This window comes from Adelges cooleyi, unplaced genomic scaffold, assembly GCF_023614345.1.
Source record: "Adelges cooleyi isolate 19-005CV unplaced genomic scaffold, UGA_ACOO_1.1 ACOO_flye_CR_arks_rails_tigmint_CR_PRNA_447, whole genome shotgun sequence".
Lineage (NCBI taxonomy): Eukaryota > Metazoa > Arthropoda > Insecta > Hemiptera > Adelgidae > Adelges > Adelges cooleyi.
In genome coordinates this window covers 431022-499729 of record NW_026096130.1, presented here as the reverse complement: position 1 = coordinate 499729, position 68708 = coordinate 431022, and the positions used below count along the sequence as shown (strand labels likewise).

At 30.3% G+C, this 68708-nt stretch overlaps 5 protein-coding genes across 6 annotated transcripts in view; 1 reads left to right on the top strand and 4 right to left on the bottom strand.

Annotated features, from left to right (window-relative positions):
- Positions 1-8152: 8152 nt before the first annotated feature.
- Positions 8153-18641, bottom strand: LOC126842162 (zinc finger protein 813-like). Of its 2 annotated transcripts, none has more exons than XM_050579049.1 (6): positions 18526-18641; positions 16812-17016; positions 16095-16229; positions 10118-10312; positions 9681-9956; positions 8153-9253 (listed from the first exon to the last, which is right to left on the bottom strand). In XM_050579049.1, the coding sequence occupies exons 2-6, from the start codon at positions 16970-16972 to the stop codon at positions 8443-8445; spliced, it is 1578 nt and encodes a 525-aa protein (XP_050435006.1). In that variant the 5' UTR covers positions 16973-17016; positions 18526-18641; the 3' UTR covers positions 8153-8442. The 2 variants fall into 2 exon arrangements, with proteins under 2 accessions (XP_050435006.1, XP_050435007.1); XM_050579050.1 differs by lacking the exon at positions 18526-18641 and adding an exon at positions 18053-18130 and having other exon boundaries at positions 16812-17014.
- Positions 18642-23826: 5185 nt separating this feature from the next.
- On the bottom strand, positions 23827-30951 carry LOC126842161 (uncharacterized). Its single transcript, XM_050579048.1, has 4 exons — positions 30863-30951; positions 29647-29802; positions 25074-25241; positions 23827-23997 (listed from the first exon to the last, which is right to left on the bottom strand). The coding sequence occupies exons 1-4, from the start codon at positions 30947-30949 to the stop codon at positions 23827-23829; spliced, it is 582 nt and encodes a 193-aa protein (XP_050435005.1). The 5' UTR covers positions 30950-30951.
- A 10832-nt stretch (positions 30952-41783) lies between these two features.
- On the bottom strand, positions 41784-53650 carry LOC126842160 (uncharacterized). The gene is made up of 19 exons (XM_050579046.1): positions 53527-53650; positions 52944-53127; positions 52817-52881; positions 49560-49707; positions 49433-49497; positions 47907-47943; positions 47743-47843; positions 47483-47666; positions 47354-47418; positions 46602-46731; positions 46475-46539; positions 44194-44230; positions 44030-44130; positions 43770-43953; positions 43595-43707; positions 42936-43083; positions 42809-42873; positions 42088-42136; positions 41784-42025 (listed from the first exon to the last, which is right to left on the bottom strand). Exons 1-19 carry the CDS (start codon positions 53596-53598, stop codon positions 41910-41912), a joined length of 1929 nt encoding a protein of 642 aa, XP_050435003.1. The 5' UTR covers positions 53599-53650; the 3' UTR covers positions 41784-41909.
- Positions 53651-57943: 4293 nt separating this feature from the next.
- LOC126842145 (uncharacterized) lies at positions 57944-61499 on the top strand. The gene is made up of 2 exons (XM_050579034.1): positions 57944-58128; positions 60093-61499. The coding sequence occupies exons 1-2, from the start codon at positions 58048-58050 to the stop codon at positions 61383-61385; spliced, it is 1374 nt and encodes a 457-aa protein (XP_050434991.1). The 5' UTR covers positions 57944-58047; the 3' UTR covers positions 61386-61499.
- A 7057-nt stretch (positions 61500-68556) lies between these two features.
- LOC126842159 (odorant receptor 67a-like) overlaps positions 68557-68708 on the bottom strand; it is a 1973-nt gene continuing 1821 nt past the window's right edge. The window contains exon 6 of the mRNA XM_050579045.1: positions 68557-68708. This exon is cut by the window's right edge and continues 129 nt beyond it. The gene's annotated coding sequence lies outside the window, so the exon portion shown is untranslated.

Below are 68708 nucleotides of genomic sequence, written 5' to 3'. Positions count from 1 at the left end.
GTCAAATTGCCGTTTAAAGATAATTACCGTCAGCTGGGTTATTCGTTTACACCGGCTTTGCATAGGTTCTTATCATTAGAGAGGCGGCTAACACAAAATAACACCTTTACGACAAATATAAACTGTTTATGTTGGAATACGAACAGCTCGGGCACATGGAATGTATTGGTGGCATGGCACAGGTAGATAAGAGTCTAATCGACCGTAATGATTATTTTTATTTACCTCATTCATGTGTTATAAACAATAACAGTAGAACAACAAAATTAAGAGTTGTGTTTGACGGCTCAGCGAAAACAAATACTGGTTTATCTTTGAACGACGTATTAAGAATGGCCCTAAAATTCAACCGGACTTGTTGGATATAGCTGTGCATTTTAGAAAACATAAATATGCGTTTTCAGCAGATATTACAAAAATGTATCGGCAAATATTATTGCACGAGGAAGATCGCAATTACCAACGAATATTATGGAGATCAAATCCAAATGAAGAAATTAAAATTTATAGGTTGTGTACGGTGACGTATGGATTAGTACCTGCCGGATTCTTAGCTTTAAGTTGCATCGATCAAATCGCTCAGAACGTTCAAAACGCGGCTGTGCGTGAAGTTATTCAAAATGATTTTTGTGTGGATGATTGTCTAACGGGCGCGAGTACATTAAACGACGCTATAAAACTGCGCGGTGAATTAATTAATGTCTTACACCAACATGGTCTTGAGTTGTGTAAATGGACGGCAAATCACATAGACTTGTTGCCTGTTCCAAACGAACGCGCGGTGGCAGCTTTGTCGTTAAATAAAGAAAGCATAAAAACATTAGGTTTATATTGGGAGCTAATAGATGATTATTATACTTATAAATACGTATCAGATACTGTTGGCACTCCAGTAAATAAAAAGCGCGTTCTTGCCAGCATAGCAACTTTATTTGATCCACTTGGGCTCATAGAGCCTATAATAATAATCACCAAAATATTCATGCAATCGTTATGGCGGGACAAAGTAAATTGGCACGATTCATTACCAAAATGCAGGCAGGACGAATGGGCGGCGTACAACAAATGTTTGAATGATCTGAACCTACTAAAAATACCACGGTGGTTGGGCTGCGACAATAGGAAACAAATCGAGATACATGGCTTTGCGGATGCGTCATGTAAAGCTTATGGCGCATGCCTTTATATGCGAACAATCGAAACTGAAACAGGTAAAATAGAATCAAGATTGATTTGCGCCAAATCGCGTGTAGCGCCATTAAAATCGGTGTCAATTCCGAGATTGGAATTATGTGCGGCCTTATTATTAGCGCGTTTGGCTGACGTTATCATTCCTGCTCTTCGGGTTAAAGTTAAGCGACGGTATTTGTGGACAGATTCCACTGTCGCACTGGCATGGATATCATCCGAGTCTAGCAAATGGAAAACCTTTGTAGCTAATCGAGTGGGAGAAATACACGACCTAACTTTACAATCTGGATGGGGGCATGTGTTATCTTATTTAAATCCCGCGGACGTATTACCAAGAGGTTGTCTCCCAGGAGAACTTAAAAATAATACTCAATGGTGGTATGGACCATCTTGGTTATTGGAAGAAAAATCAAGCTGGGCTACACAGGTTAGTAATAACATCGAAAATGGAAGCGACGTGGAAGCAGAAGAGAAAAAAGGTTTTATTAATATGTTAGTCATTAATGATCCATTATCAATTATCGACAAATATTCATCATTAGATAAACTTTTTCGCGTTGTGTCTTATATATTTCAATTCAAAAATAATTGTTTATCTCGGTCTAAGAACATAAAAAAAGAATGTGGTCCAATACAACTAAAGGAAATACATTTTGCAACCAAAGTGATAATATCATTTTTACAACATTTGTATTTTTACACCGATATAAATAATTTAAAAAATACTCGCACCTTATCGAAAAAAGTAAAATATTAAATTTAAATCCATTTATTGATGAAGAAGGTCTGGTGCGCGTAGGTGGTCGACTGGAAACGCTACATATTTAAATTACGATCAAAAACATCCCATTATAATACCTAAAGAGAGTAAATTTTCGGAGTTATTAGTACGGGACGAACATGTTAAATTACTGCATGCCGGGCCACAGGCGGTACTGGCAACGATAAGATTGCGTTATTGGCTGATAGGCGGACGACAAATAACAAAAAAATTATTCGTCAGTGCATTACCTGTTTTAAAGCGCAACCACGGTCTGCTGCACCTAGCATGGGTAATTTACCGAAATCTAGAGTAGATAAACCAACTCGATGTTTTACGATCACGGGAGTAGATTACGGCGGACCTTATTTATTGAAATGCAGTCAGCGACGTAATGCAGCGGCGCAAAAGGCGTATATATGTATATTTATATGTTTTGCCACAAAAGCAATTCATTTGGAGCTTGTTTGTGATTTAAGCACAGATGCCTTTATTGCCGCGCTTACACGATTTTGTTCAAGAAGGGGTAATTGTTCAAGTATTCATTCAGATAATGCTACGTGCTTTGTGGGTGCAAAAAATAAATTAGAAGAATTTCGGCTTCTTATTACTTCTGAAGATCATCAAAATCGTGTCAACCAGTTTATGAACAAGCGTGGGATTGAATGGCACTTAATCCCCCCTAGAGCTCCTCATTTTGGCGGACTATGGGAGGCTGCGGTTCGCAGCGTAAAAAAACATGTATACCGTTGTGTGTCAAATGTTAAATTAACGTACGATGAATTTTACACACTACTAGTGCAAATAGAGGCATGTCTTAACTCCCGTCCTCTAATTCCTTTATCTTCAGATCCTCCAGACTTAACTGTTCTTACTCCTGCGCACTTTCTAATTGGGGACTCACTCATTGCATTACCCGAGCCCTACGTATCAACCATTTCCGAAAACCTGTTATCCCGTTGGCAAAAAGTTCAGCAAATGGCCCAACAAATATGGAAGCGTTGGAGTATCGAGTACATTACTCAGCTCCAAGGGAGATACAAATGGGTGAATTCAGGGGATCATCAAATACAAATTGGGTCAATGGTTCTTATCAAAGACTCCAATTTACCTCCACTCCAATGGTGCTTGGGCAGAATTGTTGAGGTCTTTCCAGGAGTTGACGGAGAGACACGAGTAGTCACGGTCCGAACAACGAAAGGAATAAAAAAAAGGACTTTACGATATCTATGTCAGCTACCCATTGTAAAATAAAAAAAAAATAATAAAATCTGTTTATTATTTATTATTAATTTGTTAATTTGGTGCTACTTTTGAATTTATATTACCGTTGTTTTAAATTTACATGTCCTCTATACGTGTAAGTGTGGTTATTGTATAAACTATACTGTGTCCTTCGCGTCGATTGTTTATGTTGATTTAAAATGTCACTCATGCATTTAGGTATATCGTCCGTTCTCTCACCAATTTTACCCCGCTCATTAGTCTAAACACAATGGTGATTGTTTTCTTGTTCGATTCTTCGAGAAATATGTCGCATAATACTATTTGTTTTTCTGGAGTACGTCGCTTGAACCTCAGGGTTCAAAGGGGCCCACATGTTCAGGCACAATCAGCTGATTGGTAGTAGTGTGGTGGGGGGTCGGTTCGCGACCAGTGACCGCCCGATGGTCAAGCAAAATAGGCGCGTTGCCGGCGAAAATATTAATATTATAAGTGATTCTTTTCGTAATTGTGTTAATGAACAATAAATTGGTTATTTTAATTAGATAAGATTTATGTGTTATTATTATTAAAAAATATTAAAAAGTGTAACCAAAGAGTTTTCCGATTTATACAGTCCACTTTTAACACGCTAGTCGATTGCGTGGCGCAAACAAATACTTAATTAGTAAACAGGAAAATGTTATTAGAAAACCAAAATTTTTTTTTAAACACCAGGTTTTGTCAGACTTGTGGTTTTAGTTTGTTTGTAAGAGCTCAGGGCATCATTCTATCTGTAACTTTTTTTATGTGTATAACATGTGTGTATTATTGTTACACTGTTTTATTATATTCTATGTAATAATATTATCTATCATTGTAATTACTATATGTGTTTGACAATAGTAGCACAGATTAGATAAAACTATCTGTCTTATCTTATTTGTGATAGTAGTGTGTTTAATCGTTTAATTTATTCGTGTTATGTTTTTATTTAAATACTATATCCACTGGCGTTCACTCAATATTATATGCTAAACATATTAGCGTAAAATATTTCATCATCCATTTAATGTGTAAATAACTATCGACTTAGGTTATTGTTTTTTTGAAACGAAATGTGTAAAATATTTTAATTCAAAATTGTTATTAATTAAATGCATTGTTGTCAATTGTTTTTTCAGGATCATTGTGGGTTGTCTGAAAACTGTTTGAATACCTCAGATAAATTATTTTATTAAAACTCAATATAATATCAAACATATTTAGCCGTCATATTTTGACGGCTCTCAAATTTTTACTTTCCACTACGATATACGTAAATCTATGACCTCAACGTCTGCCTTAACCTACTCACGCAACGCCCCTGAATGACGCGACACACAGTTTGAATATTCCAATTTATTATTTAGTTAAACTTCAATAAAATATAAAATGTAAAACTATCAGCTTAATATGTTCTAAAAGAGTTGGTGGTTATTTTTTAAAAATAAATTGGTTATATCTTTTTATATAAATTCACACTGAGTGTCAACTAATAATTTTATTTAGATATGACTTATTCATCTAACGGGGTATATTGTTTTTTAGTAACAATATGTTACATTACCTATATGCATCTCCGTCAATTGTTTTTTGGTAATCGTTTTGGTTTGTCGGAGATTTTTCAATGTGATTTGGCTCATTTTTTTCCAATATGGCTTCAGAAAACTGCTCTTTCTCGTCCTCATTTTCTTCTAGTTTGATAATGGTTCCGTGGTTATAATCGTCCATTTTAACTCTGGGTTGGTTCTCACTAGTGCTCTAAAATCAGAGCGTAATTACAAAAATTAATACAAGAACTCCTGTTTTTTTTTAAATTAAAAATGATAATGGCCTGAGTCTAAATCATTTACTCAACATTTTGCTAAACAGTGAGTGAAGACAGACTTTTTTGCAAAATAAAGCACAAACATTGTTCACAAGGAAGTCAAACCTTTAGAAGCTGTCGTACACTTGACCCGAATAGATGACAACAATAACAATTTTTGGCATTTGAATTAGTTGTCATAACCAGTAAAAAATAATACACAGTTGTAATCTTTTTTTTTTTTATACACATTTTGCATAACTATACATAAAAATAAGCGGTCATGACCGAGTATCAAACTGGTGACATTGAGCAACAAACCCACACAACGCCTTATGCAAACAGCACTCCTTCTCTACTTAATTATAGTAAAATCAACTAATAAACTGGTAATGACAACTTTAATAAAGCCATTACTGCTACTCATATTGATTATGATTATTTTAGATAGCTAACCGAGACAAATGTTATTTCTATTCACAGATGAAAATAATACTGCTAGCGTCTGTCCCGTATCAGCGTACATAACTGAAATGTGTCTAGATTGGCTAACTATAATATTTATAATAAACGCTACTATACTGAATGTTACCTGACTTTTGCCATCGCAACGGTAGTTAGTATATTCTTCTCATAATAATGAGAAAACGATTTGTTTGATAAGGTAAGAACATTACAGACGATATAAAGAAAAACATAAAACAATTTAAACAGTACATGCCATATCAATAATATATTATTCACACTAAACATTGTTACGGACGCTGTCCTTCACCACACGCACGAACATATACACATATACAGTACATATATATTATATCAATGTGGTAAAGATAATAATTATTATTAAATAATAATATTATAATCAATTGTGCAATGACGGAAGCGTGATACAATCCGCGTTAGCCACAACCGAGGAAGTATATGCAAACGGGCAATCGCACGTCCGTTCTCACACATGAAGCCACTATTATTTGAAACCCACACTGATAAGTTACAAATATTCGATTCGCACGTCCGCGGTGGCGTCAATCCTTGTACATGATGACAATATTATCTAAAATCCCATAGTGATTAGTTTATAAATATTACACAACACACGATTACCCACGACATTTTCTCATATGAATAGGAGTTAAACACATAGATTGGACGGACAAACTAAAACACTCAATTAGTATACTTAGCTAAAATATGACAGCTGTGATATTTAATAATTTACGTTGTTAGTGATTATTTTTGTAATTAATAATTAATCTGAAATATATTCAGTGTTTTTATTTTATTATACAAAACCATCTCCCTAAATCAACCTGATCATCAAGGATCCAGGTTATTACAATGTAAATAGATATCACTATTAACGGAAAATACAGTCGAAACCTTTACGTACATTCTAATCAGCTATTATTCCTACGGCCACCCATGACACATATGACTATAACTTTTTAAGTCAACAACGAATGTATGAAATTTATTTAAATTAATCAATAATTCAATGCCTAACTTGTAAACCGTAAAATACTAATTAATTTATATACAAAAACAAATAGAAACAATATGTTACACGGTACTTACTAATACACGGCTATACAATAGGAATGTATCACGAGGATCTGAACTCAGGTAAAACAGGTATAGAATCACACACGAAGTCAAATTTTCGCTATGCTTATGGACATAAAAGTATTGAATATTATTAAAAAAAGTTGGATACCAAAACATTTACATTGCGACGCCATGATAATGATGTCTGTGTGTGTGTGTTTTTGTGTATGTGATAGAGGTGATAACAGTCGGCTGGAGGTGGAATACAGTGGAGGTAAATATTGAAAGCGCGGGCTTTCATACGTTCAATTGTACACACTCCAGCTAAAATATTATTAGCGATTATCCATCGTATTTTAGCTTCGATGCGAAGCTGAGAAAGTATTGTATTTACAATGATGTTTTTATTTTTTAATTTTTTTTGTGTCTGTACCCTGTGATTTTTTCGTTTAGCAACTTTATAGATCATAAATATCGTACATGTAAGGTACACTTTATTGGGCCATAAGTTAAATAAATGTACCCTTTCTTGCCCTTCAAAATCACGAAAAACGCCCAAAAAATTTACGATGCTCTGAATTTTTTTTAAAAATATTCGAATTAGTTTCAAATTAGTAGGGAATATTCTTTAAACATGTCAATAGTACCCATAAACACGAAAAATCCAAAAAATGTATCATAAACCCTTTCCCCAATAAGGTATAGAATCGTTTTCTTTATTACACTTTTTCAAGCAAAGTTTTTGGGATTTAAGTCTGAAAATTAGACCAAATGTAGATAGATCTAGAATGAAACTATAGCAGATACAATTTTCTCAATAATCTGTAGTTAAATACATTTTTATAAAGGAAAATCCAACAAATAGGGGAAAATTACACATAGAATCAATTATTATTCGCCGATTCGCACCGCCGCGTTTATTTATCAGCTGTTATAATAATTCCTGTAGACCTGTGACCTCCCTTTAATTAATTATTTAACTGTTTTAAGTGATTTGAATTTTTTTTATACAAATTGGAAAACATTAAACTTATCTGTATAGGTGCTACAAAAAAAGTATACCCACGGTTAAAATGTCAAAAAAAAAAAAATTATAAAAAAAGTAAGAAAAAATCAAAGAGTGGGATTTACATATTCTCCTAGAAGGGGTGGGAGATGATTTTTAATTTAAATTTTATGAGACTAAATATTTGGTACATTTTAAGTGACCCGCTCGAAGGGCCTGTTACATGTACGACGGTTTAAAAATATTATTTATTTGAACCTCTTGCTTTTTATGTAACTTACTTCAACAGAGTGTATAACAAGTTTGTTTTCTTGTTTTATTCGGGAAACTTATTGTTGTTCTAGCACTATTATTTAACACGTCATAAGCCTGCTGCTTTAAAGTATCGTGTATTCTGCTATTATCGTAATCAAATTCGGCTGCAGGTAAAAATAACTCACAACTCATAGACCAGATTTACTTTTTGGATTTCCATCCGACAAACATAATTTTTATTTCAAAAGTAAAGAAAAATGTCACGAATTAGTTTTGTCTCGTGAAGCATGAGCAGTAAGCAACAAGCAATATAAAAAAAAAACGATTGTAACAAAACCGATGTATAAGATAATTAGTAAAAATATAAAAATATAAAAAATACATAATATTATTATTATACAAGACAGAAATAAGGCATCTCTCTAGTGTGTAGTCGTTCGTGTTTCTTGAGGATTGTTTTTGAAGAAAACGACTTCGAGCAGACTGTACATTAGTAGAACTTTTCACCAGTGTGTACTCGTGTGTTTGGCGAGGTCTGATTTTTAAACAAACATCACAAATATATAGCTGTTGTCCTTTGTGCGCGAGTTCGTGTTTGGCGAGAGTGGATTTTTCATAAAATGACTTTAATCATACAGCACATCTGTAGCTGGGCTTTTCATCAGTGTGAATGCGTTTTTTGTGTTTAGCGAGTGATGATTTTTTAGAAAAAGATTTTGAACATTCGGCACAACTATAGGTTTCGCCAGTGTGCACTCGTTTGTGTCTAGTGAGGTTTGACTTTTGGGAAAATGATTTTGAACATTCAGTACAACTATAGGGGGTTTCGCCAGTGTGTACTCGTTCGTGATTTATGAGGTGGTCTTTTCGAAAAAATGCTATTGGGCAAACAGTACACTTATAGGGTCTAGTGAGAATGGCTTTTTGCGAAAACGATTTTGAGCACACCGCACATTCGATATGCTTTTTTCCAGCGTGCACGCGTTTATGATTTGTCATGTCCGAGTGTGAAGAAATTACATTTAAACAAACAGCACATTCATTAAGTTTATCTCCAGTGTGCACGCGCTCGTGTCCCTTGAGAGTGGATTTTTCATAAGTGTGCAGGCGTTTATGCTTTGTGAAGTTTAATTTTGAATAAAATGACTTTAAGCAAACAGCACATTGGTATGGTCTTTCACCCAAGTGGATTTGTTTGTGGTGTTTTGTAAGTGTGGATTTTTCAGTAAACGATTTTAAACATGTCAAACACTGGAAGGGCTTCTCTCCAGTGTGCACGCGATTATGTTTTATGAGGTCTGCATTTGAATAACATGACTTTGAACAAACAGTACATTTGTATGGTTTACGTCCCGAGTTGTTATCGTTTGGTGCTATTTGGTTTTTGTATTCTTTTTCTGTCCAAGGTTTAACATGACAACCATTGATTTTGTTATTTACCCTACAACAAAAAAAAAAACCAAAACAGTAAATAATAACGTTTAAACAAATCATATTATTTTCACATTTGTACATAATGACTAAATTTTTTATTTAAAAAAATAAAGATTGATTTACAAAAAATTCCTCTTAATAATCTTGAGTCATCCGGATGAATAGATAGAAATATAGATAACGATACAACTAGAAAATGTAAGAATATAGGGACGAATATTTTTTTTTCCAAAATTTTTTTTTAATTGTTCACAAAAGTGAATATTTTTCAGGTTTTTTACTTGCCGCTCTCCATTTCTTTTTTTTGGTATTACTTATTAGTTAATTTAAACTTACACTGTTGAATTATAGATAAGTTTTTAAATTTTTTTATCAATTCTTTTTAACGAAAAAACAAGTTATAATTTAATACATTAAATAAAATATTGCCTTACATAATATTTTTATTGATGATCTGATTTTTAGTGCTTTTCTGGGTCGAAGAAGATACACTATGTGATCGAGTTATGTGTTGGACCATTTTCCATTTGGCGTTAAAAGACTTCTTACATATATTACAGAAAAATTGCTGTATTTTTTCCAAATTGTAGTCGGTCGTTTGCAAACCCAAAGGATTATTTTCTTCAACTTCAATCAAGGATTCGTAATAATCTCCATCTACTAAATCGACTTCGACTTTAACCACCGTTGTATTGCACACTTCTCTGTCACTAAAAATGATTTAATAAAAATCTCAAAATTGAAATAGTTAATACCAGCAGCGAGTAATGCATTTTAATGAATGAATCGTTTATAGTGACTATGCAATCTTTTATTACTACTTTATAATTAGGTATTTAGTTACGATATGTAATGAAAAAAACCAAATTACTTGTATATTTTTTGAAAATCGTTCACTTCCGTCACGCAACTGTCATATGAGTTTACAATGTTAGTCGATTTTATTTCTTCTACAAAGGTTTCAGTTAACTCCGCTTCCATATCCTCGTCGTCTTTGTCATTTTTGTTCACTGTCCCGTAGTAATAATTTGTTCTGTCCACATCTTTGATTTTCGATTCAAAATACCTAAAAAATGAAATATATTTAAAAAAATTATAATGACTAAAAAAAAAGCATAATAAACTGTAAGTTTATAGTTAATGTTGTTGTCGTTTGTTATAGCCAAAAATGAACTTAATTGCGATGTATTAAAATATTTATAATATTTACAGCAATATGATTTTGTTAGACAAGCAACTCAAGGAGATACGCTTGTAATATTCATAAAGCCTGTATGGTCAGTTATCCCACTAGTCTCTTCGGGCTGTGATGTATTCGTACATATTGTTGCTCTCCGCAATTTTTTCTTTTAATTTTAAATATTTAAAGCCTATATTGAAGTATTTAACACAGAAAAGACTATAATGGTTGAAAATAATAGTACTAAAAATCATGCATTTCTTTGTTCTCAAAATAAGTTAATTTTTATGTTTTTTGAAAAACGCGCATATATTATCACATGTTACCATTTAAAAATATAGTTCTATTTATAAAAATAATATAATAATTATTTTTCTTCCCAAAATGTTGATGATTTTGTCTAAATTACATGTACCTAGTAAATCATTAAGTGAGTATACAGTTAAACCGAACGTAGTTCAAGATTGTTGATGTCTTGGTAAAAAATATGTTATATTAACAGTATGTGTTTTTAATTATTGGTTCTTGAGAAAAGTGTCACGTATAATAGTTTTAAAAAAGGGAAATTAGATTTAAAAAATGCATTTAATCGTGTCCTGCTACTGAAAATAAAATATTATGGGTGACCTCAATATTTTTATTTATTAACGTGTATTTAAATTAATTTATTCTAAAAATTATATTACTTGTCTGCATTCTTGACAATTGTCTTTCTTTGCTCTATCTCCTGTTCTTTTTTTTCTTATAACTTTTAATTATAAAATATAATTAAAAAAAGTATATTAATTAAAAAGAATCAGAAAATCTGTAAAATTAAGTTATAACTGTTGTATAAGGGGTAACACTGTACTATAACCTACAATCGTATTTTGTTCAATATACTTTTACTTTTCCTCTGTAACAGTTAACGCATGGCTGCTTTTAAACGTTTTACTAATTATTAATTAAATATGCTGTAATAATTACTTTTGTTTAATAAACAACATAAATACAACATGGCGCAGTCGAATGCAGGAGGATCAATTGTTCCAGCTCCAGCACCATTGGACATTAATGATGTGGGTACAGTAATTAATAATATTAAGTTATTTAAAAATAAGTTTAACCTGTACCTCAGAGCCAATGAGCTGGATGAAAAAACTGAAAACCTTAAGGTTACAGTATTGTTGAGTGTAATAGGCGATGATGCCTTTGAATTGTTGGAAACGTTGAATGTAACTAACTCAACAGCGACTGTAGACACAATATTTAAAGTACTACAGGAATATTATGAACCTAAATTTAATGTCATAATAGAGCAGTTCAAGTTTTTCCAAAGAAAACAAGAAGAGTTTGAGACATTTGATAAATTTCTTAGAGAAGTCAAAACCATTGCAAAGCGTTGTCATTTTGGAGACCTAGAGGACTCCATGGTAAAAGTTCGTATTGTTCTTGGTGTACGGAATCATGCACTGCAGGAAAGGTTATTAAGAGCACCTGACTTATCCCTGGAAAGAATGATAGAACATTGCAAGTCAGCAGAAACAGCAAAATATCAGCAAACAGTGCTGAATAAAAATGAAGAAGTTGCCGTACATAAAACTGAATTGCAAAGTAAGTCAACTTTTAAAACCAGTGGACAGCAAGACAAGTTAAGACGCAATAAGAACAATAATGGGTCTATGGATATGGATTATGATTGCAAGAAGTGTAGAAGACGACATGGATATAGGAAATGCGTTGCCTTTGGAAAGATGTGTGCTAAGTGTGGAAAATTAAATCATTTTTTGGTGGGATGCCAAGCTAATAAAGACACAGAACAACAACGAAAAGAGGTCAATAACATTGGTGAGGATATGCATAATAACTATGTAAGCTATAATGAACCTAAGTATAAATTGTTTGATATATTGTCTATTGAAATAGGAAATATTAGTGTAAAACTGAACAAAAAAAAGTGGACTGAAATCATTAAACCTAATAATAATAATCTCATTTATTTTAAATTAGATACGGGTTCAGATATTGATATAATACCATATAGTATTTTTAAAGAAATTAATTGTGGGAAAAAATTGAGTAATACTTATATTATGATTAAGGCCTATGGTGGATTTGATATAAAAAGTATGGGGACAGTTGAACTTTTATGTGAAACTATAGATAAAAAATCTATTAATATCAGGTTCATTATTGTAGATGATAGTCAAAGTAAATGTGTACCTATACTAGGATTAAATACATGTATTAAGTTTGGTTTTATTAATAGGTCTAAGATAGAAAGCGTTGAGTCCAATAATTGTTTGAATGTACTTGTAAATGAATATAAAGATGTGTTTAATGGACTGGGTTGTTTTCCGGGAGAATATAGGATAAGAATTAAGGAAAACAGTGAACCGAGGTTAAATCCTCCTAGGCGTGTCCCAGAATCCATTAAAAGTGAATTAAAAAATACTTTGTCTCAAATGTGTAATATGGGCGTGATAGTTGAAGTGGAAAGGCCTCATGAATGGTCGAGTAATATAGTTATTGTTGAAAAACCAGATAAATCTTTGCGTGTGTGCTTAGATCCCACTGAATTGAATAAAGTAGTAATAAGAGATCAATTTTTAATCCCCACTCTTGAAGAGTTACGAATGCATTTATACAATAAGAAATGGTTTACGTTGTTTGATTTGAAGACTGGATTTTGGCAAATCAAATTAGATGAAGAGTCGAGTTACTTGTGCACCTTTAGTACACCATTTGGTTTTTACAGGTTTACAAGATAACCCTTTGGTTTGTCGTGTGCACCTGAGGAATTTCAAAAGAAAAATCAAGAGTGTTTTGGCGACATTAAAAATGTGTACATCTACTTTGATGATTTGCTTATAGCAACAGAGGATGAAAAACTGCATGATGAAGTAGTAATACAAGTATTAGAAAGGGCAAAAAAATTAAATATAAAATTTAATAGTGATAAGATAAAATATAAAAGGCATGAGATTAAGTATGTTGGTATGGTGTTTAACAGTGAGGGAATGAAACCAGATGAGGACAGAATTAAAGCGTTAATGTCTTTAAAACCACCTAAATGTAAACTGGAGTTACAGAGGTTGTTAGGAGCTTTTAACTAACTACGACAGTTTATACCAAACATGTCTACATTAATTACACCTCTAAGAGACTTATTAAAAAAAAATATTAGTTGGTTGTGGAGTGAAGCTCATACTGAAGTATTAGACAAAGTGAAGCAAATAGTTGCAAGTTCTCAAGTATTGGTGAATTTTGTTCCAGAAAAGGAGATAACAATACAATGTGATAGTTCACAAACGGGATTAGGATGTTGTCTGCTACAAGGGAATAGACCGGTTGCCTTTTCATCAAGAAGTTTAAATGAGGCTGAACAAAGATATGCTCAGATTGAAAAGGAGATGTTAAGTATCTTAAATGCTTGTAAGGTATTTCACAATTATATATATGGCCATAAAACAAAGATATTGACAGATCATTCTCCTTTAGTTTCAATTTTTAAAAAAAATTTTAATAAAGTGATTTCAGTGTGGTTACAGAAAATGAAAATGAAACTTATAATTTATGATCTATGTGTAGAATACTTGCCTGGCAAGTTAATGTTTATTGAAGATTTACTGTCTAGAAATTATATATGTGATAAGGATGATGGAGAGCAAGAATTGGAGGGAGTGATACATGCAATTGAATATAAGAATACTAATATTAGGGAAATAGCAAAGGAGACTGAAAATGATGTTGAGTTGAGTGAGGTGATAAAAGTTTATACAAGTGGCTGGCCTAAGGAAAAAAAACAATTGCCAGATAACATTAGACAATATTGGAACTTAAAAGATAGTATTAGTGTTGAACAGGGGGTAGTCTATTTTGAGGATAGGATAATAATACCGAGTAAATTGAAACCTGTTGCATTAAGGCTAGTTCATGAGGGACACAATGGAGTACTTAAAACATTGTTAAGAGCAAAACAGTTGATGTTTTGGTTTGCCATGGATAATGAAATAAGATTATTTGTAGATAGTTGTAGGATATGTTCAAAATTTAGGAATTCTAATGTTAAAGAATCATTAATCTACCATGAGCTGCCAAAGTTGCCTTTTGAAATAATAAGTTGTGATATATTGACGTTTGCTAGCTCTGATTTCTTGGTGATAGTAGATCATTATTCTAAGTGGTTAGAAATAGTTAAAATTACACAAAAAACTGCAGTTGAAATGATAAAACAGTTTAGAGTAGTAATGAGTGTTCACGGCTGTCCAAGATTAATTTTTTCTGATAACATGCCATTTGGATCAATTGAGTTTCGCCAGTTTTGTATAGCATATAATATAGAGCTGAGAACCTCAAGCCCTAATTACCGGCGATCAAATGGTATGGCAGAGCGAGCAGTGCAAACAGCAAAACAGATGTTAAGAAAAGCTCAGAGTGACCGAAAGGATTTAAGTGACTTGTTAGTTGAATATCGTTGCACTACGATACCACATATAGGGGCAGCACCTTGTGAGCTCTTAATGAGTAGATTAATTCGTACTAAATTTCCCATTCTGGAGTCTAAATTGCAGCCAAAAGTTTGGACTGGAGTAAATGAAAGACAAAAAGAGTATAAGGAAAAGTACAAAAGCTATTATGATAAAACAGCTAGGGAAAGAAAAGAGTTTAAAAAAGGTGATGAGGTAATGATTTGGAATAAATCAATATGGACACCGGGTACTGTTATGAGTAAAGACGCTATTAATCCTAGCTCGTACATGGTTCAAGGGGATGGTAGAGTGGTACGAAGAACTTCAACACACCTGAGACATGCGAAATGAGTAGGTGCTTATCAAGATGTTGATAATGATGATATTTTATTGGATATGTATGCAGAGGGTAAAGATCCGAATGAAGAGATCCTAATTTATGAGGGGACACCACAAGAAATTGCTGGTGGATATAATGGTGAAGTATTAGATAATAAACAAAATATTAGTGGTAGTAGTTATAGTGATGATGAAATAATTATCCCTGAATGGTTCCAAATTTTTGGTAATAAAGATAGGTTTACTAAAAGTGGGAGACAAATAAAAATTCCTCAAAGACTGTTATTGTAATTATGATTATTATTATTATCATTGTTGTTATTATGTTATTATTATTTTTATGTCATTATGTGAAATGTAAAATTTATTATTTGGTTATGTATGTATTGTTTGTTTATATTACTATATTAGCTCTTAAATTAAAAAAAAAAAAAAAAAATTGTTTAAAAAAAGGGGGGATGTTGTATAAGGGGTAACACTGTACTATAACCTACAATCTTATTTTGTTCAATATACTTTTACTTTTCCTCTGTAACAGTTAACACATGGCTGCTTTTAAACTTTTTACTAATTATTAGTTAAATATGTTGTAATAATTACTTTTGTTTAATAAACAACATAAATACAACAATAATAAAAACTAAAAAAAAAACATAATAAAAAAGTGAGTTTATAGTTGATGTTGTTCTCTTTGGGTGTAATTAAAGTAATAACATTTCTAAAAATTATATTGGTTAAATTTTATACTTGGATATGTTTTAAATATTGGTTAGTGAGAATAGTGTTATAGTTTTAAAATAAGGAAATATACATCAAATAAATGTATAAGTAACCTCAATACTTGTATTTAAAATATATTATTATAAAAATTATATTACTTGTATCCATTCGCGTCGATTGTGTTTTGTTCCTCTTTCCCTTGTTCATTTTCTTCTTCCACTTCAAAAACAGGCTTAAAACAATAATTGTCCGTTTCTCCTATTTCTATTTTAATTTCTTCTGCTTCACTAAGTCTAAAAAATAAATTACATTTTCTAAAATAATAGCCTTAGATTGTAGTAGTGTCAAGTTCTAAAAAAATGGGACCCGAACGGGCAATACAGTTTAAAAAAAACTATTTATTCGGTCTGGTCTTACTAAAAAATTAATATTTTGTAAGTCAGACCAACTAAGTTTGGAACAAAATTAGGTTATTAAAGCTCGGACCATGCTAGCCCTCAATAAGCATTTTTTATAGAAACACAAACCAGTTTTTCATTGCATTTTTAACCCGACCGAAAAAAATTTAATATAAGCCAGATCGTACCGGATTTATGTATTAGTTATTGAAACCCAAACTAGGCTGAGACAGTGATATTAAAATTCTAAACGATTTAAGACAAATTAAAGACAGTTGTTTAACAGAATGTACAAACAAAAGTAAACTATGTGAATACAAACCAGACTGTCTTCAGCTTTTGTTTTAAAATTTAACCAATCACGCTAAATAGTGCGCAATAGAATGCCTGTCCTAATTTTAATTAAGTTACATTTTTTTTCGTACAAAATGTATTTAAAGTATTTAACTTTAAAAATCACATAACTTATATGCATACCTGTCAATTGTTTTTTGATAATCGGTATAGTTTGTCTGAGAACTGTTGCGTGTATCTTCAATGTGATTCAGCTCTGGTTCATTCATTAGGGCTTCGTTAAAATACTGTTTAACGTCCTCGTCTTCCTCTATTTTGATCATGGTCTCGTTGTAATCATCCATTTTAGTAGTGATTTTTGGTATTTTTGATTCTCACTAGTTCAACTCTAAAAAACAGAGAGTATATTAAAAATTAAGACGAGAAGTAACGTTTTTCTTTATTAAAAATGATTATAGCCTGAGTCTAAATAAATTGAAATAAAATATGAGTGCAGGCAAACTATTAAGAAAAATATAGCCAAATAAAGTCCTAGAGGTTTTTCAAGAAAATTAAAACATTGATTCAATGATCGTAATTTTAGTCGGTTGAGTAAGATCTTACTATCAAAAAATAATCCACTCTTAAAAAATGTAATACAACACAATATGAATTTTCTTTCTCCATAAAATATTAATTAGTTACCACTTTCTCTAAATACATTAAAAAATATTATTTCTTTTATGGCATATTATAGCAAATAATTAGAAAAAATGTATAATTTTTAGTATAAAAAATAATGAATTCTTAATAATAGTAACAAATTAAAAATAATGATATTAACAACTTCAACCAAACAATTGTTTCTATTTAAGATTATAAGTATTTTAGATAGCCAACCGACAGACAAATTTTAGTTTTGTACACTGATACGTTTATGGGCATTAGTAGTATCGTTTATATTGAAAATATTAAATAATACTAATAGTCCATCCCGTATTGTAGTACAGAACTAAAATTTGTCTCGGCTTGCTACCATTTAGTATGTTTGTAAGATGGCGTTATAACGGTTTGAAATTAAAACTCATTCAAGTCATGTAAACATTTTTAAAACATTAAACCGTTTTCAAAATTAAAACACTTACTCTTTGTAGGTAGTTTAAAAAAACTATAAAACAATTTAAACAGTAAATACCATAATAATAATATATTATTCACACTAAATGTAAATAGATAATCGACTGTTAACGGAAAAACAGTCGAAACCTTTACGTAAATTACGGCCACCGATGGCACATATGACCAACAGTTACTGTCTAAGTCAACACCGAATGATTAAAAACATTACAACTGTTTAAAAATTCATTACCCAACCCGTCAACTAGAGAATCTAATTAATTTTTATAAAACTAATAAATAGAACCATATTGTTCCTCGGTACTTACTATCACACAGCTATACGATGTGATTGTTTGTCAAAGCTCTGAACCCTAAACACGTCAAACGACAGATGTAAAACTACTCATTGAATCTTTTGTCTTATTATAACATGTTTATAAACAAACAACAGACCGTTTCAAACAAATCATTAACTCTGAGTAAGTCAGAGACAGTAAATACATTATTATGTTACAGACGCTACCGCACACTTGATAATGACGTTATATTTTATAATTCTGTATTATAGAACTCAAAAAAAACCAAGAAACCACAGTCCTCTCCTATATGTAACTACTTATCAATTATCGTATCTACGACCACTGACGGCACAACTCACTCGACGAGTCAAATTACACGACAAACGAATGTATGAAAAACATTGAAATTGTTTAAAATGCATTACCCATCCGATAAACTAAATAATCTAATTAATTGTTATAAATCAATAAGTAAAACCTTAATGTTACTCGGTACTTACTAATACACAGCAATGCGATGAGATTATTGGTGAAGGCTCTTATCCCTAAAAACGTCCAACGACAGGTATAAAACCACGCACTGAATCTTTTTTATTATTATAATATTATGTTCACAAACGTACAACTATTTTAGACCGTTTCAAACAAATCATTAACTTTGAGTAAGTCAGAGACAGCAAAATATACATTATCATGATACGGACGCTACCGCACACTTGATAATGATGTGTGTATGTGTGTTTGCGTCACATAATACAGCACTGGGAACGGACGGGGGTCGGCGGAGTGCGGGGCGTGGCCCGATTGTACAACGCTTCCCGGGTCAATCGCGCCTCGTGCGCCATCTATCGCCGAATAATTTAAATAAAAAGTTTTCAATGGTTCAACAAATAAACTCACGGTGTAGAGAAGGTAAGGTGACGCCACACCACGGTTGTCCACTCAGGTTGGCGCACGCGCAATGTGTCTAATAGAATTTCGCAGTAACGAGCGGTGTTGACTGGAGCTAATAGCGCTAGTGGTCACTGGCCATAATATTACCTATATAGAGCAATGGGCACATTATAATTCTTTTTTACGCTAAAATGGTTGAATTTACGACAAAAATAATAGAGAACAAATTTGTAGATTAATAATTTTTACATACGATTAGTGCATTTTCTGAAATATTTTATCGAAAATTGAACTAAAATAAATAGCCAATTGAACGATATCCATTACGTTTTAAACAAAACCACTCTATTTATAACTCCTTTAACTAATGTAATTTTAGTCAGCGTCAGTGGTCGATGTTTATTATTTAAAACAGTAGGTTCTGTTGTAGTTTCCTTAAATATTGGCATAGCGATTGATTTGATGAATACAATAAAAATAACCTAGTTAAATTTAAAAAATAATTTTTACACCTGATAGCATAAAAAATATAGTCAATATTATTGGTAAACAAATAAACATTAAACCATAAAAATATTATTGGTTGCATTATACTGTTGATGTGTTTCTCGCTTAGCTCAGAATCTAAAAATAAAAAACAACACAGACACCTTTATTATTAGATTGATATTTTTCTTAGGGTTTTTTACTTATTATTATACGTTACTGTCGTTTTTATTGCTAAACAAAAAGATATTACATGCACAATTCAATTTTAATACAGGACAATTGATTGTATATTATTTTAAAAACCACAATATTCGTATGTGTTGTCTAATTAAATGTATTATATTTTATTCTAATTCCTATTCCACAAAAGACGTTTTTGATCGACCGATGACTATCCTTTTGTAACAATACGTACAATATAATAATACGTGTTATACACAAGAAAAAAATTGTCCTCCTCCCTCCCTCCTCTCTATATCGAATTTTAAGCACCAGAGAACTTTTTCAAATTGAGTTTATAGTTAGTGAAGTCTTAAAGAATAATTGCACGAAAATGTCTTAAGAAAAATGCAGTTCCATAAAAAATCTAAGTGAAACTAGAATTTTTTACAAGATAAAGCTTATTCTATGGTAATTAAAAGGGACTTATGAAGTAGGGCATATTAAAACGCGGCTCGGAGGGTCATTTAGGATAACATTATATTAATACATCTGGCGGAGGGTTAGGTTAGGAGCCTTACCCATTTGAGTGAACACACTTTAGTACGCTTTTACGTAACAATAGATACATTTTTTCCGATTATTTTAATTTCTCCGCGAAAAATAAGATCGCTTGTGTAAGGTGGATATTTATTACATTAATGAACCCCAATTAAGTGTCTCCGACAGCACGACTACCGTGTAATTCAAGCCCAACTATACGTGCAATTCCTAGGGACGAAGCAGAGATATAATCTCTACAATGTGTTCCTAGGGATGATATTTGCATCACAAATGATTGTTTATATTTTGTGTCTACATAATATACCGCGGAATGTATAATAAGGTATATAAAATACTGTTGATCTTATTCGTTTTTACAAATAACATTCATTGATTAATGTAGATCTTTTGGATTTATTGGCAATTTCTCTACTATAGTTTTATGTTTTGTTTTACTCTATTACGCTGAACTAGAAATTATGACTATGTATACTAATGAGTAATTAGTATTGGTAAACTACTTTATATTCGCAGAGTAGCTAAAATAACGAAGTAAACAAGTAATAACTGTCCTCAGTCCTGGACAAAGACTGGATCAGAATAAAATTAATTATGAAAGCTATATACCAGTGATATACCAGTGCTAATATTTACTTTAATGCCGTTAAAAAATGCAGTTTTCGCAATTTAAAATTTAACACAGTAAATACTTTTTACTAAATAAAACAAAACAAATAATAAAAACTCCAAATAAAGAATAATTAACATAAAAAAATAAATAAATAACGTTTATCGCCATAAGCCGCATAGAAAATATCGGCCTCCGGGCGAATGGTGGCGCCGCCTGTACAGCGAAGCTGAACTACCAAAATGCCTGAAGCATTCGACCCAAGATTTTTACTGATAAGAAGTTGAGTGGTGTCACCTTATCTTCTCTACATCGTGAATAAACTATTATAATCAGTGGTATTTTATAATTTAATAAAATATTAAGATCCGTGGATTAACCTAACCTAATACGGAATTGGCGGGAATAGGGCCGACAAAATAATGAGAAAATTTAGTAATATTTTTATACATTTTCGAAAGTGCCTCGCAAATGTAGCGTGCATTTGTGTAAAAGTGTTTTAAACAATACAATAAAATGCACTCTATTTAAATGGCCCAAGGAAAAAAATTGATTTCCAAATCAAACCATTTCAAAGGCGAATAGCAAAAGTTCGGTGGCAAATTTTGTGTGTCAAAATCATTTTTTACCTGACGACTTAGTGTAAATTAATATTTTTAGGAAGACTTATTCAAGCAAATCCGAAGCTGCGTTTACCAATTTAAAATCCAGGGGCAATTAATAAATAAATATTTTCATAAATTAATAACTACAATAGAAAACTCTTTTTTAAAACATTGTGCGGAGACTAGAGGTGTCTTTCAAGACACATTTGATGATGTGTTGAACAATAACGCCAGTGTACTTACATGTCCATTCGTAAATATTATACCTATTACTACGAGTACAAGGATGAAACAGTTGACAAACATACAAAATAAAAACCTAAACAAAATTAATTCGAAAAACGAAAAATTAGCAAAATTAGTTACTTTAAATATAATGTATAATAGAGAATATTGTATTATTGTATTAAACTTGTTTTGTTTAGTATTTTTGTGTGCAATTACTGACTGATCTATAGATGGCGTTAAGAGCGCTTTTGTACTAGCAAGCGTTGTACTTTGGTTCCATTGATATGAGTGTCGTTTCCAGTCCTGTATTATAGTCCGTGGTTTGCGTGAATAGGTGATAACAGTGGCAACCGCGATGGCCGGCTGGAGGTAGAATACAGTAAAGATGAATATTGAAAAGCGCGGGCTTATCGACATATTCGATTATATCAACGCTCCAACGAAAGTATTGTTGAAATAATAATTAATAAACATTGGACCTACCGGTAGAGCTTCTACAAAAGAAGTGTACCCACGGTTAAAATGTTTTCAAAAAATAATCATGAACTAAGTTAGAAAATACCATAGAGTAAGATTTACCTATTCGTCTGGAAGGAGTGGAAGTTTTATTTTATTACACATTATTTACACACAATATTTCAAAAAATCAGTGGTAAATAAAAAACACGCTTAAATAGTAAAATAAACTAAAGAGTAGAAAATAATTTTCAATATAGAAATCAATTAATAAAAAATAAATAGTATTATTGTGAAAAAATGCGTGGGGCGCTACATATATCAAGATCTTGAATAAGCGCCCCACACTTTTTTCACAATAATACTATTTATTTTTTATTAATTGATTTCTATATTGAAAATTATTTTCTACTTTTTAGTTTATTTTACTATTTAAGCGTGTTTTTTAGTTTTTTTTAACTATATTTATTTTCCACTTTTTAGTTCGATGTGCTTCAAAATCGTGTTTTTTAATTCTAGTACATACGTGTCTCTATTACTTGAAAACTTCAGGTAAACAACAATGAATACACGCATGTACGTTCGGTTGCCTATCTCTTTTAGTTACATAGTTACATACAAACAAACATACAAACATACATACAAGTGAAGCTAATATAAGCGTGTTAAAATTGTATTAAATAAGTATAATATTTTCACAACAGTAACGTAAGACACCATAGCCAGTGCTGTAAAAACTATAGGCGTAGACGTTAGGCCTTTGCAACGGGGGCCTATGCAGTCAGCAACCATATAGTTTAAATTTTAAATATTAAAAAAATATACAGTTTATATTTTATACTAATTATTATACAGTATTTATTGTTTCTTCTTCTTGAAGTTCTTGTCCGTTTCGGATGTTGGAAACCGTATTCATTGTTTAATGACTATGAATTATAATAAATTCATCAATAGGTATCTTTATTCATTTTTGGAAAGTGACAAAATATCTACCAATATATTTAGACTTAGACCAAAGTACAAAAGTATGTCAATTTTAGTTATTAGTAAATAATAAATAACATGCATTTTATATGTACTAAATTTACAATACTCAAGTAGGGGGCCGATGAATAATTTTTTGCACCGGGGCCTTTGACTCTTAAGTTACCGGCCAAACCCTCTATTTATTGAAGACGCATTGTAGAGGTAATTATTTAATAAAACTCGACATTAAGCTGAAATTTGTATGCTCATAAAGCCATACGCTAACATAGAAAAGAGGCATCTTCAATCAAATAAAAATGACTACTTAATAATAGTAACAAATTAAAAATAACGATTAAATAGATATTAACAACTTTAACCACGCCATTACTACATAAACGAAGAAATTGGGTCTTCAAATTAATACTGAGAAAACCAAGATAATGAAACTCATTGGGAGTGGGAAGAACCCCTATGAGATGGAGGACTTAAACTATGAAAAAATTATAACCGTTATAATATAGTGTTTTATTCATATTTATCAATATTGCATTTGAATTGAAAGTATAAAAAAAATCGCGTAAACATCAAATAATTATACAATGGTCCAAAATATACAAGACTAAATAGTTTTACTTTAACACGTGTCGATAATTGTCCAAGTATGAAATTTTTTGTTCGTGTTGTATTTTATATTCGGCCGTTTTCCATCGCTTTTACAGCGAATTTACTTATAGACGAAAATAAAAGAACACAATCATTTACGGAAACTAATTGAACAATATTCCATAATATAAAACACATACATCTTTATATGAATACAACGATAACGATTAATTTTCCCACGGCCGCAAGATATCTAAAACTAACACGGTACAGCCAAGTTTTTCGCCTTTACTGCTCGTGAACGTAAATGCCATTTTATACTCTCCGTAAAAAAATGTCTTGGGGAAATTAGTGTTCGTCATTTTATCAACGTCGATTCCGGTTGCCACGTAAGTACCCTACAACAAAGATAAAATAATGAATTATATATTTATTGGCCACTTGGGGCGTTGGAGGTCACCACGGGTATATTTAAATCATGGTTAATACCAGTACAGGCCCAACCAAGCACATTAAGAATGAACGTACAGGGTGATTCATTTTGGGTAAGACACCAGTTTTCTCCAAAAATATTAATATTTTTAATATTATTTTTTTCCAATTTTTTTAGATACACTTTGTACTATATTTTTTATTACTTTGAAAATGTTTGTATGTATCCTTTATACGATGAAAAGGGTCCAAAACCACTTCTTCAAATGACAACATCATATGTTTTTAATTCCAAAAATATGTAGAATTTTTTTTTAAAATATGTTATCGTTTGAATTTTGAATTTTCAACCATCTGTTCGTTAGCTATGACTTGGTAAAGACATTACGTTTTCTCCTAAATATTGTCGTATTTCTTCAGTGTCCCATAGACTGGTAGCCCATAAAATTCTTATTTATGCTTCCATTGTCCGAAAGGCGAGTATAAAACACAATAAAATGTTTTGAGATAATGGTTGACCAGCGGATATTATCTATTAAATTATTATTTTATGTGATGACTGGTGTAATAAAACTACTTGTCTTTGTTGAACCGAATGAAAACATTAAGAAATATAGACAAAAATTTAAATCTTTACAAAGCTATAACAAGCGAACAAATGGATAAAAATTTAAAAATCAAACAATAACAATTTTTTAAAAAAATTGTCTACATATTTATGGAATTTAAAACATATGTTGCCATTTGAAAAAGTGATGTCCTACCTTTTTTTTTATTACAAGGGTTGGAAATTAAATTTTTTTTTTAATGTTTATATTTTCCGAGAAAATTAGCGTCTTACCTAAAATGAATCACCTGTGTACCACTTGATACATAAGTGAGTAGTAGCAAGTAGCAAGTAGTAGAAGCAACAAAACAAATATTCCCAGTATAAATTATTGGAAAATCTAATAAAATTAATTACACTCTTTGTGTTATATTTTTGACGATTTTATGAACCTATATAATTACGTCTTGTAAACCCGTTGACAATAGATTTTACCGGTTTCATTGGACATTCCGTGTCAGAAAAATTAAATCCTTTGACATAAACTTTCCACGAATCTCCAAACAAAAACTTCATTTTCGAACAAGCGTTAGGCGTGGTGTAAACATGTGCATTGTCTTTCCAGCCACCGATTGATCCTTTTGACGCCATATTGATATTTATCTAAAAAATATCACAATATATATATATTGTATCGTCAAACTGCACAAGGGTGTACCTACTAATGTACGTTATAGAGGACATTTTTAAACTAAATTATTTTTAGTCGGTACCAGTGTTGCCAAGTGTTGCGTATATAATATACTATCCAGTGATGACTTTAAATATCTCTTTTTTCATCACAATTTCATCGCGCCAAAATATGTTGACCAAAAAAAAAAAAACTACTTTTGACCGAAAACGAATATCACAACACTTCATTATAGTAATAATAAAAAACGGTTTTTAAGACCTATTAGTTAGTTTTGTGCATAATGCAAAATAATTTGAACATCACAAATCACAATACTGTTCAGCAGAAGTAACTATTGGTACTTTCAAGTTCCATTATTGTTTATATGTCAGAACTACAACAATTTATAATTACTATATTCATACATGTTCGAGTGATAGTCATTATATACCGGTGGCCACATTTATAGCTACGAATCAGGTTAACTATGGACGTATCTACTTATTAAAATTAAAAGGAGTTATTTTGTTTACACAGTAAACCCCGGGTATTGAATTAAATAGTTAAAACTTGATTACAATGTTTCAAAACTCCGTTTTAAGAAGAAAATCTCCCATTTTTTTCTTAAAAATAAAAAATTGACACACTTTTCCCACCATCTGACAACACTGGTCCGTTCCTCATAGATTTGTCCTAGTCATGTGAGAAAGTAATTTAGGTAAAATTTGGCAAGTGTTACTTAACCCCTCTGGCGCGAATTAAGACATGATAGGGTATTTTTATTATTTTTGGACATTTAATTGAAAACTGTATAGCACTTAGCATACAAATGTCAAAACCTTTAATATTGGAACCTTGCAATGCCTTAAAGAATAAGTTTAATAAAAAAGAGTTTTTATACCCTTAATAGTCTTCAAAACCAACATTTATAGTGTTTAAGTCACTTTTACGGTTTTTTCATCGTAAAACAAAATTTTTGACTACACATTTTATAGGTATATATTAGACCTATCTTTAAACTAATTTCAAGCTCTTAAAACCTAAAATTGCGCCTATAAAAAAAAAAAAAAAAACCCTTAAACCCTCAAGAGGCGGGGGTAATCAAAATTGGGGTTTGAGGACATGTGCAGATAGAGACATGCCCTATTATTGTTTTATACAAATTTCGACTAGATTCAACTGTGTTTCGCTGAGTTATAGCAAATTTAAGTTGAAAGTTGAAAAACCGGCAAATTTGTTGGGGTTTTTCCACGGTTGGGGGCCTAAGGAGTTGACTTTTTCTACTTTTGACCAATGTACCGTCTACATACAATTCTGGATCTAAAAGTGGTACTGCACGTGTAAATAGATAATCAGGAAAAAAGTTATCGTGTCTACAGACACAAAAAAACAACATCATGATAAAACCAGTAAAAGAAAGAAAAAAAAAACAGTACAGTGGGGTCGGAGCATAGTGGGGACGGAGCATAGTTGGGTCGGGGCATAGTGGTGACGGGGAGGTCACAGGTTTACAGGAATTTTTAAATCTGAAAGTGATAAAATCACTTTCGAAAAAACGCTTCGATGCAAATCGGTAGTTAGTATTTTCAAGCCAGTACAGTCCAAACCAAGCACAGTATAAACCAGCAAAGTTAGAAAGTTTTAAATGAAGGTTCTGTATTTACAAATAAGCATCAAAGCGTTTATTTGAAAGCGATTTTATTCAATTTTATCACTTTTATTTATAATAATTCTTGTAGACCTGTGACCTCTCCGTTTCCTCATTGCTTTGATTACATTATGCCAATACTCTACTGTACTAGTCCTCTCGGATAAAATCACTTTCAAATTAAGGCTTTGATGCTCATTTGTAAGTACAGAACCTTCATTTAAAACTTTCTAACTTTGCTGGTTTATACTGTGCTTGGTTTGGATTGTACTGGCTTGAAAATACTAACTACCGATTTGCATCGAAGCGTTTTTTCGAAAGTGATTTTATCACTGTACGGTAATATAACGTGGTTAATAAAATAACGAGATAACAACAGTGGTTTTGTCATGTCAGAATCATTAAGTGTCTCAATAAGTACACGGATCGGTTTTTTCATCCAGAAAGAACTTAAGTAAAAAAAAAAAAAAATTGAATTTGTGTAAACTTAAAGTCAAAAGTGGTAATTGAGCACAAAACTTAATAGTATCATTCTGCATAAATATACATAAAATTGTTTTAATGATTTAATAAGTTTTTTTTAAAGATTTTAGGTGTTTTTGTTAAAATATACGAAATCTACGAAAACACAGTTTCCCGGCAATTAAAAAAAAACTGTAGTGCCGAATTTTTTTCTCGTTTAATATGTTATGGACACATATGAGTTCAAAATACTGGCAAATTTTCAATCCAAAAGTTTTAAAATTACGGCTAAAAACCCCGAAAAACAAAAAAACTTGTTACCCCCCCTAGGGGGGTGGGAAATGGGTATAGTTTAAATTTGACACAACTGACGTGCGCGGGCATACCAAATAAATATTTCTTATACATTTCAACTCGATCCGACTCTTTTTCTCGAAACTATAGCCAGTAAAAGTTCTAACTTAAAAACTCGTACGGTTTTTTTTTTTGTTTTTTCAACTTTCGTCTGCGAAAAATTAAACTTTTTCAACTTTTACCCCCCCCCCCCTAAGTACAAACTAGATGAAATTTTCTATTTATAGAGTTGCTATTCGAAGGAATTGGTCCAGTATTAAAAAAGTTACAGTGTATACAGATAAAAAAAAAAACACACATCAGAGTAAAACCAATACCTTCTCGCTTTGCATCGAAGCTAAAATATTTTATTTTATTTTTATATACCTGGCAATTGAATGGAGGTACAATAAACTGGTACAATAAAAATAATTGTATTACGTTGAATTTCACAGAAAAAAGGATATGAGAAATATTGACTGATCAAGATTAACTGTTCTATTGTAAAAGTCTAATTAATGTAATAATAGCTAAAAAATAAAAAACAGAATACAATAGCGGTCAAAATGAAATTCGTTAATAACACAAAATACGTTATTTCGTCCCTCATATATATATAATATTTATATAATACCTTAACGACATTTTTTAAATCAAAATTGTTGTACATCAAATTTCTACGCCAAAAAATAGGTACCTATTATTTAAATAAAATATAATATGAAATTATAAAAAGATATTTTTTTTTTGCAGAATGGGAGCTTTTTTGAAATTACTTTAACGAAAAACTGATAAAATCATTACTCGATTAACGCTTCGATGAACAACAGTCGATGGTTAAAACATTATTAAAAAAAAAAAAAACTATAAAATAGACAAAATATTGGTAAGTTTTTTTTTAAAAAGCTATAAATAATATAGTTTTTTTTTACTCAAACAGTATAGAAAATTGTTTCTAATCTCATTAGAAAGAGCTTGTCAAGGAGATACAAAATATGAATTAAAAAAATTAAGAATTGTTAATTTAGTTTTCTAGTTTTGACAATATTTTCGTTTTATTATTACCTATTCACCGTGAAATGAATATTAATCTTATGTAGGTATTTAATATTTAGTAATAAATTGTATAACAGTTTTATTTACCAACAATTGTTAAATCCATCTATTAACGAATTAGGGGAAATAATTGTTGATCTTAAAATTTAATTGATCTGAGAAAAAAACAATAAGTGAATACTTCACCTGATTTTCATGGAATTTTTTTTAGTAAACACAATAAAATATTGCTCTTTTTATTTATGAAAATAATTGTTTGATACAGATGTAACAATGTAGCAAACAAATGTTTTGCTTGTTACATGAGGTTGCCAACACTGTCAATGTTCTTCTTCTTTTTTTTGATTCGTGTTTTTCTCTGTGCATTAATAGTTTTCTTTTTACCTTTAAATATTTTCTCTCAACTAATTTTAATATTATATTATAATTAATTAAGATGTAATATTGTGTGTGAGTAAATTATACTTTTAAAAATATTTTTATACAGTATGTTAAAAAAGATTATTTTTCAGGCAAGCTATATTATGTAATAATGACGTGGTAATGACGTGATGATTATGAGCTAGTTAATAATAAATGTCTCTTATTAATTGGCCAATTTGTTATTTCGACAAAAGAGAGAAAAATAATATACATAGACAATACTATTACATACCGAGATTTATTGATGGGCCGCAAAAATGTCAATGACACGACTTAACCCCACGCTTTATTTTATAAATACATACATTATACATTTATCGCTATATTACCGTATTGTAGGTATCGTAATGATACATAATCATTGAATTTCTTTTCAACGGCAAAAGTCTATTCGCTCTTATTATAATACATATAAACATACTTATTATGAGAATAATAAAAAAATAAATAATAATAATAGGTAATAAACTCACACTAATCGAATCGTCGAACGGAACGAAATAGGTTAGGTTGCCCTTTAGCTCGAATTCGTTAACACTTTTTTTACTTAAATACGTGTTGTACTGTAACTTATGACGTTCGGTAGATTCGCACGGAAACACAGCTTTAAATTTCAACTTATACTCTCCCTGGAAATCACATGTATACAAATTAGTTACTCTCGAGTTAATCTAATACCTACATCAGTGGTGTTAATAGGGAAATACCCAAGGTCATAGAGTCCTAGAGTCCTTTCTGTCCGTTTAAAACAGCAAAAACGGTAGGTCCTCGGCTCGAGGGCGACAATTTTTATCATTTAAATTGGTTTTTCGTGGACAAAATTTCCATGGAAAAATCATCTACATTTTGGCATTACAGTAAAATTGGACCGTCACGTACAAAGAAAATACAGAACCCAATTATTTCCCGCCAATGGTAGTAAACGAGGTAAAGAATTTCAATTACGATCGACCCGAACAATTTTCAAGTATAATTTAAGTTTGGTAGTTTAGTTTGAAATAAATCAAGTATAAAATGAATATGTACCTTGAGCGTAAAGAAAATACAGTGATACAGCTGAATTTCAATTTCTTTTAGTAATAAGAGAAAAAAGATTGCCAGAAAAACACTGATCGCACGAGATGTCCAAAACAATTATTTGAAATAAACGTTTTTTCCTATAATTTTTTGTTAGGTATTGTAGCAAAACAAATTAAAAACCAATCCTTAGGTCTACAGAAGGTTTTAAAATTTTTTTTTATTTTCAACGCGTAAAATAATTAAAAAAAAAGAACAGATAAAGAACTTAAAGGCAAAACGGTATTGTTAAAACGACAATACGCAAACGATTTCGGTCAATCATCGCCGGTTGAGTTATCATTGTATTCTGCTTTTTGTAAAAACGCTAAAAAAAAAGTAATACCTGTAATGGTAATTGCGGCTGAGCGGACATTCATGAGTTTGGGAGCAACAACCGGATACGTCCATTTGGAAATTTACCGGGGAAAACGCATTTTGTACTATCTTTGTAAGTAATAGTCCAATTTTACCAAAAATTTCGATAATTTTTCCCATGAAAAATCAGTTTTCAATAAAAACGGACGTGTGTTTCAAAACTAAACGGGAAACTGTGCTATTTTGGTTTTTTCAATTGTTATATTTACACACACCACTGAAGTAATATGTAAAGAACATTTTTTTAAACATTACCATTGGCAAATTCGGAAAGTATGTTGGCGGCTTGATCCCCGTGGTCTGTAAAACACAACAAACGAGTACAATGGCAAGCGAAATCATGATTAACACCAAAGCAAGTACAAAAGTTACAACGGTAAAATAACAATTTGATTTCGAGCGAATAGAACTCGACGACAGCAAGTTGTGTTTTATTATTTTTTTTTTTTCAAAATAGCGACATACGTGTTTAATATACACTAGTTAGTCGTGCATTGTACTTGTAGATAGACGCAAAATGTAAGCACCGTGACTTCTATGTAATCGGCAATCAGCATCATCGAATAATTATTATTTGATTCGTTATTTGTGACACTCAACCGTAAATAATGTTCACCGGATGGGTAAAAAATATATTACAGTATTTATAATTCGGAGTACAAGTTGAAAAATACCCAACAAAAACAAACTGTTAAATTTCAAATCCTCGGGTCAAAGTATCCCAGATAGCATTATTAAACATTGTAATTACGTTTCAGAGATATGATTTTTTTTGGAAAATATTTCATTCCAAAAATCGAGTAAATGAGATGAAGACAAATTTGACAATGACTACTACTTAAAAGTCCGTGTATAAAAACTTGATATTTTTTTTTGTTGCCCTGGGAGGTCTTTTGGAATTATTTTTTCAAAAAACTGACAAAATCACTACTCGATTAATGCTTCACCGAACAACTGTCAACGGTTGAAACACAGTTAAAATTTTTAATTTTTGACTCAAAAGAAAAGCGTGGACCCTATTCAACAAAGTCCAAATTCATTGAGTTGAGTATTATGAAATGTATGTGACACACACTAATATCGAACCAAATTTAAATTACAAAAAAAATCTTACAATATAAAACATTATCTGAAATGTTATTTGATTAACTTATTAGGGACTTCGTTGAATAGGGCCCACGCTTTTCTTTTTAATAAAAAATTAATGATGCTTAACAATATTTAAAATTTAGTTAATTCAATACCTATTCAATTTTTATAAATTTGTAAATTATTTTTGAAATCCTCAGTAGAGTGAGAAATATATTAATATTACAAAAGTGTGTGTGTTTTTTAAATAATTAATTTATTTTATTTTTGTTGTTTTAGAACTTAAGATTTGTTCCTATAATCAACATCATAGGTGGATTCTGAGTGTCATTTTAGAAAAATCGTGAAAATTTACAAATTATTTTGTAGGTTAAAATTCATATTTTTTAACAAACTAATACGGAACAAATATAAATTTAATACACCTAACCTAAGAAAAATATACTTACAACACCTTGTAGTTACCTTTGTATGATCTTGGACCATGTACCATCTGCTACAACAATTATGAGTGGTATTCCAAATTCATTTATGTCATTATTTTCGATGGCAAGTTAGCCTCTTCTTTACCAATTTTTTTCCATTGTTCCCCAAGCCTCAGTATGTTTACTTAAGTCGTTTTAGATTTTTTGGTGCAATGAATTAACTCATATTAGGCTTATATTTCATTCATTCATCCGACATTGTAAATGTTAAAGCCATTACAATCTGCTCTCTTTCTCATTATTTTTCTAGTTATTGTTACAATCAATCTACTCTGGTCTCATATAATTATGCTCTTTTTTTTTTTTTTTAATATTCTGTCTAATACTTTATCGTACTCGCATCTCAAAATTAAGATATCATCCCATCATTTTATCACTCCTATTTAGTAACTAAACCTCACATCATTATTGGTATCATTTTGTTTTACAAAACCATCTCATCACATAAGCTGTACTTTTTTTGTCACATACACAACATCTTTGTTTGTACTCCTACATTATCCAACTACACATTATTCTACTCAATATCTATTCTTTCTTTCTTACATTCTCATGTATACATGATCTTAAGTATTTATAACTTACCAATTTTTCTTTAAGCATAACATTATACCAGAACACCTAAATTACTAACTCAAACTCAAAAACTACTCGTCCGTTCGTCTGTCGTACATTTTATTATTAAATATAAAATAATATATATAATTATTTAAGTGTGTAATGTTTGTAACTAACTGTTCACTGCTCGTACTGTTGATATGCAATAGAAGATTTAAAAATTATTTTAGTAAAAAATAGAATATTATAATATCATAATAATATTCTAACCTGTACTATTTGCTCATAATTTATAACTGATATGTTTAGTCTAATGTGCTCTACTGTTACGCTACACAACATAACATTTGTCTTTTATACGTGAATAACAATTGTATGTTTAGTATTAGGTTTGAACATTTTATTACACTTTTTTGTTAATTTATTATTATTATACAAATATTTTTAGAACCGTAAAAGTAGATGAATAGAAAGTGGCGGGTGGATAGTAACAATCTTAAGAATAACTTTTCTTGATCGATAACTATAATGAATAATCTAAGTTTAATTGTTATTGTAATAAATTGGTAATACTATGGAGAATCGAATTCCATTGATAATGATTTTACCTCCATAAAGGTATCATATAATTGTGTTTTTCTTACATTTTTTGATTTGATCGAGAATAATTTCATAGTACAATTTAGAGCTGATTTAGTAAAAATGGTATAATAAATAAATAGTTATTAGAAATGAGAACCAGTTAAAATCGAGCACTTTATTTATTTGTCAACATTAATTATTTTGATAACATTATTATATTATGACTGTTAGGTTTTTGGGTAAATTATGATAATTTTTCATAACAACTAAGAATATTCTATTTAACATGTAAGGTCACAAAATAAAAATGATTACATCATTATGATATGAAAAAACTGTATTGAAAAAGGTAAATCAGAATTTACAAAGCATTAACTATAAACCGAATAAATCGCTTATCCTACTTGAAAACGATTTAAAATTTTGATATAATTAAGATAAATTAAAATTTAATAAAAACATTATTTTAAAATAAACATTGCCATTCAGAAAAACGATTAAATGAAGCTATTACTTGAAAATCAATAGCTTTTAATGACTGTTCTACAACTTTCCCAAATATAGCAAAACTAAATCGACTCTCAAAATCCCCACACCGATTTAATCTAAATTTATATTTATCCCAAAAGGAATTATAACATTCTAACATGGACCACCGGTTTGAAAAATACGTTTTGGTGAACTTACCAGTAGTAAAGTTACTTTGGTCGAAAAAAAAATTAATCGAATTTATTTCCATTAGATGTGCCATAACGGTATTTTCAAGCTCTTTGTTTTTTTCCACATCGGCTAACATGGATTCTGATGATGCATCAAAGAGTCTAGCAATAAATTCTAGATCGTTGTCTAGTTTCAAATTAAAAAACCTTATAATTTCATAAAAGTAGCTTAATATCTTCGAGCTGTACTCATTTATCCAAAGAATGGCAGTTTCTGGCTTTTCCCATTTTTCGCCTTCCTCATTAAATGGGTTTACTGATTCCGGTAAGTAATATCCAACTTCACGTACGTATTTCCACGTGATATAGAACATAACATATTTCACAAGGTTCGTGAAAATATCTTGACATTTAGCAACATTGTTGGCCAGTATTTCAAAAGATTCGACGTTGTTATTGCCGGAGCAGGTATCCTTTATTAGACGGGTTGTAGTCTGTCGTTCCGATTCGTCGGCGATTTCTGCAAAGTCTTTCAATAATTGACTCAAGGTAGGGTAATCGTCAATTGCCGGTTTCAGAAGCAAATGATCAAATGCAAAGTACAATTTACAATCGTCGATGGTCATAGTTTCAGTTATTTCAGAGATTCTGTCGTGGATTATGTCTTTGAGTTCGACCACGGAGTTTTGGACTGGTACGGCGGCCAACAAGTATTGGTTTTCCAGAGGTTTACAATAACGACAATCGACGTAACCATCGTCATACACGTTATCATTGTTTGGAATATTGCAATGTCGCTGAACGAATAGTCCAAGTCTCAGGTAAACGGCATCATGGTCGCGCAACAAACGGAATCGTTTTTCTTCATCGTCTAGTAGACGGTTTTTGTCCAGTGACTTCAAATTGCTCGTGTACATGTACATGAGCCATAAATGATCAACAGAATCGATTTTACCGAAATTATACATGACGTTCAACATGTCGACCACTTGGTCTTTAAATAACCACACGGTATCTTCATTGTAGTAAACTAGAATTTCTAATGCATCGTCACCGTCTTCGGCCCATAGAGGTCTGACCACATTCATGTAATGCCTACAAATGTGCACATAACTGCACAGGAGATGTTTATAAATCTCATCAATCGCCGCCTGTATTGAAGTTTTCTTCAGTTCTTCATATACTTGTACTGATCGTTCGTGATTATATCCCGTTTCTACTTCGAGTAATTTTTCATAGTATTCGTCCGTGTATGTCTCGGCGTATTTTTGACGTGTACAAGAATCGCCGTATTGCCAAAGAGCAGCTGTCACTACAATCAGCAACACTAATGGCCGAGAAAAAGACATGACCTCGTTTAAACTTGAAATATAATATAGTATTACCGGTACAATATGACAATACTTCTTATCGAGGAACACTCGGCAGTCGTGGTTTTCGGAGTACTGTATTTTATTTCTCTACGGAAAAACCAAAGCACGATAACATATTTTTCTCGATATTTTCGTTTGCCGTGGTAGAGTTTACTTACGGCGTTCTATTTTTTTTAAATATATTTTAGCGCTAGTTTAAATAATATTTCACGTGCCATGCAAAGAGACCTTATGTACAACAATATGTTTTTCAACGATGGTGACGCTTTTTATAATTAATGACTACTGCCTTTACGAATCCGTAAAACGCAAAGAAAGTTTTAATAAAAAAAACCCCTCGTGTGAACGATTACTGTCAACACCTACATTTATTAAGTATGGCGGTATTGCGGATATTCATATAGCTATACACCGTTACAATGGGGTTGGGACTTAGTTGGACCAAACTGACTGAATTTGATAAAATCATTTTCAAACAATTGTTTCGATAATAGTCTTGTAATGGCAATAATAATTAATGAGCTTAATATTGTATTTTTACTATAAGAGTGTCTACAGAGGGTAAACCACTCTTGGGAATCAGTGTACAAGTATCCAGACATCTTTGGAAATCTGAAATCTGTTGTCCAAATTATTTAATAATGGTTTACGGTTAGAGCTGTTCTTTTTTCTGCAATTATTTTTTTACCTTTGTTACCGATATCTTGTAACCAATGATATGTAATGCGAATATATTTCCGCCACCTGTCGACTGTTGATACAATCTCAGTCGTTTACGCCTACATGCGTACAACCAACATAGTGTAATTTGTGTGATTGGTTTTACCTTAAAAAAAAAATATATCCACTACAGATTTCTAAGAAATGTTTATACGACGATATAGCCTCATTCTAGAAAAATCTTTGGCATACTGAAGAATCCTCCAATAGCCAAAAGCAATCAGAAAATATTTAAAAATGCCCATCGCTTCCACAAAATTTTAAAATAGTTTAAATGGCGGCAACTTGAAGGAAAATTTTCAAAAAATTAGTGGTCTCGTTTTATAGATCAATTTGAACCAACAAGTCCACTGGTCATCAGAATCTCACGGCTTGTATAAAATATGATATACAGAGTGATTCATTAATGATTAGACCACGTATAAATTATTTTAATTTTTACAAAGTCAGGTTTTTGTAAAATTTCGCACATCGACGCATGTGTTTGAATAGTGACACCGAGTACAAAAAGTAAAAGAAAATTAAAAAATATGATTTTGTATTAAAGTATTGTTCATCGAATTTTGATCTTACCAAAACTGTTGTTTATTGAATCCAGATTAATTGTTGGGTTTTAACCAGTCTACCGTAAAACAACGTTTAAGTTTATAACCGAAATCTAACTTCTGTAACCCTTCCCTCTTCCGTTTCCGGCAAATTGCCTTTTCAGCAAACCGGCAATTTCAGCCTTTGTAGCTGATGCCGTATTAGTTAAATAAAAAATATCTTAATATTATTATAAAGTCATTAATAAATAATTTCTAATATTTTACTAAATAACTTGGTTTAATAAAAAATGTTTTTTCAGTAATTCATCGTTTTTTGATTCAATTTAACCATAAAAATGTATAATGGTCAATATGAAATTTCCTTTTTTTTTAGTTTTTATTTAAAAAAAAGCTACATAAAAGGATATAAAGGATTTGGAGAATGTTTGCAAGGCTCTATTAAAGGTTTTCACATAGGTATTACATATTATATTTTAACACCTTGCATATGTGTCTGCAACACCACGGGTACATTTTTATGTATTTAAGGTGGCTAGTAAACATATCAAGTTTCTGGCTAATATTTTAGTGTTTTCGTAATATCTGACTCATAACAATTCATAGAGAATTTGGCCCCTTAAATTGTTGAATTTATTGTTCATTTCTATTTTAAGCGTTGTGAATACAACATATATGAGGTCGCTAAAAGCGAGTTGATTCAATTGCTAGCTCATTCGTATCTTTTCCTGAATCACGTGGACTTCTCATCTCTAGCTAGAGCTTAGAACATTCTTCAGCTTTACCCCAAAAAAATTGTTGACAAGTGAGGCAAACGGTCCCCTCTTATTCCCAACCTATCCAATATGTCATCATCTCTTCAGCCTTAATATCAGCCCTGTACCCATTGCTTTGGTTTCACGGTTTTAATCTTACCCCACAATATTATATAACTTGTTTAGCCCGTCTATGATTCGGCCATTCCCTATTTCTTTTTTTCCATTTCTCTACTTAATTCCTCACCGTACTGCATCTTACACGAAGCACCTACAATGTGTGATTTCCCCCTTAATCTTTTTCATTGTCCTACGCTCTCTTCCGCCTTTCCGAACCCCTGTTCTCTTCCTATCATATTATCCTAATGGCTTTTCCATTCAAGTATAATTAGTATTATGTGTTTAGTTATATTGTAGTTGGTTTCAACCTAAAACATATGACGAATATAATATCGCGTTGTATTATTTGTGTATTGTGCAGATAATAATAATTGCGATTTAAATCATGAAAACAGTATAACGTGGGTAAAACTATATTATAATATTGTTTTTGTAAATCATGACTGTTCTGATAACGTCAAAACTTCTAAGGTCGCGTGTAACCAACCGGTGTTTATCATATTTTTTGTTTGCAATGCGACATTCGATCAGTCATTGTGCAAAATACTGCACAATAATATAACGTGTAAGAAAATAATACTTATATTATATGTTTTATATATTGCTGGCTATTCTGTACAATAAGGTGATTTTAACTAAAACTAAAAATGCTTGTAGGTAGTACCTATAGGACTTATAATTATGCTTTAAACGCTTATCGCGTGTAGTTGCATGTTCTCAGGGATAAAATATAAAAATAAAATAATTATAAACACTTCAACGATGGCAAAATACGAATGTACAAAATAGGTATTCGCAATAGCTTATGTAAACATGCAGTACTACCGTGCAAGCAAAATATAGTTTAAACATATAAAGGCACAAACAACCAAACGGAATAGGATATAGTAAACACGGTATTTCTTATGCTAGTACAAAAAAAAATATACAATATATCAATAATAAACAATATTTTTAAGAGAAAAAACATTAAGTTTTTCTAGTTATAAAACATTTAAAGTTAATTTTCTCTGAGCTATGGCGAAGTCTGATAAAAATTACTTTTGTATAAGATTTTTTGTTTTTATGTGAACTTTACTACTTTTTCTATGGGGGCTTAAAGGCCGATTTTTGATTTAGCTGTTAGAAAATTATTTAGATTTATTATAAAAGCATTTAGAAAAATATAAACCCTTATAATGCAATTTTGAAAACAAAAATGTTGTATGAGCTCAGTATTAACCAGCAAAGTCTAACCCCCGCAAAGTCCGAACCGACACAGTATGAAATTACCAAAGAAGGTCCAATTACTATAGATTAGCATCATGGCCGTATTCAGGGGGGGGGGTCCGGGTTCAAACACCCCCCTCCCCCCAAATTTTATCGAAAAATATTTTTATTACCTTTCCTTTATGTCTTTTTTCCATTTTTTTAAAAGTATTCCTGAAAATGATGTAAAAAAAAGAAAAATATTTTGATGTAAGTTTTCTTTAAACTTTAAAGCCTAAAATAGAATTAAATAATAATAAATACGTGATATTATCGTTATCGCCTGCTTAGGCTTATGGACACGCCAATGAATTTTAGTTTTTTTCGAATTTCGTTGGTGTACCTTATTGGAAGACATCAATAATGACTGGATAATAATGTTTACATTCATATATAGAATCGATTCAACCCTGTATATGAATAAAAGCACAAGTCGTGTCGATAATAAAAAAAAAAATATATATATATATATATATATATATACATAAAAATAGAATTTATAGTGTACTCAAACTGTATTACATTTTTGGATTTGTACTCAGAATAACGAAATATTATAAACAGGGTGTTCCAGCATGAAAGGTAAGTAATAGGTGATTGGACATCTGGGGAACCCCCAAATAAGCCCCCCGTTTTCATTTTTTCGATAAGTAAAAAATTGAAGATTTCGACAGTTAAGTAAAAAAATAATGACTTAAAAATAAAAAAAATTACTCTTTGTTATTCAGTGCAAAAAGCTCACCTTAAACGAGGGGTCACATCATTTTCAGTCTTTTTCAGCCCCTAATTCTTCTCTTATCACTCATCTTATCATTTTTTTCTTACCTCTAGTCTCTAATCATTTATCTCTTATCACTAACATCTTATTATTTATTTCTTATCTCTTGTTTCTAATTATTTATCTCTAATCTCTTATCATGTCTCATCACTGAAAATGGTGTGACCCCTCTTTTAAGGTGAGCTTTTTGCACTGAATAACAGGGAATAATTTTTTTAATTTTTAAGTCACCGAGATAAAAATTGGCCCGTAAAGATACATTCATACACCTGACATTTATCGACTACGCGGTATAAATATTTATATATATATACCTTAAAAACTGATATGGTTCTATTTAATTAAAACTCTAAGTATTATATACTGGTTTTATCTTAAAATAACCCCCCCCCCCCAAAAAAAAAAATGAGTGCTGGATACGACCATGATTTGCATCGTATGTTCTGAACAAAATGTAAGTGTAAAGAGGGAAATTTTAATACATCAACTTTGTGTATATTTTTCAAGCATTTGGTTAGTTGGACACTTTTTGTTTATTCATACTGTTTGTACGTCTTAATTCACTAAATGTAGGTGTTATATTATAAGATAAGGTATACAAGATCATAATATTGCAATAGTTTAAGCTATAATTTCATCACTAACAAATTATTATTATTATTTTTTTTTTTAGTTACCGTAGGATAGTATTGCAGTTAACGGTTGTCCATAAAATTTGTAAGCAGATGAATATAGATTTGCAAATTCAATTTTTTTCAAATCAAATATTGGTCAATTGTAACTAATGTGGATCTGCTGCAAATCAGTTTTTAAACTTTAAGAGTCTTAAATATTTTTTAAGTTATTACTAATAATGAATTCTTTAACCGATAATTACTTAATTCAAGATACTGCTGAGAGTGGGCATAGTTTTGGTATTAGCTGTTACAGTATTCAATAGCATCTTTTTAGTGGTTTAAGATTAAGTTTTTCAAAATAATAACGAATATATCTTTGAACTATTTACATATTTTGTCGTTACTTCCTCTTAAACAGATTAACTTGTCTGCAATGCTTCTGAATACTTGCACTGTGCACATTCCATCTTCAAGGGTATCCCACAAAAATAAGACAGATAAAATAATTTTTGTTCCAGTGAATATATTTAAGATTTTTCCTTTAAAATTAATTTACATTCATCTGCGCTATAAGCACCACGTTTCTATTGCATTTAAATATTTTACTTTTTTTTTTTTTTACATGTATTTTTAAAAATTCAAGATAGCCATTTTATGGTTGTGTTCCAAAGTAAAAACATATCTCTTATCTCTTATCTCTCTTATCTAAACAGATAAATCAGCCTTTTTTTTCTTATCGTGATAACCGGTGTCGTTTTTCCGTGTGTGTGCCATAGCAAAGACACACAAATGTCAAAAATTAAAATGTTATCAAAGAAGCTGAAACACTAACGGTCATTATTCCAAAGATTACATCTTCTGAACTGTTTAAAACGATACAGGCTTGTTTAGAAGTAAATGGCAATCAATATGTTTTTTGCTTTCAATTAAAAATTAAAAATACTGAAAACTTTACAAATTATTGGTATCTTTTCTTGAACGTTATATTGTACTAATATTTTGTCGACTAGATTGTAGAGTTTAGAGTGTCAAGGACAAAAATTGAATATTATCATCTTTTCACCTGGTAGTATGATCAATCATGCTGTTAAAGTAAAAATGATATTGATATTATAACTACTAACACGATTTGAAGCCTCCAACATTTTTAATATTTCGTAGTACTCCGTCGATTCAATTGGTAATATTTTAGTAAGCCATTTGTAGATAACTAAAAAACGAAATTCAATAAATAGTTAAGTTTTTTACTACCAACTCTTCCCATTTTATCACTTTCTAAAAATAATTAATGCTTTTGTAAAATGATATTTTTATAGGACATTATTTTATTATTATTACTATTATTACAATTAGTTTAAAGTGTGTACAACTGTAGTTGAAAAATAGTAGTTTTTTCAGGTAAATTATAAAGTCATAATAGATACCTTATTGCTTTAATATTAGTTTTGATTATAAACTTTTTAAGTTATTAACATAATATAAGGCGAGATAAAAGGTAAATGATAGGACTGATTTGTATCCATCAAAGTATAATGGAAAAATTAGAAAAAGGAAAAACAAGTATTTCATCACGCGAATTATATTTATTAAATCTATAGCAATTTTACAAATTAATTAAACAATCTATTGATTATTAACAACCGTTTATTTCTATTGACATGTATGTATATTTTTATTTAAAAATGTAGTATTCTAGTGCATCAGTATTCATTAATATTAATTTTTAAGAAATATATTGTTATGTCTGAAAAAAATTAAAATTTGTTATATTTTTCAAAGGCAAATTGCACTCTTAAGTCGATCGTGGACTTCAAATGCGCAAGAACCAGGTATCTCTCTGTACAGCCTACTGCGACGTATCCATGTGGGAAAACTAACCAAAACGGTGTCTGGAAAAATGTAAATGATAATCAATAAAAATGATGACTACATTGGTGTTCCGAAGACTTACATTTATTTACACCGCTATGTATTGAATAATCATTGTATATACGTACCATCTAGAAGTTTTAACAAACACGTTATTCTATTATATGTTATAACACAAAATGCGTATTCATTATTCGATATTAATAAATTCATACGTGAATCTACGTGCTTTTGTAAAACACACTAAAATGTTAAAATATTTTCGTACTGAATAAATAAATAAAATATAAAAAATACAATTCGATACGAGATTGAAAAACTTCATGGCAGATATAGGTAAATCATTTTCAGTTATGTATTCATCGATAATTACAGTGAATAGAATTGGAAAAATTACATTTTTTTTCCTTCAAAGAAGACATGTTTAACGCTTTTAGTCAACTGTGCCAATTTGAATGGCATAACAAAATTTATGTTCTAAGAGTGCATTCCAATTATTTCTTTGTGTAGTACATATCTATATATTATTTACATGTGTAAAAACATCTATAAAATACCTACTTTAAAACTTATAAGTTTGTTCTAGAGACATAATACAAAACAATAATTTCGAATGATTTGCGATGGCAAAAATGTTATTCAAAATTCAAATATTCAAGTACGAAAATAAAATTTTAATTATATTTTTAATGAATATTATTGCTAATTTTTTGAGGACAAAATTTTAATATCATCTCTCCACCTAGTATTATGATCAATCGCACTTTTAAAGTAAAAATAGTATTAGAATTATAACTACTAACCCGTAGCGTAGCCGGCAACATTTTTAGTATTTCGTGGTACTCCGTCAATTCAATCGGCAATTTTTCTATAAACAGGTTGTAGATAATTAAAAAACAAAATTCAATAAATAGTTAAGTTTTTTACTACCGTCGTGGCCGACAACGTTGAGTAGTTCTAAAACTTCTTCTTTCTTAAAGAACACCATCGGAAACTTTTCCTTTATTATGGTCACGAAATCTTCAGTCAACATTTTGTTATTTTTAATAAAGCTTTCATTCTTCTCTTTACTTTTCCTCTAAAAAAATTTGAGAAGCGCGTGTTGTTTAATGCTGTCTTTTTTTGGTAGGCATTTTTTTTTCATTATGAGACCTATTACTTATTGTTTTTTTACAATTTTAGACCACACTCAAATCTGTACTCTTCCTTGTAATCTATCAATTGTTGAAACTTAAATGGTGACTTACATACCTAGTTAACATTTTAATTGGGAATAATTTGCTTAGATTTTTTTCTGATCTATAATTAGTTTTGCAAAGACATTTTAAAAAAAGTGTTAAAAAAATTGTGATTTGTTTAACTTATAATTTGGTTAAACTTTCAGTAGGGTTTATTTGGAATATTTGTATGGTATAAAATGTTACAAACATATTTTCATTTTCATTAAAATTTCTAAAGTTGGTAAATTTTCTGGAAAATTAAAAAACTTAGGTATTTTATAATATTACGCAGTAATAAAATAACCGCAAAAACTGCAAAATTTAATAAATAGATCAGCCTAAACAGTAACAAGAAAAAACTGAACAAACCTGTGACAAAATACATATTATTGGTTCCAATTTTTTCACATGTTCCAATCCTATTTCATGGTTTATTATCGGTTTCATTTTTTCTCCATGTTCCAATGCTATTTCATGGTTTTCTGAGAATAATTAAGGCATTTGTTGAATGTATTTTTTTAAGAATATGGTTTTTTTTTATTACCCTGTAAATGAATTAAATATATATATTCCTCTGCTTGGCGAATAGTGATAAATACATTGAACTGTTCGTATAATAATTTCTGTAATTTCGTTGCGGAGATTGAACCAACATTGTCGCTGTCGTATTTGTTTAAAATCATCTTCCATTCCTTCGTTGATAAGTTATTCAGATTTGGATTTATATTCTAGAATAATATGTATAGTTGAATTTCAATCATTGGTATCGAACCAAAAAGGTTTTATTATTTATTGGCCAATTACACTCATGAGTGGATTGTCGAGATTAGTTATAAGAGACGCAGATTCATCTCTGAACAGCCAATGTTTACGTATATATTGAAGAAAATCAACATTAGGATCGCCTGGAAAAATGTAAATGTTAATTAATAAAAATGACGACTACAATGTTGTTTTTAACTATTTACCGTTATTTAAACAAAAATCCTTGTGTATACGTGCCATCTAGAAGTTTTAACAAATACGTTATTTTATTATATGTTATAACACAAAATTCGTATTCATTATTTGATATGATTAAACTCATACGCGAAACTACTATTGTAAAACATATTTAAGTATTAAAATATTTAAGTACCAAACAAATAAATGAAATGTTATAAGTACAATTCGATACCAAAATGGAAAACTTGACGTCAGATATAGGAAAAACATTTTCTGAAAGTTTTTATTCATCGATACAGAGAATAAAATTTGATAAACTACGTTTTTTTTATCTTAGAAGAACGTGTTGAACGTTTTCAGTCCCCGTGCATCAATTTAATACTTTCTAACATTAATGGCTTACACTGTGCTTGGTTTGGTCTGTACTGTTTTGAAAATACTAACCACCATTTGCATCAAAGGGTTTTTTCGAAAGTGATTTTATCACTTTAGTGGACCAAACAACACATAATCCATGTCTTGTTAAATTTAGTTGGAATGGTCGATGATTCAAGTTTCAATCGTTTGTATTCCATAGTTTAAATTATAATCGCTTATTCTCAATAAAATTAGTATTTATGTATTATATACTTCCATAAGAGCAATCTCACACTAACTATTTATACTTCATAGATTATATTCTTTCAAAGCTCTATTATACTTCTATTTTACTAGATTGTCAATGTACAAAAAAAATGCAATTCAAAAAACTTTTCATAGATTTTTAAATTTTATCAAAGAAAACGTGTTGTGTTATGGAGATTTTAAAAATTATGTTTTCTTAATAATAGTATAGGAGCAGTATCACAAAGTTAAATGCTTACGAGATTTGATCTAGTCATAATGTAGAGTATTATCATTTATGGTTTTTAATTATTATTAAAATATATCTTAATTTGAACATAGTAATAAAATAATGAAATATTTTATACAAAATTAGAGCTACAAGTTCATAAACTAAAAAATTAAAATTAGCACGAAGCAGATTATCTAATATAAGATAAATTAAACAATCAAGCGTGAATCTCTTTAAATGAATAACAGTATAGCAATACGCAAAACATTAGTGTTCATTTAAAAAAATTGTTTAATATAAAATATATTTTGGGGCGATATACTGCATAAAAACCAACACTTAATCTGAATCCAAAAAACAACAGGCCTCTTCATAGTTTGCAGGTAGTTGGACCTCATATACTCATAGTTGACCTTCGGTACTGTAATATAACGGGGGCGATAAAATAACGAGATAACGACAGTGGTTTTGTCAAGTCAGAATCATTAAGTGTCTTAATAAGTAGACGGGTCGGTTTTTTCCTCAATAAATCGTGTATGTACTGTAATCAGTTACACCATTTAGTCGTCTGTGATATCATGTAATAAACACAATATTATGATACTGACCATTGGGTCTTAACCTAACACGGGTCGACGTTACCAACCGACAGTTATTCGCGTCTGTTCGTTTCTCACTTCTGGTACACCGTGTTTGTAGTTATCATAGTAGAACCGATACCTTGCTTTTATAATTTTTTTTAAGATTTTAAGTGTTTTTTTGTTAAAATATACGCAATCTGCGAAAACAGAATTTTCCGGCAATTAAAATAAACCTGTAGTGCCGAATTTGTTTTCCGTTTAATATGTTATGAATACATATGAGTTCTAACTACTGACAAATTTTCAACTTAAGTGTCTTAAAATTACGACTAATAAACTACAAAAACAATAAAACTTGAACTCCATCTAGGGGGTGGGAAATGGGTTTAATTTAAATTTAATACAACTGACGTGCGCGGGCATACCAAATAAATATTTCTTATAAATTTCAACTCGATCCGACTCACTTTCTCGAAACTATAGCCAGCAAAATTTCTAACTTAAAAACTCGTACGGTTTTGTTTTATTTTGTTTTTTCAAATTTCGTCTGTGAAGAAGTAAACTTTTTCAACTTTTAACCCCCCAAAGTACAAACTAGATGAACTTTTCGATTTATAGAAATGCTACCCTAAGGAATTGGTTTAGTATTAAAAAAGTTACAGTGTATACAGATAAAAAAAAAACACACATCAGAGTAAAATCAATACCTTCTCGCTTTGCATCGAAGCTAAAATGTTATTCAAAATTCAAATATTCAAGTACAAAAATAAAATTTTAACTAATGAATATTGTTGCTAATTTTTCGAGGACAAACTTTGAATATCATTTTGTTGTTATAATCAATCGTACTAATAAAGTAAAAATAATATTAGAATTATAACTACGAACCAGTAGCGAAGGCGTCAACATTTTTATTATTTCGTGATACTCCGTCCATTCAATTGATGATTTTTCTATAAACAGTTTGTAGGCAATTAAAAAACAAAATTCAATAAATAGTTAAGTTTTTTACTACCGTCGTGGCCGACAATTTTGAGTACTTCTAAAACTTCTTTCTTGTCTAAGAACAGTTCCGTAAAATAACTCGCTATTATGTCCACGAAAACATTTGTCGACATTTTATTATTTTTATTCTTCTCTTCTCTCTAAAAAAATTAGAAAAATTGTTTCATAACAAATTACTTTTTTTGGTAAGGCTTAGATGAAAATATTTTTTTAAGGATAATAAACATCAATTTTGTAGTTTTTTCTTTGCGCGACATATTAGTTATTGATTTTTACATTTGTAAATTATACTTCAAATTGTTGAAATTTAAATGATACCTAGTTAATACTTTTTCTAATCAATAATTAGTTTTGGACAGACATTTTAGAAAAAGTGTTAAAAAAAATTACAATTTGTTTAACTTATAATTTGGTTGAAGTTTCTTTATGGTTTATTTGAAATGTTTGTATGATTTATGGTGTACAGTATCTAACTTATAGAGTTAGATATTAAACTTTCAGTTATAACCAAAACAAATACCAAGGTCTATGGGGTTGAGATAAATTCGACCGAAACTATATAAAAACTGAGAAAATGTTAGTGTGCTAGGTATGAGACAAGCTTTCTACATTTTAAGCTAATTACTCCCAATCATAAAATGTTATTACATATTTCCACTATCATTAAAATTCCTAAAGGTGGTAGATCTGGAAAAAACCGCAAAAACTGCCAAATTTAATAAATAGATCATCCTTCACAGTTTCAAAAAAAACTGAACAAACCTGTGACAAAACAAATATCATCGGTCTCATTTTTTTCACTATGTTCAGTCCTATAGCATGGATTTCTGAAAAAAATTAAGACACTTGTTGAATGAATATTTCGTAGAATAAGGTTTTTTTTGGTATTACCCCTATAATAAAATTCCCGTATATATGCCTTTATATGGCGAATGGTGATAAATACATTGAACTGTTCGTATAATAGTTTCTGTAATTGCGTTGCGGATATAAAACCATCATTGTCGCTGTCGTATTGGTTAAAAATCTTCCTCCATTTATTCGGTGACAAGTTATTCAGATTTGGATTTATATTCTAGAATAATATGTACAGTTAAATTTCAATCATTGGTATCGATCCAAAAAGGTTATATTATTTAATAGCCAATTACACTAATGAGTGGATTGTCGGGATTAGTTATAAGAGACGCAGATTCATCACTGAACAGCCAATGTTTACGTATATATTGAAGAAAATCAACATCAGGATCGCCTGGAAAAATGTAAATGTTAATTAATAAAAATGACGACTACAATGTTGTTTTTAACTATTTACCGTTATTTAAATAAAAATCCTTGTGTATACGTGCCATCTAGAAGTTTTAACAAATACGTTATTCTATTATATGTTATAACACAAAATGCGTATTCATTTTTGATATGATTAAACTCATACGCGAAACTACTATTGTAAAACATATTTAAATATTAAAATATTTAAGTACCAAACAAATAAATGAAATGTTATAAGTACAATTCGATACCAAAATGGAAAACTTGACGGCAGATATAGGAAAACATTTTCTGGAAGTTATTTATTCATCGATAAATACAGTGAATAAAATTAGAAAAATTATGTTTTTTTTTATCTTAGAAGAACATGTTTAACATTTTCAGTCCCTCGTGCCATTTGAACGAAATAATTAAATAAAAATAAATGTCGTTTCATGTAAAAACATCTAGAGAATATTAAAACTTATAAGTTTGCTCTGAAAACAAAATACAAAACAATAATTTCGAAAGATTTCTGATAAAAAAATGTTATTACGTGCTTACTTTTCTCGGGAAATTCATGGGTTGGTGTACGTATTAAAGATACTAAAGGTTTTAAAAGAGTAGTCGATTTTCTAAACCATAGATAACTGTCGATAAATTATAATAAAACTATGTTTATGAATCTCATGATTAATAATAGAGAAGATAATTTTGATGCATTAAAAATGCATGTCTGCGATAATAATAACTCATGCAATGATATAAAATGCATAACATTAAGAGTCTTTAGTATTCGTAATCTGGGTCTAATTTTTAATTTTCTAAGCATTAATGCAATATGGTCTACTTTTTTAGGAAGGCCAGTCTGCTAATGCCCTAAAACCTTTATTAATCCAACAAAGACAAATTGTTCGAATATGTTTACAGAAAACTACTCTTGAAGGATCAACAAGTCAAAACATTAAATTATTTAATGTATTAGCTGCATTTACTATTTAAAAAAACTTCCATTATATTAGTAGGTAAAAATATAGATAATTGGATTTAGCATACGATGTTAAAGTGATGTATTTTAAAAAAGCATTTGGTCGAAAATTCGTGGACTACCCGGGTCATACTTATTTTAATTCTATGCCTGTTATAATTATAATGAATATAATCGATAATTATAAAAATGTTAAAATAACTCGTTATTATTGTACTTAGAATAAGTTATATATACGTTTACAAGCAGTTATCATAAACACCTTATTTATTTATTATTTACTTATTATTATAAATTATCGCTCTCTACCTTCAACACAAGCTTGCTTTTAGATGGTAGATAATCTCTATCTAATACTTATTTTTTTATGCAATAGCAATGAATTTACAATAAAAAAAAATATATTTATTTAACGATTAAAAAAAAAAATTTTTTTTTTAAATTTATAACTTTTTATCTAAGATGAACATGTTTAAATAATATTTTTAATGAGTATTGCTGCTAATTTTCCAAGAACAAAATTTTAATATCATCTTTCCCCCTGGTTTTATGATCAATCATACTAATAAAGTAAAAATATTATTAGAATTAAAACTACCAACCCGTTGCGAAGCCGTCAACATTTTTATTATTTTCTGATACTTCTTCGATTCAATTGGTAATTTTGCTATAAACAGTTTGTAGATAATTAAAAATCAAAATTCAATAAATAGTTAAGTTTTTTACTACCGTCGTGGCCGACAACTTTGAGTACTTCTAAAACTTCTTTCTTGTCTAAGAACAGTTCAGTAAAATAACTCGCTATTTTGTCCACGAAAACTTCTTTCGACAGATTATAATTTTCAATAAAGTTTTCTTTCTCCTCTTCAGTATTTCTCTAAAAAAAAAAAAAAAAATTAATAAGCATATATTGTTTCAATTTAATAATGACTTTTTTGGTAAGGCTTAGATACAACAATTTTATGTGCAGGTTAGTTTGAATTCAGTCAATCCGCAAACGTAGAGTTCTGTTCAAATCAACTTACTATCAACCGTAACTTATTAATTAAGTTATGTTGACAAATTGGTTTTTTATTAAATAATAAAAATTGATAATGTAATCCTCAAACAACGTCATAAACGTTTGACTCCACAATACATGTTACAACCAGAATAAAAACAAGCGTTTTAGTAGATGAGATTTAAAAAATATATATATAAAAAAATATACAATGTTCTGTATCAACTGATATCATTTCAGAGCAGATAAGAGCGTGCAACAACATGGCGTTCGGGTACACGATGATGCCAATATAACAAAAATAACACTATTTTTTTCGTTTCTCACACCAGATACACCGTGTAGTGCCGAATTTGTTTTCCGTTTAATATGTTTTGAATACATATGTGTTCTAACTACTGACAAATTTTCAACTTAAAGGTCGTAAAAATACGGCTAAAAACTAAAAAAACAAAACACTTGTACCGCCCCCCTAGGGAGGTGGGAAATGAGTATAATTTCAATTTGATACAACTGACGTGTGCGGGCTTACCAAATAAATATTCTATATACATTTCAACTAGATCTGACTCTTTTTCTCGAAATTATAGCCAGTATAAGTTCTATTTTACTCGTATAGTTTCGACTGTAAAGAAGTAAACTTTTTCAACTTTTAACCCCCCAAAGTACCAACTTGATGAAATATGAGATTTAGAGAGTTTCATACAGAGTGTAACTAAATAATTAAAAATAGTCATTAATATTCAATACAATTAATGTAAAAATCGAATATTTTCACATTATTATAACGCAAGCTTAGATAGCCTAGTAGCTATCTAAATAATAGTTACAGTGTTTTGAACTTGTAAAAAAATTGTATGTAAACGGTTACTATATTATTATTATTTTTATTTATATAAATAGTGGAAATGGAAACGTACATCGAAATATCACCAAAGTGTTTTTCTAAAGTAAAGAAATTGTGTTTTCGAGTGAACGCGAGAAAAAAAAATGTTTTTTTTCGATAAGACCCAAATTTGATGAACAATACTTGAATACCAAATCATATTTAAAAATTTTTTTTTACTTTTTGTACTCGGTGTCACTATTCAAACACATGCGTCGATGTGCGAAATTTTACAAAACCTGACTTTGTAAAAATTAAAATTATTTATACGTGGTCTAATTATTAATGAATCACTCTGTATATCATATTATATACAAGCCGTGAGATTCTGATGACCAGTGGACTTGTTGGTTCAAATTGGTCTATAAAACGAGACCACTAATTTTTTGAAAATTTTCCTTCAAGTTGCCGCCATTTAAACTATTTTAAAATTTTGCGGAAGCGATGGGCATTTTTAAATATTTTCTGATTGCTTTTGGCTACTGGAGGATTCTTCAGTATGCCAAAGATTTTTCTAGAATGAGGCTATATCGTCGTAAAAACATTTCTTAGAAATCTGTAGTGGATATATTTTTTTTTTAAGGTAAAACCAATCACACAAATTACACTATGTTGGTTGTACGCATGTAGGCGTAAACGACTGAGATTGTATCAACAGTCAACAGGTGGCGGAAACATATTTGCATTATATATTATTGGTTACAAGATATCGGTAAGAAAGGTTAAAAAAAATTGCATAAAAAAGAACAGCTCTAATCGTAGACCACTATTAAATAATTTGTACAACAGATTAAGATTTCCAAAGATGTCTGGAGATTTGTACACTGATTCCCAAGAGTGGTTTACCCTCTGGGCTCTGTAGACACTTCTATAGTAAAAATACAATATTAAGCTCATTAATCATTATTGCCATTACAAGAGTATTATCGAAACAATTGTTTGAAAATGATTTTATCACATTCAGTCAGTTTGGTCCAACTAAGTCCCAACCCCATTGTAATGGTATATAGCCATATGAATATTCCGTCAGTAGCCATACTTAATATGTGTAGGTATTGATAGTAATTGTTCACACAAGGGCTTTTTTTTATTAAAACTTTCTTTGCGTTTTACGGATTCGTAAAGGCAGTAGTCATTAATTATAAAAAGCGTCACCATCGTTGAAAAACATATTGTTGTACATAAGGTCTCTTTGCATGGCACGTGAAATATAATTTAAACTAGCGCTAAAATACATAAAAAAAAGAGAACGCCGTAAGTAAACTCTACCACGGCAAACGAAAATATCGAGAAAAATATGTTATTGTGCTTTGGTTTTTCCGTAAATTAAAATAATTTTTAAGTGGTCTTATCATTAATGAATCACTCTGTATATAATATAATATACATGCCGTGAGATTCTGATTCTATATACTTTTCAACTCGATCCAACTCTTTTTCTCGAAATTATGGCCAGTAAAATTTCTAACTTAAAAACTCGTACCGGTTTTTTTTTCTTCTCAAATTTCGACTATGAAGAAGTAAACTTTTTCACTTTTTACCCCCCAAAGTACCAGCTAGATGAAATTAGTATTTTATAGAGTGGCTACTTGAAGGAGTTGGTCCAGTATTAAAAAAGTTATAGTGTATACAGATGAAAAAAAAGCCCACATCAGAGTAAAACCAACACCTTCGCTGCTCTGCATCGAAGCTAAAAAGTGTTAAAAAAAGTTACGATTCGCTTAACTTATAATTTGGCTTGACTTTCTATAATGTTTATTTGAAATATTTGTTTAGTTAGATATTAAAACTTTCATTTACAACCAAAACAAGTATCAAGTTCTATGGGGTTGAGATACATCGACCGAAAGCATCAAAACTTACAAAATTCTAAAAGGCTAAGTATGAATAGGTTGATTAAACATGTTAAGCTAATTACTCTTATCATAAAATGTTATAAGCATATTTTCATTATCATTATAATTTTTAAAGTTTGTAGATCTTCTAAAATTTTTAAAACTTAGTTATTTTATAATATTACACAATGGTATAATAACCGCAAAATCTGCAACATTTAAATAAATAGATCAGCCTACACATTAACAAAAAAACTGAACAAACCTGAGACAAAATATGTATTATCGGTTCCATTTTTTTCACCTGTTTCAATCCTATTTCATGGTTTTCTGAAAATAATTAAGGCACTCGTTGAATGAATATTTCTTAGATTATGTTTTTTTTTTATTACTTAGTAAATTAATTAAATATGTATATTCATTTGCTTGGCGAATGGTGAGAAATACTTGGAACTCTCCGTATAATAGTTTCTGTAATTCCGTTGCAGAGATTAAACCTACATTCAGGCTGTCGTATTGGTTAAATATTTTCTTCCATTTCTTCGTTGACAAGTTATTCAAATTTGGATTTATATTCTAGAATAATATGTACAGTTAATTTTCTGGGAATAATTTTATTAAGAAAGGAAAATAAATTAAGTTGATAAGTTAAAAGCATAAAGTATTTATTTTTTACATTTATAACAAAACAAATGATTTAATTTTTTCAGATTTTGATGTGTTTATTTGGTGCTGTTATTCATTTAAAAACCATTCTAATGGTTTCAAAAATAATAATAAAAATTTTAATTCCAATTAATCGATTAACAATTTGCATCACTCTGCTTACAATGTCATTTATACAATAATCATTACAATTTATATCGGAAATATGTTACCGTCCATAATATATTTTTACGGCAATAAGATTTTATGTTATTTAAGACATGTTTACTGTAAGCGTTTAATTAATATTTCTGAACTTTTGATACATACCGTCCAAGAAGGACCATCATCCGCTTTAAAACCCACGACACACAATAGTAGTATAATATTTGTTGATAACATAATTCAAAATATATACGTGGCTTGTGTTACGAGACCAGCTAGTAAATGAAAATGGTTTTTTGCTATTTTGCTATTGCAACTTTATCGTTAGCTTATGTGTTTTCGCACCAAGTATGTATGCTTATGACCTAGTTTTAAGTGTATACAACTGTATATTTTATAAAATATTGCATGTGCGATAGAATACAAAATATATATAAAAATAAATACCGAACCGTATCGCATATATTATTGAAGATAAAAAAAAAATGAAACGAGTGAAAAAGAAATAAAATTATCAACGATTAAAAACCACTACTTTCTAAGTTGTTTAATATGATTGTCTTAAAGTCAAGAAATTCTAAAAACTTAACATCAATTTCGAACAATATAAGGTGATGTTTAGGAAAACCTAGTTTTACACCTAGAAAAATGGACAGGTGAAACGTTAAATTAGAGAAGTGCACAACAATAGGTATCTAGTAGCATCTTCGCCTTGTGCACAAATATTGGAAGCCAAAGATTGGTATTTAGTATATTAGGACTTGTGAAACCATAAGGCGTTATAAATTTATTAATCGCGACTAATGTAAAATTTTCAAAAATGTAACTGTGCTGTTTTTTAAGTAGCTATTCATAAACGTTATTATTATTATTATATTGGCTTATAATAAAACTATCAATTTTCATTGAAATCAGATTGCTATTTTAAAACAACCAATACATAATATATGAATAAATGTTTTATTCAAGCATACATTTTTTCTTTATTAATTATTGATCACTGTACATATTTTGTTGTCTTATTTACTTTCATTGTGAATTTATTTTTCCATTATTGTTTCTATACGGTACTTGTAAAATATTAATTTAATAACATTTGTTTTGTCAGTGGACATCCGACGTACGCCTTTATACATTCAAACGAACCGTCGTCTTCAGGTAACTTCTTATAGGCTGTTATTAGAAACGATAGTACCTTTGTTGAGCTAATGCCAAATTTGTATAATTGATTTTTATTATATTTACCCTGTCAAGTACAAAGTCACATACGCTGAAAATGATAGATTTTCAATGGTTTGCCGATTTTGGAGAGTGGCTACCGGCCACAGCCGTGTCATACTTACATATTATTATATTGTATACATACAAGGTGATAGTTTGAAAGCGCAGCCGATTTTCAGAGCGGTGCTGTAGATTGTCTTAATTATGTGTGTAATAGAAACAAAATATGGTCACAGATATTGATGTGACAGATGGGATTAATTCGTGACAGGTTGTGAAGAAATGACAATGTAAAATATACTAAAAAATTACGTTGAACCAATTTTGACGGTACCTCTGTATTTTTCATAAGACTAGCTTTAATCTATGCCAATACAATTTTGTTATTTATATTGTCATCACCTAACAACACAAGGGTTAAGTTTAAAGTTGTTTTGTCTAATAATTTTATTACTGTTAAAATGTAAAAATTATAAAATAATAATTATATTATATAAGTAAAATTATAATGTACAAGTAAGTATTTTATTAATTAAATAAAACACAAAAGTAAAATAGAATAGAAAATTAGAATTAGGTAATATACTTAATATAATATTATATAATATGTGTATCGTACATTTTATAGACCGTAACGAAAAATGATTAGGTAATTATTTAATAAAAAATAAAAAATTTAATTTGAATAAACAGTGATGATATAAATAATAAAAAATTAGAAAAAAAATTAGAACAAAACGAAAAAAAAATCTATTAATGATGTGCTAAGAATAATTGTATCTATTTAACTAAATTAGATGTATCGACAAGTGCGTAACGCAGCACAGTAAGAGACGCTCACGGACCGGAGTTCCAATCCGTTTAATCCGAAAACTTTTTTTTTAGTTTTTTCTCTCTTTTCTTCCATGTTATTTCTTTGTGTGATTAAATTTAAATAATTAACATCTACACATCATTGCTATTTAAACATTTTTTTTAAAAATAGGTATATTTATATATTTAGGCCATAACGTAAAATAAATAAACCGGAGTTCGATTCCGATTCACCTTAAACATATTTTTGTAACATTTTAGCTATGCCTAAAACAAACGTGGGTAAACAAAAAGAATTCAAAGAGCGCCAAAAATCTATTTTTAGAACTTCTCAAGTAGTATCAACTAGTACTTCCACTACATTGCCAATAATGTATTCTCCACATATATCCCATTCGCCTCAATAAATGTTATCAACTTCATCAGAACTTGAACAATCATTAGAAGATAGAACTACTATTGAAACTTTAGAATATATCACTGTCGCCCCATATGATTCACATTCCAAAGCTCACGCTCAATTTAAATCGAGGTTCTTAAACAATAACTTTGGTGCTGTATGTAGTGTATGTGGTAGATTGTAGTATGATAACGATTTAAAAAAACCTCCACATTGTTCAAAAGATGTTCTTTTATGTGAATTTCCTGGTATTAACGTCGAATCGTCTCTTGTATGTAGCACTTATTATGCCACACTTAAAAAACTAAAAATACCTACTTTATCTAAGTCGAATGGTTTTACGTATCCATTGCGACCACCACATCTGCCTGACTTGGATTTAATCACCGAGCGATTGGTCTCGCCAAGACTTCCGTTTATGACAATCAGAAGGCTTCGTCATGGAAATGGCCTATACGTGGTTCTTGGACAAATACTCAACGTGCCAGTAGATGTAAATACAATGGTCAACCTGCTGCCTCGTGAGCTGGATGATGATTATAGTATCAACGTTCACATCAAGAAAAAGAAAATTCACCGTTCAAATTACCTAATAGGGTTTGTCCGGAAACGCGTAGTAAAAGATTGGCTCAGCCGTCTAATTGACACTCCACTATATAAATATTATGGCATTAAGGTTAATGAGTCTTTCTTTTCTGCACAGGTGCCACAAGTTCTATTGAGTGACCGAGACTAGTTTAGCGAAGAGATAGTTTATAGATATTCAGTTATAGTATATTGTTGTTCAGCGAAAATTTAACAACTTACAGCCTCGTATTTATGTATCGTATTATAGTAATCATAAACCAATAATATCAAATATATAAAATAATATTAATCGTATCTCAATAAAGTTCACGCACATGATAAGTTCTGCTATTTTTTAATTGTATTTCAGGTAGAACCCGTTATAAGTACGTTTACACATAACTATTGTAAGTAATTTCCACGGCTCACTCGTTTTTTTAGTCATGTTTTCCTTTATCATTTACCTAATAATTTAGTGTGCAATAATTGTATACTATCTAATAAGTAACAACATAATATGCAGCGCACACAATAGAAAAACAGATATTTGTGGTTTTCCTCCGATCGGGTGAATACCATATTTAAATAATTTAAATGTAATTTTTTAGGAGATCCACTGATCATGGCCATGTCGAACCATGTGATTCCTCGGATGACGCCATCGTTATTATTGACAACAAAGACGACGACAGAACCGTTTTTTGTATGGAATGTCCGTCTTCCGCAAAATATTAACTATTAACATTTATATGAGTTCTCACTGTCTTTTTAATTTATATTATGGCAATATAACACTAAATAAACAAAATAAATATAAAAGATATATGGCTGTTTTTATTTTTTTATGTTTTTTGGTTATATTTTACAGATTTTCTCGCGGTATTATTATAATTGTTATATCATTTCAAAAACCATCTTATCAGCTATCGTATCATTTTTTTTTGTTTGGACTGTTTAAAATTAATTCAAAGATGGCTGTTTGCCTGGCATAAACCACGTTTTTAATTATAGCGAAAACACACAATAACAAAAATAGGTACATAATTCCACTAGTCATTACACATATACCCTCCTTGTTCTCAAATCGCCAACAAAATGCATTGCTCTTGCCCTATAATGCACTACACCTCTTTATACTCGAAATGTGTTTCTAATTTGTATTTTTTTAATATTTCATTTACAATGTGTAAAAAAACATAAAAATAAAATACGGCTTTTATATAATATTTTCAAACAACATTAAAATAGAATGATCATAATGTTATGTGTTTGAAATACATTTTGTGTAATTTTTGAACATTAATGTTCCCTAATTGCTCCTCGGGTATCTATTACATATTCAGATTTCTCTAACTACACAATTAGACACCAACACTATTAGGGTGTATATATAGCATGTGCACACAAAAATGAGACGTCATTCTATAAGTAAACAGTGTAAAATCAAATACAATATGTGAATCAGACTATTTTTATTTTGTCTAAAGGTCTGGATTTCACCAGACAATTATAATAATTACTAAATACGCTAAACAAACAAAATTATTTGCTTAAGATGTTTCGAGTGACTGCAAAAATATTAGGTTACCAATGTAAAACGTTATTCCCAGCACTCGGATACCGTAGCTACTTTATTGTAATTACATTTTGAAAAATTCTAATTGTGTAGTGGAACGATTTAAAAAATGACCACACACAACTATGTTTTTTTGTCATTATATATCATACTAGCGGTCAACATTATGGTGATTGAATCAACAAGTAAAGTAAGCATAATTTGTTTTCCACAATCTTAAAAGTTCGTTCTTAAATCATTTAAAATTTAAAAAAGCCCAAAATTTTCTCATTTCTTGTATCTTTAAATTAGTACAATTTAGCCACAAAAATCGAAATTTATATAAAACATTTGTTAGACTTGTTCCCAGTCAGCAATAACATTAAACCAGGATTTCAGCTAACATACCCATCCATCCCCTCTTATCGTCTGATTACTAGAAGGTTGACTAATAGTATTAAGGTAAAATATTTACATATATATTTACCACCACGAAAGAAATGTATTATTGACAGGTTAACAATTTTAGTAAACTAATCTTAATTAAAAATTTTAATAAAATATTTATGTACATGGAATTTAACAAAAATATAAAACTACGTATACAGATTATTTATTTTGGGTAACACACTAATTTTCTCGCAAGGTATTAATATTTTGAAACAATTTTTTTCTATACTTTTAGATATTCATAGTCGGTAAATAAGAACCGCATCTTGTCTATCATTATTTCAAAATCTTTTGTGTGAATTAAATACACGTGTGTCATTAAAAAAAAAAAAACAAGTACAACTATTTTTATATAAGGTTTGATGATGACAATTTTCAAAATATTGAAAAATGTAGTACGAAAGTGTGTGGACATTTTTTTTTAGCTTCGATGCGCAGCAGAGATGATTTTGGTTTACTATAATGTGGGCTTTTTTTATGTCTGTATACACTGTAAGGTTTTTAATACTGGACCAATACTTTCAGTAGACACTCTATACATCACAAATTTCATCTAGTTGCACATTGGGGGAGGAGGGGGGTGGAGTAAAAGTTAAAAAAGTATTCTTCTTCACAATTTAACTTAAATTGTGTTTTAGTTTAAATTTACTGGCTACAATTTCGAGAAAAAGAGTCGGTGATCTAGTTGAAATTTATAAGGAATATTTATTTGGTATGCCACCACCCGTCAGTAGTCTCAAATTTAAATTATACCTATTTCCCATCCCCCTACGGGATAATTTGACCACTTTTAAGGACTTTTACACAAAGATCCAGAAAAATGTTTTAGCTTCGATGCAAAGCAAGTTATTGGTTCTACTATGATAACTACTAACACGGTGTACCAGATGTCATAAACGAAAAGACGCTAATAACTGTCGGTTGGTAACGTCGACCCGCGTGTGGTGTAAGAGTAAAGTTTAATCGAACTGAAACGGTAAGTATGATAATATTGTGTTTGTTACATGATAACACAAACGACTAAATCGTGTATCTACTGTAATCGTCGTTTATTGAGAAAAAAGCCGACTCGTCTACTTATAATAAGACTCTTTATTGTTTTGACATGGCAAAACTACCGTCGTGTTCTGTAAGCATGTTATTTTCTTACCCGCGGCCCACCGTCCCTTCGTAACGGCAACCCAATGTTGGTTTATCGTTAACGTTTTGATTTTGATTTTTTCAATTATTGTCTACCGCTTGAATTCTTTCGAATAGTTTTTGTATTAGTATTTAAATAACTATATATTTTCATTTAGTGAGAAATAGAAAATTGAGTTGCAGTGTTTACAAATTAGCATCAAAGCGTTTAAATTGATTACATTATGTCTCGACTCTACTGTACTAGTCCTTTCGGATAAAATCACTTTAAATAAACGTTTTGATGCTAATTTGAAAAACACTGCACCTCACTTTAATTGTTTCTTACTGGTTTGGACTTTACTGATTTGAAAATACTAACTACTGATTCGCATCGAAGCGTTTATTCGAAAGTGATTTTTATCCATTTCGGTTTAAATAGTTCTTCTAAACCTGTGACCTCCCCGTCCTCACTATGCCGCGACCGCATTGCACTGGCTTTTTCAAAATACTAATATCTTCCAAGACAATGATGGTGTCTCACCCAAAATTAATTAACCTGTATATATGAATATTGAATACATATATATATATTTTTTTTTATAGGTTGCGCCGACATATTACGTCAATCAAACATTCACTGTTTCATTCGTTAATACAGTGAATAAACTGATAACCTACAACCAGCATGAAATCAAATTTAGTGACAGAGAACGTACAATTCTGACAACTCCAATTAACACGTACAACGACACCAAAGGCCGCAACGGGGTGTTCGATAAGTTTGCCAGAAAAATCCAAGACATAAAATGTACTTGCTCAGTCATCGTGAAAACGAAACTGGCGTACTTGTCGAATATCCTGGACGGCTTGCGAAGTGGCGGAGCAATAGAAGTGGCGATGGACAAATTGAACATACTGAAACAAGAAGCGGGTCTTCTAGTGCTGATGTTTCAAAGAGGCCAAGTCAAAGCGGGTAAATGGTTTTGGAGTTACTTGTTGAAAATCTTGGCAATCATTGAATTCGAAAGCAACAACAATTTCTTAGGGAGAACCCCTTTCGACGACCAAGACGAATTGCAAAGCGGCATCACGGATTTTATACAATACTGCAAGGACAAGAAATACCTACCCAAAAACCGAACAGAGCGTGAATTGGTGTCGACAAATTCCCAAGTGCCAGTCAACATCTTTCGAGAACTTGGGTCGTCCGTAACCATTGCTGTGGGTTATGTTAACGTCATACTGGACATGTCGATCGACTGTTTGTATCTAAAACCGTTATGGGACGAACACGAATTTTTGTTCAGTCAAATAACCGGCTCGGTCGTAGAATGGAGGCCGACGATAAGACGGCACGCGGTCGAAGTCGATAAAACCAAGGAATACATTGTAAACCGCCAATGGATTTCGAGACCGTTTGGGCACGTCGGTTACCACGAGTTGATCAAACGAATAATCAACGCCAGAGCGTACATCTTTCTGTGGGTAATGTTGGTAGCTTTCGATAAAAAAATGCCCAACATGGACGAAAACACATTCAGTACGGTTTACAAGGAGACAATCGATACGGTCAATACGGTTTTCGAATTTATGGAATATACCGATACGTTTTTCTACGATATAGTGACACAGTATTGTTGGACGATGCCCCAAGACACAAATTTTGGCCACCTTATAGATAGAATATCGACAAGAGCCAAAGACAGTTTAGTCGAGTTAAACGGGAGGAATCCGAACGGAAGCGATTGGATCAGTGTTAACGTACACGATGAACTAAGCAACGATGCGATGATGGCATTTCTCAAAGAATTTGCCGATAACTTTTATCAGTTGAAAGCTAAGTTGGGTTCTTTTGATTATGCACTAGCAATGAGCTTTCTGACCGAAGCGTATTAATGTATAGTTTATGATCACGGCCAAATCTAGTATCTAACTTTGCACAAGTCGAAATACGTTATTTTGCATTTTTTGTTAGACATAATTTAAGTATATTAAATATCAGTTGTATTATCTATTGAGTATAGTGGATTTTTTTTTAAATGCATATTAAATATTATTAACATGACTGTAAGACTTATTTGGAATGTTAAAAATAGTTTCAAACCTACACATCAAATTAATAATATATACATGTATAGTCACTACACAAAAGTTGATTACTTTTTGTTGCATAAAGTGACAAAATTTGAATAGGCAAGTAAAAGATTGGTTTTGTGTATTATGATTATATGAACGAAAAATGAGAATTTCCCTACACCTACTAGCACTGTTCATTTCATGACCTTTTTCAAGATGTCAGACATTATCTTACCTCGTCCCATAAGAGCTCATGTAAAAATTGGATAGTTTCTTTTCTGTTTATTCTGTGTTAAAAGTGCTGACAGAAAGATAAGCGGGTACACAGTCTGAATTCAAAGTCTCGAAACTCACTACCAAGCGCTGATATAATCAATATAAAAATATCGTGGAAAAATTATAACATGAATAATTGTTAATTAACAACAAGACAAAACCGGAAACCCAATTTATGTAACTGTTTACTACCTCTTCCACTAGTTTTTTAATTTTCAATCCGACAGCTGGTATGTCATAATCAACAATCATACCCATACGTTCGCTGGGCTCATACATCTTGACGTTATCCGTTAATGTACAGTAGGCATTTGCGAACGGTACCAAATTTGATTTTACCAGATGATGTAAAAATCTGTTTAAGGTCGGGTTCAATCTTATTACATTACTATCGTCAGCATTTCGGTAACCATCTCGATAGTCTGGTAAAATGTCGTTTGTCTTTAATGATGAATTTTGCAACGATTGTCACGATCGAATGTCCCAAGTGAAAGCTCTGCTGTATTATGCGTTGTATCGAAGTTGTAAACTGTAACATCGCATTTGCGATATTTTTTAATATGAAAATAATGTTTTTTTAATTTCTTTTTAAACCCTATGAGATATATTGAGTGGCCCATGATAAAAGAATCACATTGTATTACAATATTAATATTGAACTCATTTCAGGAAATATAAATTAGAAATTATTTCTCAACTTAATAATAATTCACGATTCCCAGGAAATAATTACATGTTTTGATTAAAGTTACATAAATATGTAATTATTTTTTTGGATTAGTGGCAAACGTACTTTTGACGATAATTTAAGTAAATCAAAACTGTTTTGGAATTAATTTTAAGCTTATTGATATTTATATTTATTATGCACACATTTCATTTAGTGACGTAACGGGATAGAGTTTTTAGTTTTTATAAAAGTTATAAAACGGCTAAACAACTATAACAAGTGTTGTTCGCATCAAAAAAGAGTTCTGTCTATTATAGTTCTAATGTTTCTCAGCTCCACATCAAAGATAATCAATTTTAAATAGTCTGAAATATTTTATGATTTTTGGCTCAAAGTAAACCAATCACCCGGTATCATAATATTTTGTATCATAATTTTGCTAAGTATCATCTACGCGATAAAATATACATCGGATGACTTAGGTGTTTACTTCTATGTCAATACTATGTTGAAAACAAGTTATTTACTTTTTAAACGCACGCTGAATACATATGGTACAAGTATACAAGTAGGTAAAAAATCCAAAATTTACACTGTAAATAATATTTTATTCGCAAAAATGTATTACAAACGGTTAATTGTGGTTCTTTGTAAGTTGTTCATATTTGTTCCATTAACTGTTGTGGCATATCAATTACCTGAACAAAAAAGGACAGAGTTGATAGAAGTTTTAAATTATATTCGAACGCGAGAAGGTTGGAGCTTAATGGAAAACCTGAACATTCACTATCAATTTGACAAGTTGGATGCTAAAATAATAACAAAAGATTTGATCAATAAAGAAAACTACATAAATAAAGTACAACAACTAAGTTTACTATTAGGCTGTAGGTACGCTCAAAGACTAGAGGAATTTTGGAACATTTTACATGGTTTCTGGCAAAGCTGTAGTAACTATAATATGGCGGGCGAGTACAAAAATAAGTTGGATTTCGCTGATTGCGTAACGAAGCTGTATGATTCGATCAAAGCTTCTATGCGTATGATTAACAATATAGTAAACGGTTTGGTATTGTTGGAAAAGTTTCCAAAGCCTTTCATATTTTATTATGGCGACAAAATTTGTCTCCTTGCAGTTCAAATACAATCAGCTGTAAAAGAATTCATTGATTTGCATCCAAACGAAGTTTTCATTAAGGAAGATGTTATAATTAACGAAAACTCACTCGCACTGATGAACCATGAAATATCTATTTTAATAAGAGAATCGGTAGAAAAAGTATCTTTCAACAAAATAATAGGAAAGTATTGTGTTTTTGAAGTGGCGGATTTTGACGATTTATCAAATGTCTACGTTAAATTTAACAATTTCGCCAATCTCGACGAGCCACAACGTCTAAAAGATTTTCATTTTCACATGAATAACTATCTCAAGTTTTTTTATAACACCGTCACCAATAATGACTATTACGATCTCGGAATAAACCAATTGGAACCTGTTGTTAACAACCTGCCACCTAACAAACGACTGCGTAGGTATATCAATACTGCGAAGCAAACACTGATTGCAGAATCAAAACCTAAAGATGTTATATAGTTTAATTAGAAGTGCCAGTGAACAAACATGGTAACTGACATTTTAAAAAGATTTTTCCAATTCAAATTATTATTGTTATTCTATTCTAGTTTGGATACCTTAAATTTCTATAAAACCAAAATTTCTCATTACAATAATCAATAACAGAAACCAGAGTAAACTAAGTGTTCAAAAGAATTAATTTTAAAGAACAAAAATATAAATAATTATGTTTACGACACCTAAATATTTGGCACTACGTTTGTAAATATCTAACTTTTTCAATTATCTAAGATAAAATAAATAACAAATTGTTACTGAACTTTTTTTTTGTTATTTCATTAAGACATAAAAAGTACAATTCATATACTAAGTTAAGTTTATGTATAAGGTATTTTCATTTTATTTGAATACAATTAAAGGATTACTCTTAAAAATACGTATAAAAATAATAATTATTACCTTTATGCTACATCGCGTGGCACTAAGAACATTTTAGTCCTTTGTAATTTTCTGAGTTGAATGTCATTATTTAAATTTTTTAGTTACTGTGGCATACTATTGTAGATAATGGTTAGCCTCAAAGTTAGTAATAAGAAGAAGTCAAATGTGGAATATACTGTTAATGAGTGGGGCAAAATATGTAAATGCAATTTTTCTCATAGAAAAATCAACAAACGTTATGCTTTTGTAAACTGCAAGTTAATCGTTAGCCATAAAGATAGTATGAAGAATTTAGGATGTACAAAATCAATTTTATTTGATTAAAATATTAGTCAACTGTAGATACACCATACACCATATAATTCTGTTGAAAATTAAATTTAATAATATTAAAGTTTTATAAAATAACTGTTTAGGTGTATTGGTAAAAATTTTAAGTTACAAAACTAAACTAACTTATAGAAAACCAAGGTAACGCATCTTGATGGTTAAACTCCGTAATGGGTGATTGAAATTAAAAACAAATAAGAAAAAACCAGAGTACAGTAAGGTATAAAATCTCGGATAAAATCACTTTCAAATAAACGCTTGATGTTTATTTGTAAATACAGCACCTTAATTTAATACTTTCTAACTTTGCTGGTTTATACATGTGCTTGGTTTGGACTGTATTGGCTTGAAAATACTAACTACCGATTTGCATCGAAGCGTTTTTTCGAAAGTGATTTTATGACTTTTAGATTTAAAAATTCCTGGAAACCTGTGACCTCCCCGTCCCCACTATGCCCCGACCCAACTATGCTCCGTTCCCACTATGCTCCGACCCCACTGTACTGGTTTTTTTAATAGTATTTTTTTTTTATAATATTCATATTATACTCATATTATATTCATATTTATTGATATTTATATTTATATATTTATACGCCTCGAGGGCAAGATTATAAAACATCATAAGAACTGTGATAATTTATACAATGAAATATCAAACAACAATGATAATAGTAACAATTATTGTTATAAAATTAAAAACTATATCTACGGTAGAGAGAAAAAAAAAGAAAGAGATGTAAGGTATTACTATATTATGGTCATATAATGTAAAATTTGAGGCTAAAAAACATGTAAACACCTAACCAGTAGTATTTATGTACATTTATAGGTATTTACATTTATTATGTTTCAGGCGTTTTAATAAGAGAAACATGGCCAATGCACGAATTGGTAGAAGTGATGACGATTATGTGCAGTTTATTAAACTGCATAAATCATTTGTTTCACTATTTAAAACAAGACTTAGAATTTTCCTAATAATTGTTGCATTATCGCTCATGGTTTTTATGTACAGTGCTTATGGTCTATTTTACAATTGGAAATTTTATACTGTTGAAAGCAAACGCACAGTTGCAGTTTTAACGGTCCACATAAACTACTTAATGTCTGTGTTTAAAGTTACCATAATATTGCTTAAAGCTAATCGAATGTTAAAAACTTTCGATATTACACGTTATAATTTTTTGAAAAGTTTAAAATTGAAAATCCTAAATTGCGAAAGTGTAAACCTCCAAAGTCGAAATATGGTGTTCTGTAAACGTTACCTATTTCTATCCATGTTCAACTTGGTTGTATGGATATTTTGCTCTCTTGTATATAATTGTACAATGTCTAAACATGTTCTGACCGATTTCCAACGTTTAAGTGTAACCAATTTTTACCTTCCCCTTTCCAAAAAATCCTACAATAAATATTTTTTTCTTAGTTATGTCGTTGACAACCATGTTTGTCACGACGATTGCCTTATTTATGCTTAGTTTTGATATATTTTATTTCACAATTTGCACGGCAATAGCTGCCCAATACAGAACTATAATATCGGGATTAAAGAAGTTTGGTCATAACAGAATGAATAAAAGTAAGTAAATGAATATTGTACTAAAATTATAAAGATCTCTTATATTATATTTATGGGGCTACTCGAAGAAATAAGACAGTAAACACAGACACAATTTTTTTCACATCATTGTAAAACCAATAGCAGCATCTGGGGTCACCGATTAGGGCTCACCTAAATTTACCAGATGCTTAAATTATTTTAATACATTAAAAAAAAAAAGACGTACAATTATTATTATGAAAATTTATTTTGTTGCGGTTTACGGTTAATTAAACGTACATTATTAATTAAATTGTGTTTTTTTCGTCATTGTAGCTGATGGAACTCATCTATGAAAATTCCTCGCAATTTAAATAATATTGTTTTAATAAAATTCTCATAAGCTGTCAACAACATTTTCTAAAATAATATTAATTGTTTTTAAACATTCAAAAAACTATTTTTCAAACAACTAAATTATATTATATTTTTTGATGAACTAAAATCTATAAGAGCATAAAACTTACGAAATTGTTGTACATGTATTAGATATAAATACGTTTCTTTCACGAACACAAAAATGTTTTCCAAAATTGCTGATAGCTGTCCACTTGAGTACAGGTTAGGACTTGGAACGAGTAACAATGTATTGATGTGGTTGACAACTGACAAGCATAGAATGAAGAAAGCAATGGTTGGCAAACTGAACAATACGAGAGGAGCAAGTAAGGCAGTATTTTGTTTTTTTCAATTCATGATGTTATAAGTAGTAGGCGTGGTGGGAGCATATTTGACCATTTAAACGTTATGATGATTTTAGCTTGTGAAAAGTATTCTAAAAGGTCATATAAAAAATTCACGTCAATTGAAATGTAACTTTTGCTTGGCGAACTAAGGAAGTGAGTAGTCTATATAGACTACTGAAATGCACAAAATGATACGTTAGCCGGCAAATCGATGCGAACTAGAAACCGAAAATAATAACAGACCTGGATTTAATAGTTAAGCTTAGGTCGTGACTATGTTATATAGAATATTGAATGTTATTGTATTATTAATATACTACTACATCGGCTATGCAGTTGGTGTATCACTTGGCTATTAGTAAAATTTTACAATGATTAGTTAAAGTTTTTTTTTTAATGCACTTTTTCGCATTTAACACCACTATTAAATATTAGTATTCGGATGTTTGTAACTGTGATCTGTTATAGGTTAACATAGGGGGAGGGGGAGGGTGAGAAAATGTTTACTAATAACGTTGTTGTTATTAATTAAGACATTAAATGTCTTATGTTGAAGATATTTATTAATAACACACAATAATTAAAACGCAATACTGCAATTACCTACAACCAAATCAATTATAACAATTTTAAGATTAACAAACTTTTTAACCGGTTCAAAGAAATGACAAGGAAATCAATGATTCACAACGAATTGAAACATGTCGTTAACATACTATTAATGGGACCACGAGGACTGTATTTTTACGATGGTAAGAAATAAAAAAAATGAAAAGAACACCATCCATTGTTTTTCCCAAGACATCGATGGTATATGGCTACCTAGTACCTTATATTCTGAGACATACCTACTACAAGATAAATGCTTTTGTTTAAAAAGTCGTCAATCCGAAAGACTGTAATTCAAATGTTTGGTCTTGAATGTAAAACCATAAGTTTAATTTTAATATTAAACTAAAAACTAGCCTACACATAACACAGCATGAGAGTATAATTGTAGGTAAGTCGTAGTAATTTACAATACATTGTGTAATTCATGTTTGGCGATTCTCACTACATTGGTTTAACATTTTTAAAAATAATAATTCCTGAACTATACATTAAGTATACAGTTTAACATATAAATTATAATTTTAGTACTGTTGTTTATTTTAAGTATTTTTAAATAATTTTTTTTAAAAGAACAATAAAATGTTTACCTTTTAAACTAGGTCATGAGACAGACAAATACATAAAATAGTTTTTAAAAAATTCACTACAAATTAATGAATATTTTAAACATTGCGTGCATTAGTTAAACAATTACTTGCTACTACAATTTATGTAAAATAAATCTGCTTTAAAGACAGTATTATAACTCCACTAGTGTATAACTTTAAATACGTAATAAGTACCAGGTATGAGTACTTTACAACTTACTTTTCTCTAATATTGTTAATTGTAATAAACAATTTATAATAATAATATAATATAATATAATTAATGTTAAACCACTATCAGGTGTGCATGCGCTATACTTAATACTACATTATGCCAATATATTTTGATTGCCCGGCTG

Bases quoted from the DNA above. Each gene is read 5' to 3' on its own strand.
- LOC126842162 (XM_050579049.1), bottom strand. From the start codon at position 16,972: ATGGATGATTACAACGAGACCATGATCAAAATAGAGGAAGACGAGGAC. The intron at 16,230-16,811 runs GTATGCATATAA...TTTATTTTTTAG, and splicing joins TATCAAAAAACAATTGACAG to ACTTAGTGAAGCAGAAGAAA. The intron at 9,254-9,680 runs GTAAGGCAATAT...TTTTTGTTGTAG, and splicing joins ATCATCAATAAAAATATTAT to GGTAAATAACAAAATCAATG.
- LOC126842161 (XM_050579048.1), bottom strand. From the start codon at position 30,949: ATGATTTCGCTTGCCATTGTACTCGTTTGTTGTGTTTTACAGACCACG. The intron at 29,803-30,862 runs GTAATGTTTAAA...TGTGATTTCCAG, and splicing joins ACTTTCCGAATTTGCCAATG to GGAGAGTATAAGTTGAAATT. The intron at 25,242-29,646 runs GTGAGTTTATTA...GATATTTTTTAG, and splicing joins CGTTCGACGATTCGATTAGT to ATAAATATCAATATGGCGTC.
- LOC126842160 (XM_050579046.1), bottom strand. From the start codon at position 53,598: ATGTTATCAACAAATATTATACTACTATTGTGTGTCGTGGGTTTTAAA. The intron at 46,732-47,353 runs GTTTGTTCAGTT...TAATTTTTTTAG, and splicing joins TGATATTTGTTTTGTCACAG to AGAGAAGAGAAGAATAAAAA. The intron at 44,231-46,474 runs GTTCGTAGTTAT...TAAAACTTCTAG, and splicing joins TGTTGACGCCTTCGCTACTG to ATGGCACGTATACACAAGGA.
- LOC126842145 (XM_050579034.1), top strand. From the start codon at position 58,048: ATGACCACACACAACTATGTTTTTTTGTCATTATATATCATACTAGCG. The intron at 58,129-60,092 runs GTAAGCATAATT...TTTTTTTTATAG, and splicing joins TGATTGAATCAACAAGTAAA to GTTGCGCCGACATATTACGT.